Below are 60,948 nucleotides of genomic sequence, written 5' to 3'. Positions count from 1 at the left end.
GCTAAGAACGCTAATACCGAGATTGCGACGATAGGATAACTATACGAGAACACACACCTTATAATCCTATTTACTTATAGTAGCGGCCGCTAGGCTATTGAGTTATATGCTAATAACCGCTACGATATTGCACATTGGATTACGAAGAGGACAGGCTCTTAGGATGGCACTCGGTTAAAGCACGCTTGGCAATAATAATGTGGCTGGAGCACCATGCGAGCGAGCAGTGCTCCGGATGTGTGTCGCTGCACCGAGACAAATCGTCGCATGAGCTTTTCAACACGAAAACAGAACTGGAATGCTATCGCCGTTATCGTCCAGCCAAGCACAGGCTCCGCGGAGAGCTTCCAGCACTGCGAACATTGTAGCAGTATTGTCGACCCAGCAGATTTTCAAGCATGATGAGTGCAGTGTAGAATCAATACATGTAGCTAGAAGATATACATGTTCTCACTGCAGGAAGGCTGCCGGTGACAGAGTTCATCATCAGAAACAGAGGATCATCGAAACACGCCACCAGCCACAGCCAACCCACCACGGCCCGTGAGCCCGGTCCTTCGTCATAGCAGCCGACTCGTTCGTTCGCCGTTGCCTAGGGCAGTGGGAGAGCACAACCCAAGCTCCGTCCTCCTCTCTACAAACACCTCGCACCCTCTCATCGCACCCATCACAAACAACCATTTCAATATGAAGGGTGCATTATTGACATCGGCCCTGGCGGCCGGCGCCCAGGCAGGCGTCCACAAGATGAAGTGAGTAGCTGTCGCTGAGCTGTCGCGAGGTGGCTGGGAGAGCAGCACTGACCGGCGGCAATCATCAGGCTCCAGAAGATATCCTTGTCGGAACAGCTCGTAAGCTACATTCATCAGCAATGTGTCGCGTGCCAGTATGCTGACGATTCAATAGGAGGGCTTGAACATCGAGGACCATGTCAGGCACCTCGGCCAGAAGTACATGGGCGTTCGCCCCCAGAACCCCTTGAGTGAGATGTTCAAGGAGACATCAGTCCACGCGGAGGACGGTCACCCGGTCGCCGTCGACAACTTCCTCAACGCCCAATACTTCAGTCAGATTGCGATTGGAACACCCCCACAAGAGTTCAAGGTTGTGTTGGACACTGGTAGCTCGAACCTGTGGGTTCCATCTCAGGACTGCGGCAGCATCGCCTGCTACCTGCACTCCAAGTACGACCACGGCGAATCCACCACATACAAGCAGAATGGCTCCGACTTTGCCATCAGATACGGCTCAGGTAGCCTTGAGGGTTACGTCAGCCAGGACACCGTACAGATCGGTGACCTCAAGATCAAGAACCAGCTTTTTGCTGAGGCCACCTCTGAGCCAGGTCTTGCGTTCGCATTCGGACGCTTTGACGGTATCATGGGTCTTGGATACGACACCATCTCTGTCAATGGCATCCCGCCTCCATTCTACAACATGATTGACCAAGGTCTGCTTGATGAGAAGAAGTTCGCCTTCTACCTCAGCAGCACCGACAAGGGTGATGAGTCGGAAGCCATCTTCGGTGGTGTCAACGAGGACCACTACACTGGCAAGATGATCAACATCCCACTCCGCCGCAAGGCTTACTGGGAGGTCGACCTTGACGCCATCACCTTTGGCGACCAGACTGCTGAGATCGATGCTACTGGTGCCATTCTTGACACCGGCACTTCTCTCATCGCCCTCCCAAGCACTCTTGCTGAGCTCTTGAATAAGGAGATCGGCGCCAAGAAGTCCTACAACGGCCAGTACACCGTGGACTGCAGCAAGCGCGACTCTCTCCCAGACCTTACCTTCACTCTCACCGGCCACAACTTCACCATCGACTCTTACGATTACATCCTTGAGGTCCAGGGTAGCTGCATCAGCGCCTTCATGGGTTTTGACATTCCAGAGCCAGCGGGTCCTCTCGCTATCCTCGGAGACGCTTTCCTCAGAAAATGGTACTCCGTCTACGACTTGGGCAGCAACTCCGTCGGTCTTGCCAAGGCCAAGTAAGGAAGACGATGAATAACGTACGATGGAATGATGATAGTCAGCACATGGCTGCAGTGGAGGAGCAACACCGCGAGCAGAATCGTGCATAGCATGGAACGGCGTGGTCAACCGAGATTGTAACTACTGGCTAACAGCACCTAATGTGCGGTAAACGGCTTTTCATAGCGTATCACATACACTCTGTATACCATTACCCCAGAACAGGTACATGCAGTCCCATCTTTCAGATCTTGCAGGGGCACGTGCTGAGATCGAGCTCAGACAGCTGGAGGATCAGGCCAGTCGTACCTGCAGACCAGGCGCGACGACACGGCCAACTTCATTGGGAAGATTGTGAATTGATCACTTGTTTGCCGTCTCTTCCACTATTTCCTCGCCCGATCGCGTGACACACAGCACTATGTGCATTGCTTATCAGTCTAGCGTAGCCCGCGCCTGATTGTACATGTACCTTGGTATATGGCCGTAGCGTGCTCACCCTAAGCGTGGTGGTGAGACGCGTGAGATCACATGCAACGCTTAACGCCGAAGAAAATCCAGGGAGCCGTCATTGTTCGTGCCTCCCACTGCTGCGCCATTTGCCAAAGAACTCAAACATCCAAGCGGTGAGGTCAGACCATCACTCTAAATTATTCTTCACCTCATTTGACCGCTACTCGGCAACGATACTGCCGCGGTCTGCAAGATGGTGCACCGCGATGTAGCTCTCATGCACAGCACCCGTTGAGATGCGCGCGTTGGCATAGGCGACTGTAGGCAAACCTCGAGCTTGCACGCGCTGCTATTATTCGATAGGTACGCAAAGCAACTGCCTGTCAGTCAAGCTCATCGGCAATTGCGTGCGATAGACTAGACGATTGCGGAAGTGAAAAGTGATCTCGGCGCATGCGAGACACTAACAACGCGTGACCACAGCTCACGTAACTCGAATTCGAATCGACGTGTGCTTCACTTGCGCAAAGGCGTTGACGAGGGCTTCACTTGCCATGGCTTCAGCGTCAGCGTCAACGCCGGCCCTGCGACGGACGGGCCAGGCGAAGTCGTCGAAATCGACAATACGGAAGACGGCGCGAGTGAGAAGTCGTGATGGAAGTATTACGAGCATGGATGTGCCGGATAGATTCAAGAACGACGACGATGAAAAAGACGTAGATGATGGCACAGGCGTGAATGAGGATGACGACAATCGACCCATATTCGCACAGCAGTCCATGTATGGCATAATCGCCGCAACACGATCAAAACCAGACTTCCAGACCAGCTTCCAGCCAGACAGCGAAAGTGACAGCGATGAGCACAGCAGCACGAGGAGAAAGAGCATGGACGCACCCAAGCGGCGCAAAGAGAAGGATGCACAGAAGATGAAGGCGAGATCAGAGCCTCAGAAGTCGGCCAAGAAGGCTGAGGACATTTCGGGGTGGAAAGATGGCAGGAAATCTTCAGAATTCAAGCTTGCGAGATCTTTCCTGAAGCCGATGCGAGAGCGTTCAGATTCGCAAGGCCAAGGCCATGATCCTATGACGCAGAGCCAGTTCTTGCCGCCTCGAGGTGAAGAGCATGCTGAGACTGAGACTGGCATAGAACAGGCGCACACGCACACGCACGCACACGCACACACCCACGCACTTCGCAGCGAAGCACCCGTATTGGATCGCAAATTAGAGGCCATGCGCAAAGCTGAGATGCAAGCATCGATGGCATCATCGTCGAGTGGCAGAAATCGCAGGGACGGCAGGAGGTCCACAGATGGCAAGAAAAGGAAGGAGGAGCAGAGACCATTGCCGCAAGTCATTGCAGACATCTTCCGCTTCGACGCACCGGAAGAAGTGGTGGCGGAATTTCCGTGCTGGTACCTGCAGAATGTGCTCCTGCAGGGCTTCATGTACATCACCAGGAAGCACCTCTGCTTCTATGCCTACCTACAGAAGAAGACAAATACTACCATCAAGCACGGCCGTTTGGGCAAGCTCGGGAAGCACAGCTATCGCTATCGCCCATATTGGTTCGTTCTGAAAGCCGACAATTTTTCCTACTACCGAGATTCCGCTGAACCTTACTTCCCCCTGGGCCAAGTCGACCTGAGGTTCGCTATCTCGGCTGATCTTGCCGAAGAGAAAGGCACAGACACCACATACTTCACACTCACAACACCAACGAGGCTCTATCAGTATCAAGCCGATACGCCGGAGCTGGCGAAAGAATGGGTGAAGCAGCTTCAGAATGTCATCTTCAGAAGCCACAATGAAGGTGACGCCGTCAAGATCTCGTTGCCAATGGACAATATTCTGGATGTTGAGAAATCAAATGTTCTGGAGATGGCAAGCACCATCAAAGTGCGCGTCGTCGATAATGAGGAGACCTTTGCCATCGATGAATACTTCTTTACATTCTTCAACGCTGGAGATAGGGCCGAAGAGGCCTTGAGGATCTTGAGTGCAGACAGCCCTGCCAGGAAGGTCATGCTCGAAGAAGAAGGCGTAAATGAGTTCCATGGGACAGAGGGAAAGCCTGGGTCCCAGGTAAAAGGATCACACGAGCCGTCACCGCCAGACCCTGTACGCCCAACACTCTCACCCATGTCAGCTGGTGACAGCCCAAGTCCGCGTCTCAGTGGCGCGCATCGCCGTGCAAGTACGAAACTACGGCGCGGCAGTTCCGGCTCTGGGAGCGCGAGCTTCGACACTGGACGCAGAAGTTCCAGTGGCCAAGAAGGTGCTCGCCGTGCTTCGAAGTCGCCCGTATCGCCATCAATACAAGAATCGTCAGAGAGCTTTGTGACATCTTCCGAGCAGCCAGACTCTTCTTCGCATGAAGATGAGGAGCATGATGTGGATATGTCGGCAAGCCAAATGCTGAGCGATGACCACGTGTTCCGAGGTCCTACGCTTAGAATGCCTCAGCCTCGGCGCGCAGTGTTGGGCACAGGGAAGCATCTACAGCCAGAGTCTCGAGACTGTTCGCGATCTTCCAGCCAAGAGCCTATGCCTGTGCGGCTACACCCTCCATCAAGACAGCACACAGAGCAAAGTCTTGGCGGCCGTCGACCCGCTCTGGACCGCACGGACAGTGCTGGCTCTGGGCGAACAGTGGAGGCGGCAGACGACAAGCCCAAGCCTTCAGATGCCACAGCTCCGAAGCTCATTCGCGGAATTTCTACTCCTCTTCAATACGGCATGACTGTGGCAGGCATGGTTCGTTCATCTAGTAAGCGCATGGGTTCATACCTTAGCAGTAGTCCAAAGGCATACATCGACAAGTGGTCAGACGCAATTGCTGGTGGCAAGCGACAGTACATCAGCGAGGAGGGAATGGCACCTGACGACAGTATACGCGACCTGGAGGATGGCCTGGACGTTGTCGAGCACGAGCGACGCTTTCGAGAACATTTTGGCCTGCCTCCGACAGAAAAACTGGTATCCACTTTCTACTGCTGGCTGCATAAGACTGTTCCACTCTACGGAAAGATTTATATGGGCACCCGTCGCTTCTGCTTCCGGAGTCTCTGGTATGGCACGAAGACAAAGCTGATAATTCCATACAAGGACATCTTGAACGTCTCGAAACAGCGGGGTTTTCGATGGGGCTATCCAGGTCTGGTCCTGGTCATCCGTGGTTACGAAGAGCTTTTCTTCGACTTCCCTTCAAATGGCCTCCGGGACGACTGCGTAGTGACCGTGCTCAAGAACCTGGAATCCCTGGAAACTGCCGCCCAATCTACGCTGCTGACTCAGGAGGAGCAACAAGATGCTGAAGATGCCGCTGCCGAAAACGAATTGTTGCGTGATGCCAGGACAAGCAGTGCTGACCATGACTTTACAGACGAGCTTCGATCGGCGATGTCTCCAATCCTCTATGATGACCCGTCTGCTTCTACGGCCGCCTTGAAGCCGAAAAAGTCGTTGCGCATCACATGCCTGACGATTGGCTCACGTGGCGACGTCCAGCCATACATTGCATTGTGCAAAGGCTTTCTTGCTGAAGGCCATAAGCCGCGCATTGCGACACACGCAACTTTCAAAGACTGGATTGAGAGGCATGGCATCGAATTTGCAGAAGTCGGAGGAGATCCAGGCGAGTTAATGAGGATTTGCGTAGAGCTAGGCATGTTTACGCCATCATTTCTCTATGAAGTTAACACCAAGTTCCGGGGTTGGCTGGACGACCTGCTTCAGTCTGCCTGGGATGCCTGCCAGAACTCTGATCTGCTCATAGAGAGTCCCTCGGCTATGGCTGGCATCCACATCGCGGAAGCGCTGCAAATCCCATACTTCCGAGCTTTTAGTATGCCTTGGACTAGGACCAGAACGTATCCGCACGCGTTTGCTGTATCAAATTCTAAGATGGGCGGAGCGTACAACTACATGACCTATACTCTCTTCGACAATATCTTCTGGCAAACGCAGCAGTTTCAGGTCAATCCGTGGCGCCGCAAGACCCTTGGACTACCTCCTACCAGCTATGACAAACTGCAGCAGAACAAGGTGCCGTTCCTCTACAACTTCTCGCCAAGCGTGGTCACTCCACCTCTCGATTTCAGCGACTGGATCAAAGTCACCGGATATTGGTTCCTCGACGAAGGCACGGACTGGACTCCGCCTACAGAGCTTGCAGCATTTATTCAGAAGGCTCGTGAGGACGGTCAGAAACTCGTCTACATAGGCTTCGGCTCCGTCACCGTGTCCGATTCTAGACAACTTATGCAGCAGGTCGTTGATGCCGTCCTCAAAGCTGATTTACGCTGCATCCTCTCCAAAGGCTGGTCTGACCGCTTCGATAGGAATAAGTATGCACCCGAGCCAGAAATTCCGGATTGTATCTACAAGATCGATGCAGCACCTCACGACTGGCTGTTCAGACAAGTCGACGCAGTCGTTCATCACGGCGGCGCTGGTACGACTGGAGCGTCACTGAGAGCTGGTGTCCCGACAATCATAAAGCCTTTCTTCGGGGACCAGTTTTTCTTCGCAAACCGTGTTGAAGATCTTGGCGTGGGCATGCACTTGAAAAAGGTCACCGCAAACCAGCTTGGAAAAGCGCTTTGGATCGCCACACATGACGCCCGCATGTGCAACAAAGCTAGGGTCATTGGAGAGCAGATCCGCAGCGAGGATGGCGTCAAGACTGCTATCCATGCCATCTATCGTGATCTCGAGTACGCAAAGAGTTTGATCAAGAAGCATCCTCAGAGGAACAGCACGGATGGCCCGACTGAGGACGAAGATGACGACTTAACGGAAGAGAATTGGACGTTTGTCGAGAAAGAGCAGGAAGATGCTGAGATGGTGCGAGATGAGATTATGCTTGCATCGGAGCTCACAACAGCACAGGGTCCTCCACCACAAGACCAGAAACGTAAGAGCGCTGGACATTCCCGACAGATGAGCCTCGGACAGATGGTCATGCGAGGTGCAGGGCGCTCGTAGTATGAGCGCATTCTGGCGACTCGTAGTGAACCACAGATCGATAGTGAATGGGAGAACATCGAAGCGGGTGGGAGGTTTGGGCATTTGGGAAGGAGGGACACCACCGCATGAATCGCTATGAGTAATGTCTTTTTTTCAGTTTTGGATGAATTATGAGAATGAGAATAGAGTGTGTCCTGCATGCATTTCTGGGCATGGCTTTAGCGTGGAGTTTCTTTGGCGTTGGTGATGGTGTTGGTAGAGGGTGCGACGGAGGAAGATAGGGAGGAATAGGTTTTGTCCTGTACCTAGTTTTATGTCGCGTTGAGGGCGATAATAGGTTACTGCAGTCTTTGTGTTTAGGGACTCGCTGTCGCAAGCTCCATCAGGGACCGCCTCACTTGCCTTTTCCATGCACCGGCAGGCAAGCTGGAATTTGCCATCATTCAATTGGTCTTAATTCAGGTCACGCCATGTCGGTCTTTACAAGTGCGGTTCATCTAGTCATCCTCGGATCATTCTTCTCACCTAAATCATTGCGCATCAACCGGAGCTGACGGAAGCTGGGAGGAGGTATTTCAAGTGCATTACGCCTCCTTGTGCTTGTGGGAGGTATTTGATTTCGGAGGAGTATGTGAAGCTGTAGGCGGGCGGGATATTGAGGCGGATGGAGACTTCATCTCGTTTGACAGCGACAGATCGATGTCTCGAACGTTACGATACCTTTCTGCTGGCGTGACGCGGTCTTCGATTATGCTCGTGCTCTGTTTCTGTGACTCCTGACAGTGACAGCTCCGATTTCTTACAGTGTCGTCGGGATAGAGCAGAGCAGGGGTGTATTAAGGTCGTTGGGCTCCGCACCTCCCTGCCATGATGCCATCGACGTCAAGCATGTCACCGGCGTTGCTGCCCAAATGGTAGGCACTGTAGGCATTTTGCGAAGCTCACGTACATTTTCATGCTGCCTTGGAGATGATTCATGACTGTTCCAGGTGACGCATATCGAAGCCAGCTGAGGTTTGGGTCCGAGCATTTAGAGTTCGATCTTGCGTTTCCCTGCCACCGCTTGGCACGCTTTTGCTGCGCTTCCACAGGCTGGTTTGCCGAGCTTTAGCTGCATGTGCTGCAGTGTGTGCTGTACACTGGCCCGCGAAGGACGAATTGTAGTTGCGTTTTGAGATGAGGGAGCTTCGACGGGAGCGGCGGTGATGACCTGCATTCGTGCTGGTCGTCTTGTTCATCGAAAGTGAATTACATGCCACAACTGCGATCCATTTCTCTACTGCGCGACCACAACGACGAGACACAGCTAGCGAACGCTGTGCTACGACCCGACGACGACCACGAATGCGCGCCAGCGTCTACTAGATAGTGCGACTGAGAAAATAATCGCGCGCGCGACTATATCACTTCGACAGAAACTGTCCAGGGAGCAATTAAGCTCTCGCCCACAAAGCTACAATGTGGAAAGCCGCCTTCACGGGACGGAGTGAGAAGGGTGGGAGCAGGAGTGAAGCTGGACGCAGCGAGGCAGGAAGTGTGTCTGGCGAGAGACGAAAGAAGAGCTCCCGAAGCACTCGCGGCGATAATGAGAGTGTGGTCTCGTCAGCGAACAGACGCGACGATGACCGCGATCGCAAGAGATCAAGCAGATATGAGAATAGCAGTACGGCAGGCGGAAGTGTGTATGCCACGCCAGCGAGTTCGATGTATGGCACTGCGCCGTCGTCGCGCGTGGGTGACGGCTACTCCCAGGCGCGACCTTTGACCGAGAGTGCTTTGCGCATGCTGCCAAATGATGACGACGAGGAATGGGAGGATGAGGAGGATGGCAAGAGCAGGAAGAGCTCGAGCAGGAAGAAGCGCGGTTCCAGTGACGAGCGCGAGAAGAGGCACAAGAGTAGCGGGAAGGAGAAGGAGGCCAAGCGCAGCAGTTCGCGCGAACGACGAGAGCAGAAGAAGAAGACGCGGAGCTCGACGTCCGAAAAGGAGAAGAAGGCGCGGCGACCAGAAGCAGAGGTGGTGCGTGAAGGCTCGCGCGCAATCCCAGACATGGGCAGCTTTGAGCAGTTTCCGGGGCAGTATGCTGGAGCTGTGATGGGTGCGGCGGGAGAGGGAGACTATGTCATGTCAGGCGCATTGCCAGCTTCTGTGCCGAACAATCAGTTTCCAGGCCAAGGCCAAGATGCGTCTGGATATAGCGGAGAGATGCAACACCCCGGACTCGATCGAGCAGAGAGCTTTGGACACGCGGCCGAATATTATCTCGATCAGGGCGAGTCTGTACGCTTCCAGCCGGGCGTACGCGCGAGCACACCAAACATGCTTGTCAACCCCGACGCTCACTTGCACGCTGCATCGGCTGAAGCGCATCCTGTCGCCGATACTGGAAACGGGGCTGCAGCCGACTTCTACACCGGCACCGTGAGCCCGGTCTTCTCAACCCCACAGCCTGCCAAGCCATCACGACCCAGCAAGCAATCTGCTTCGGCGCCCTCCAGCGCATCGCACCCGAAGCCCACGCCATCACGAAATTCATCGGCCGGAAAGGTTGCAGCAGCCGGTCTGGCGCCTGCCGCGGGTGTGAGTGCGTTGGGAACGCCGTCGTCCTCACATCCGCATTCACAGTCTGAGCAGCCGGCATCTTCACCTTCACCTTTCCGCCCCCAAAGCACCCACAGTGATTACCCGCCGACCATCAAACCCAGCTCGAGCAGACCGGGCCGGCACAGCGCAGACGCCAGCACGTATTACGCTGCTCCACCCCCGCCAACCAATCCATACGGAAGCACAACTCAGGCAGGCACGACCGGCGTCTACGCGACCTCGACGAGCATGAACGCCAGTGGCAGCGACTCTCAAGCAGGAGCTACCAGCGCGTACGGCACACACGCAGATTTTAACACAACAGGCACATATTCAGGTAGGCAATCTACCAACGCTAACGTACCACTTTACGCAGCAGCAGGTGCCGGCGCAGCGGCTGCTGGTTACGCTGCAAATCAACACCAACACAGCCGGCACGATTCGAACACGGCGAACTTTGGATCCGGAGACTTCGGACACGGACCACCGCGATCCCCGCAACCGCCCGGCTTCGCTGGTGGAGGATATTATGGTCCACCAGGAGGCAGCGGCGGCATGATGCAGCAGCAGCATCATTTTCACGAGCACAAGGGTCCTATGACCAGGCTGAAAGATGGCATTCTCAATCTCATTGCAAGTCCAGAGGACACTGCCAAGATGGAGATGTACACCGAGTACATCGGCGTCTGCAAACATTGTTTCGATCCCAGGACTTCTGCTTGGGACGCCCCACGAGTTCATCATTATCACAAGCGGAAGGACTCCTTCGAGTCGCTGCGACGAAGGGCATCTTACGATCGTCTGGGCCGCAAGCGAAGTTCGGAGCGCATCGACAAGGACAACAGATATTATGCTTCCGAATCAAGCAAGAGGAGACGAGATGAGCGAGCTTCTGGGATTGGCATGATGGGAGCTGGACTGGCTGCTGCTGGAGCCGCAACTGCATCGGCGGCCCTTTTCCACGATCGCAAGAACTTCGACGACACTTATTCTGTCAAATCTGGTCACCGAGAGAGCTCGGCGCTGCGGAGACGAAGCCGCAGTAGCTCAAGAGAGCAGAGGCGGCAATCTACCCATGGCGTGCTAAGGCCTGAAGGCGAATATGTCACAGTCCGCAAGAAGGATGGCACAGTAGAAAGGAGACGCCTTGTGAGATCACGTTCGCGATCACGTTCTGCTACTCGCAAGTCGTCTGTTGGCTTTGGACTGGGTACTGCTGCCGCTGCCGGCGCCGCTTTGGGTGCTGCTGGGTTGGCAGCTCACGCGGGTCGCAGGTCAAGGTCAAGCTCTCGTGAGAGAAGACGGAGATCTTCTGCATACTCTCCAACCCGGTATGATCGTTCAGGCAGTCCCAAAGACCAAGGTGGAATCTTTGGAAACTTTTTCTCGCCCTCTAGCAGACAGCGACGAGGCTCACACGAGAAGAAGAAGAATCGTGGTTTCTTTACATTCAGCAACGGATCTTCATCATCTTCGAACTCCGAACTGGCATTCGGCGATCCTTACCTCAGCCGAAAAGGTAGCAGGGCCAGTCTGCGTCGCAAGTCTTCTACTCGCTCCTCGAAAGGTCGAGCTGGGCGTAGGAAGAGCGACGATCATCTTGCTGCGACAGTTGCTGGCATTGGTGCCACAGCTGCTGCTCTCGCTGCCGCACAGAAAGGACACAGGATTTCCAAACGTGGCAGCAGACCAGAACTTGGCGCCAAACGACAGGTTCGCACGCATGTGCCCGGTCATCGGCATGGCTCGCCTGGGTCCTCTGATCCAGACTGGGAGGACGAGCTTCAATCCGATGTCGATGATGCGTCAAGTGTGGATGGTGGGCTTGCTTTTGGCGATTATGGTGATCGACGTTTATCCTCTCGCCAAAGCCTAGAGAGCGTTGCTTCCTCCAATGATGGCGGACTCGGTGCTTGGGGTTGGCGATGGGGCGGCAAGGACAAGAATGGTCGAAAGATCAGACGCTCATCATCTCCTCAATCATGGCGGCCCACCGGCTCTCAGGGCTCATTGAGTGGACCTATTGCTGCTGGACTGACTGCCGGTGCTTCTGGCGCAGCATTTGATACATCAGAGCCTGTTCAACCGCAGCAAAGCGTGTACATCGATGACACTGGCCGACCGCTACCCACTGCTGATAACAGAAGCAGTACAAGTGGTAGCTCTCTACCACTGCAGTATGTCGATCCGCAGCCTATCAATTCTGACGCGGGCACTCCTCGACATCCCATGCCTGGCGCGTTCGATGCGGAGGCGCCAATCTACCGCCCAGCGCAAGGACCCATCGCGCAGCCGCAGCCTGTGACACCCACGCAGCCGGCCTTCACAAAGCCGGGCGCAGATCTCGGCTATACAGCGACATCATCTCCCGAAGATGCACGCCCTGGCATGCCTCGTCGTACGCAGTCCAGTCCTGTACAATCGACCTGGATGAAGGATGCTGCTGCCATCGGCGGAGGTGCTCTCGCTGCAGGCGCTATCATTGCCGGCGCGTCAGCACTCAATGGCTCTGCAGCATCCGGCGCTTCAGGTCGCAGGTCGAAGGATCCTAACAGCCGCGTCAGCTTTGGCCTGACCTCGGAGCAACAGCGCAAAGAAAATCGAGAGCGTCGGAAAGAAGAACAAAGGGCAGCGGATGACGAACGTAGACGATCTGATCGCGCTCGAGCTGTCAAGGAAGAAGCCGAACGTGCCGCTCGAGAGTCTCGACAAGAAGAGATCCGACAGCAGCGAGAGGATGAAAACCGCCAAGCTGCGGAGGTGAAACTCGCCAAGCTTCGCGAAGAAGAAGCTGAACGAGCACGACAAGAAGCTGAGAAGCAAAGGCAGATTGCCGAAGAGAAAGCTCGCCAGGACCGAGAGCGGCAGTGGGAGATCGAACGTCTTGAGAAAGAAGCAAGAGATCGAGCTGCAGCTGCTGAGGTTGCCCGTCAAGAACTCGAGAAGCAGAGAAAGGCTCGAGAAGAGGCTGAACGTGCTCAAGCTGAGCTCGAGAGGCAAAGACGAGAGCGAGAGGAAAACTACGCCAGAGAACAAACAAGACTCGCTGATGAGGCTCGCCGTCAAGACGAAGAGCGAAAGCAATGGGAGGCCGAGCGCTATGCAAGCGAGTGGCAGAGTGCTAGCCGGCAGGGCTATGGGCCAGAGCAGAAGCGACCCAGCGCATCCTCGTGGGCGGCACCACTAGCTGGTGCTGCAGCTGCTGCAACTGTTGGTGCAGTCATGGCTGGCAGAGAACACGAGAAACGCCGCGACAGCTCTGACAGTCCAAAGTCAAGGCGCCGAAGTCATCGATCTGGGACTGAAGATGAGCTTGAACGAGCGGCGAAGGAGAAGTATGGCGAACGAGCTAACGTCGAGCTCCGTGATGGCTATGCTGCTGCCGAGATCAAGCCCATGAACGAGCATTCAGGGGAGCCACTCATGGATGACGATATCTATGATCCCGACTACTTCAAGCGGAAGCAGCAAGGTGTACGACGTGAGGAGCTTGCACGAAAAGCGGCCGAAAAAGTTGTCGCCAGTCGTGAGCGATCGACTTCGCCGTACTTCGAGCATGATGCGTACGCAAATTTCTTCAGACCTGCAGACCTTGGCACCAAAGCTGGCTACACAGAAAGCAACCCTTATCCGGATGCTGACGTTGCTGTGTACCATGCTCGAAATGACGATGCTCACTACTACTTCCCGCAAGACCAGGCTTGGCCAAAGGGCCCACACTTTGATGAGTTCGTTTCGAAAGGCACTCGAGCCAGAAGCAAGAGCGCTCCCTTCGGCGTTCCTCGATTGAATGTGATGGCACCTACTCCGCCTCCGGAAGAACAGGACAAGCGGCGCCGAAGACCTGGTCCATTGCCTCCCTCGTCGTTGTCGAAAGATGCTGATCCCGACGAGGAGGGCTCAACGAGTACGAAATCTTCTGGCAAGTCTGAACGCAGCAGAAGTATCTCGTGGGGAGAGGACAAATATCATACCTACGATGTACAGACTCCTGACAGTTACCAGGAGCGCGAAAGCTACATAACATCGCCGGACGCAGCAAAGGTCGCTGGTGTCGCTGGTGTCGCCGGTAAGGCATTGCATGAGGTCATTGTCGAGGAGCCAAGTGGAAGAAAGTCAAGAGATTATACCTACGATAACAATGATTTTGGCAAAGACACTTACAACACCGAGACGCCTGCTGATGAGGAAGAAGGCGTGGAAGAAATAGAACGCACTCCAGAAGCTGAAACAAAATTCTCCAGGGCAGGGCTCGGGGACGCTGCGTTCTACCAGCAGCCATTCTATGAGTCGGTCTCTGATGTAGGCAGCCGCTTCCAGATGCCGTCTCCTGGAACAGAAGGTGCGCCTTTTAGCCGCGGCTTTGTTGAGGAGATGGAGATCAGTGACGATACTCCTGCCGAAGAGAAGAGGGTGCCTGGTACCTGGGACGATGAGGAGGCGGACATCTACAGACCTACTCCAAAGTCAATGAAGGAGACAGATGCAGTTTCAGGTGCAGAGCGTGATGTTCCACGTACATCGGAAGAGCCTGCTTGGGAGCCACCTCTCAGCAAAAAGGAAAAGAAGAAGCGTGAAGAGGCTGCTAAGAAATCAGGTGACTTCGAATCCTTCTACAGCGGAATTCCAACTCCCCCTGAGCTTGAGCGTGTTCAGACTCTTGATGAAGAGGTCGTGGGATCTCCTGGTGGCATTGAAGGAGAGTACTTTCCCCCTCCACCGCCCAGCAAGAAAGACAAGAAGAAGAAGAAGAAGTCTGGTCCTGGCCTCAGCTTTGCTGATCTTGCGATCGAAGTCTTTGCTGAACCTGAGTCACCGGCAGAACTGGAGCGAGTCCAAACGCTCGAAGATAGTGAGGCTTCAACGCCAAAGAAAGAGGCCGCGGACGAATACTTCCCTGCTCTGTCCAAGAAAGAGAAGAAGAAGCGCGAAAAGGAAGCAAAGAAGCAAGGCTTTGCTGATATTGTCGCCGAGGCTTCTGGACCGAAAGATGACAAGTCAACTCTCGCAGATACTGATACTGAACAGTCTCGAGATGCGAAGGGCAAGAAATCGGGATCGTCATTTGCTGACCTGGCGGACGGCATTCTCGCTGCAGGAGGAATCGCTGCGGCAGCTACCGCTCTCAATGTCTCGAATGACAGCGCCTCGGAGTCACCTAGTGGCTCGAGCAGCAAGAAGGACAAGAAGAAGAAGCGCAAGTCAAAGCTTGGCGAGTCAACCTTCGACGACCCGAGAGACCAGAAGCCTGAAGCCGAGCCAGTGGATACTACGAAGCCTCCTCTCTCGGGCGTGATTGAGAAAGAGCCGATTCGCATGCCTGGCGGATGGGACGAATCCGAGTCGCCGCCGCGCAAAGCGTCCATTGACGAGCCGTCCCAAGTTCAAGCCAAGGAGGAGCAGACTTCGGCTGGCGTCCAAGAGTCTTCAACTTCACAGGAAGCTGATCCGTGGGAGTGGAGTGCGCCGACCTCGAAGAAGAACAAGAAGAAAAGCAAGCGATCCAGCTTGGCAAATCAGCCTGAGGTCTCCTCGCCATTGAGATCTGAAGTCGCTTGGGACGACTATACTTCTGCCAAGGTGACCGCTGAGCCGGAGTCCTACAATAACGATTATGGCTTCCCGACTTCCAACAAGGACGCTAAAAGCGATGCTTCGCGATCTGAGCCAGTGACTGTCATTGACACTTCGAAGCCGCCACTTTCTCAGGCGTGGAATGAGCCGAAGCCTCAGGCCAACACATCAGCTTACCGCTCAAGCGATGACAAGCCACAAGAACGCGAAGGTGCTGTTCCGAGGTCTCCTGAAGAGAAACGGGAACCACGCTCGGATAAAGCCTCTGCTGACATTGAGCGCAAGCTGAGTGGAAGCCAGAAGAGCACTTCTCCTGACGATGCGCGCTCCGTCGTCTCCGAATCTGCTGCTGAGAGGAGGAGGTCGAGACGTGAAGAGTCTAGACGCGGCAGTGATTATGCTTCTGGTTATGATCAGCCTGACTATGCGTACGAAACGCAAAGTGTTGCTGCAAGCGAGCCTGCCTATCCTGGAGAAGAGGCGAAGCGGCGAAAGAGACGTTCCAAGCACGAAGACGATGATGATGACACGCGATCTGTCATGTCAAGCCGTTCGCGGCGTGATAAGGATGAGAAACGTCGTTCCAAGCACGATGACGAGGACACTGCATCAGTGACCTCGAGCCGCTCACGCCGAGAAAGAGAGGAATCCCCATCAGTCAAGAAGGAGAAGAAGGGTCTTTTTGGAGGACTCTTTGGCCGAACCAAGTCCTTTGACGGCACTTCTTCATCTAGCAAAGACAAGGATCGAGACGGTGCACCTCTCAGCAGATCGTCCACACGTGACAGCAAGGACAGGGATGATGAACACGATGATCGAAGAAGACGTAAGAAGAAGCATCGGGACTCTGAGTACGGCGACGACGACGATGATACCCGATCTGTTAAGTCAGAGTCTCATCGCCGTCACCGTTCTGCGGGAGATCGCGATGACGATAAGGACAGCCACGAGAGAAAACGCCGCAGCACCCATGAGGATCGAGATGAGTCTCGCTCAGCGATTTCAGAGTCTGGACATCGTCACCACCATCGCCGCCGTACTGACGATGATGGAGAAAGCAGAGACGCTGCGAGCGAAAGCGGACACCGTCATCACAGCAGGAGAAGCACTGCTGATGAGCTTGGACGAGATTCTCGCGATCAGTCTTTTTTAGGGAATCGGGTAGAGGGACTGCCGCCTCTACCCGCTAGTCGCCCGGTGAGTCCAGATTCGGCTGTTGAGCGGAGGGAAGGCAGACCGCTCGAGGCTGAATCTGGGCGCGGGTCAATGGTGAAAGATGCTGTGCTTGTTGGAGGCGCTGTCGTAGGTGCTAGCCTCCTTGCTGATGCACTCAGCAGCAAGTCTTCAGATGACAAGTATCATGCAGACGACATCGCGAGGTCTGCCGAGCATGATCAGAGATATGACGAGGCTCACAACAGTGCTGTTGCAGGCGTTGTTGAGCCAGAGACGCCTGCGAAGGCGCGTGAGGTTGAGCTTAGCGATGCGAGCTTGTCTGCTGAGAGACCTGCCAGTCTTCAGAGGCCTGTGAGCAGTACCGCTGTACCTTTAAGGTTTCCATTCGGACACGCGCCGACTACGCCTGGCTCGGCAGACCGTACTTCCGCCACGGAGAGAGCGAAGAGCTTCAGCTCTCCTTCTCCTGCTGCGCCGCTAACTGCAGGATCGCCAACAACTCCTTCCTCAGCCAAGTCCCGACAGAGTAGGCCGCACTCATCCGAATTCAAAGGTGTCATGCCACTGTATCTGGTCGAGCGTAATCGCCAGACGCCTGAAGTCGAAGAAGGCCTACCCAGTTTGCCTTCAAGCAAGCCATCAAGTCGAGCTAGCAGTGTGCACGGAAGCGATGACGGGTTTCAGTCTGCGGCGGAGGAGTGGGACAGTCCGTCTGCGTCTCATAGAAACCTGCCAGCTTTAGATCTAGCTGGAATTGGCGCTGCATCTTATCAGAGTGAGGATGAGACCACACCGAAAGCTACACATTTCCCCCTGACTGCAATACCTTGGACAGCGTCTTCCACTACGCCGACTGCGGAGAAGCGTGAGAAGCAACAGCCGCAATTCTTTACTTGGGACGATTACGTTCAGGATGAGAAGATGCATGAGCAGCAGGAAGAAAAGGAAGCATCACGGCAGGACCCGTCATTTTCGAAGGAGAGGAATCGATCAACATCTCCTAGCAAGGCTAAAGCTTTGGCTGCAGCTGCCATGCTTGGCACAGCTGCTGTTTATGGAAAGCAAAAGCTCGACAGCCAATCTTCGGAACAAGTGCACGATCTTGACCCTGTTGGCCCGAAGCATGAGTATCCTCTGCCTGCACCTCTGGCAGAGCCAACTCCTACCGAACCAGCAGAAACGCCCGAAGCGTCTGGTAAGGGTTCAAAGAAGGAGGGAGAGAAGTCCAAGAAGCAGATCCTGGACACTGAAGCTCCTGCTGACGAGCCCGAACGCGAGCTTGAGCGACAAGATACCGAGGATTTCTTCGATGCTGAATCGCACGCCGAAGAAGGAACTGTCAGCAGGGAGCGCGGTCAACCGGCTCCAACAGAAGTCTCTGAGTCTGCACATCCCAAGAATGCTCTTGATCGATTCTTGAGCGATGAAAGGCATGCTGAAGAAGGCGATGGCCACTTTTTTGCCAGTGCAGCTGCTCACACTATACCGGTCATTAATGTACAACAGGCCTCTCCGGATGCGGAGCGCCGGGCGGAGTTGAATCCGGAGGAGCAGCGTCCGCAAGATGGTGGCTACTTCGCCTCTGCGGCTGCTCACACCATGCCAGTCTTGCCAAGATTGAAGTCTGAAGAAGGCACGGAGCAATCCTTTGAGGTTGAGCATGCAAAGGAAGAGGGTTCGATTGAGGAAGGGGAGGCTGCGATGCCTCTTCTCCAGCGAGACGAACCGGCTGATGCCGAAGACGAGCGTCCTGCTACTGCCTACAAGATTCCAGAGGCCAAATCAGAACCTGCGCCTCTGGTCATTGACGAGCGTACTGTCGTGGCAGCGCCTGAGGCTACAGTGGAGGTCGCACCTGCTCCACAGCTTACGAGGAAACAATCAAAGAAGGCCAAGAAGAAGCAGAGAGCTTCCACAATCTTCGAAGATGAGCCGCAGACTGCCGTCGAGGACTCTCCCGCGGACGGAAGTGGTACGCAAACGCCCGCGAACGAGACCGAGGCGCCTCGAGAAGAGTCTGCCTCGCAATTCAATTTCGGACTTTCAGACTTCAGTCAGATCGCGCATGACAACACTTGGGGTGACTCGCAAGCAGAAGCTTTTCAGACGTCCATGGATCGCGCCGCCAGCAAGCCAAGGCTCGGTAGTGTGCATGATGTTGATGGACTCCGCTCGCACGACGTAGAAGTCGACGATGTTCACAGTCCCGTGGAAGGTAGAACTGCACCTGCGACTTCTGTACCCGCTCCTTGGGCAACTCCGCAACCCGAGCCCGAGACTGAGGAGTGGTCGGCGTCGTCATCTTCAAGCAAGAAGAAAGGCAAGAAGGACAAGAAGAAAAAGCCTGCACCTTCTTGGTCTGAGGAACCTAGCGAAGCCGAGCATGCTGAGTCCTCAACTGCTGGACTTGCTGTGGGAGCGCTTGCTGGTGTTGCTGCGGCCGCTGCTGTTGATGATTGGTCGAGTTCGTCTTCTTCTGGGAAGAAGGGCAAGAAAGACAAAAAGAAGAAGCCGCCTACTTGGTCTGAGCCTGAGGGTGTCGACGCTGGAGTGTTGGAGTCTCGTGATGAGTCTTCAGTTCCGGAACAGGATACAACCGATGATGTAGCCGTGGCTGCAGATGGATCATCGCAAGTAGAGTCTCGTGATGAGCCGCATGAATCTGAAGAGCCCGTACCAGCGCCAGAGACCAGCGAAGTCGCCGACGAAAGTTCGAGAGAAGCTCAAACGCCTGCTGTTGAATCAGAAGCTCCGGCTGCCGACGACTTCTTCCCTATCGTGTCCAAGAAGAAAGCGAAGAAGGGCAAGAAAGGTAAAGCTGATTGGGACGAGGAGACGCCAGTCGAAGAGACCGGCCGACAGGATGCTGAAGACGAGTCGAATGCGAATAGAGACGTGGTCCCTGATTCGCAGAGCCCGGGAGATCCTGCGGAAGAACCACGCGAGCTTGTCAATGAGCTTCCAGACGTACATACACCGGTCGCCGAGATCGTCCAGCCAGATGAGTCTGCTGCTCAGTCCGCTCTCGAGTCGTTTGCGCCTGTCTCGTCCAAGAAGAAGAGCAAGAAGGATAAGAAGAAATCTAAAGCTGCAACTTGGGACGAATTTGAACCAGTATCAGAGACTGCTGAGCCGGAACCTGATGCTCAGGAGGAGATCGTTGCCGAAACTGGAAAGGGTACTGAAGTCGAACAGCACCAGGCCATTCCTGAGGTGTCCGACATCGAAGCCATTACTCCTGAACCTACGACTGACGCTATCGATGAGGTTCATGTCGAAGAGAAGCCGGCTTTGTCAAGAAAGCAGAGCAAGAAGGACAAGAAAAAGAAGAAGTCGGCACTCGCCCGGGATCCGGAGCCAGATTCCACGGTACTTGAATCAGACAAGCAAGAAGAATCTGGTGAAGCATCAGCCGAGAGGCATGATAAGCCTGTGATACCAACAGAGGCTCTGAATACTGTCTTGAATCAGTGCGCTCCAGACGATGTTCACGAGAAGGCTGAGACAGCCAAAGGTGGCGAGTTGGTTATTCCGCCAGAAAGTCTCAACACGGTGCTTCAGTCTGCCTCAGGTCAAGATACTGCAGATGCCGGCCAAGTGGCTGAGCAGCCATCCCTCGAGGAAAATGTAAATGACGACTTCAAGCCAACATTAACACGTAAGCAGAGCAAGAAGGATAAGAAGAAAAAGAAAGCATCAGCTTGGGAGCCAGAGCCAGAGTCAGAACCAACACCATCGGAAACCGAATCTCGCGACTTTGCCAAGGCTGACGAAGGAGCTCATCCGGCTGGCGACGATATCGTTATTCCTTCAGAAGCATTGAACACTGTTCTGCAGCAAGACACTTCTCATTCCCCTCCACCCGTCGACTCGAAAGCTGAGACCGAGAAGATCGATCATGACTTTCAACCCACGCTGCCCAAGAAACAGAGCAAGAAAGACAAGAAGAAGAGGAAGAGTCTGGCTTGGGACCCGGACACAGAGACTGACTCGCAGACCGAGGCAGCCATCACAATCGAAAATGACACTGGTCTTCAGGAACCAGCAGAGGCCTCCACAAGCAAAGAAGAAGATGTCATCATTCCGCAAGAAGCTTTGAACACTGTTTTACAATCTTCAGCCGAGCCGGCAGATACATCGACGACCGATGAGCCTCCTACTGAAATCATTGAGAAAACCAAAGTCGAGGAGAAGCCAGCTCTTACCCGAAAGCAAAGTAAGAAGGACAAGAAGAGAAAGAAGTCCTCTGCGTTCGAGTGGGAAACGCAACCAGAGCCAGATGTTCAAAACGAATCGTCTCTCCCTGGAGACGAGCCAACACGCAACGAAGCTGACTTGACTGTGCCGCCAAAGGCTCTCAATACTGTCATTCAGACCGAAGACTCCCGTGGCGTTGATAGTACTGATGATGCCAACAAGCCTGCTCTCTCTCGCAAACAAAGTAAGAAGGACAAGAAAGAGAAGAAGAAGCAGTCTCCCTGGGAGCCCGAACCCGAACCAGAGGTCGAAGATACGCCTGTGGCAGCACAATCTAGCTCTGAGCTAATTGAGCAGGCTGCAGGGGTCCCTCTTCCACCAGAGTCACCCGATGAGTCTTTCCACGACGACTCCTTCCATGATGCGGAGGAGTTCAACGACACCCAAGCCCCGGATACTTTCCATGAAGCAGCGGAAATAAGTGCTGTCGAGGATGGCGCTGTGACTAACGTTGTGTCGGTCGATGAACCCTCTGAGCCTATCAAACAATCCTGGGCAGATGAGATGGAGGCGGCTGACCCTTCAGCTACACGGCCAAGCCATGAGAGACACGACAGCAACCTCGTCGATGATGTCTTTGGCATCGCCAACGAGAGTGGTGAGCTTCATGGCACTTTGTCAAATGACCAGCGCGAGACGCCGATTGCAGATCGCGGCCTTGAGTTCGAGCCTGAGCGCGCTACTGAGGATATGGATGCTTTTGGTGAAGCTTCGCCTCGAGCTTCTGCTGACTGGACTGGGTTTTCTAAGAAGAAGGGCAAGAAAGGGAAGAAAGGCGCGAAGAAGTCTGGTGCGCAGACGCCTGTGGTTGAGGAATCGGTTGCTGCAGAACCAGCTTCGGAGACGGCGCTCCTTGACGATCAGCACCCATCGCCAATTGAGCGACCAGAACAGACCCAGCACCAGGAGAAGACCGAAACATCGGCTCTGGAGCCTCCTAGCACCGAGCAATTACCCGAAGCTGAGGTTGAGCATGCGCTGGAGAGCACAAAGCTGGATGCCACGAATCCAGGCCATGTCGAAGATTCTCAGGACAATCCAATCCCGGATGCTCATGATGCACCGCCCGAACAAAACAGCACTCCTGCTGATGACCCTGAAGAGCAGAAGTCGATCGATGATGCAGAACGTGTACAGGAGCAACCTCTTGAAGGCACCCAGCGTAATGCAGATGAGCTGACTGCTGGTACGGAGCAACTGCCAACAACTGCCGAGGAGGCAGACGAATTCACATGGTCTGCGCCAACCAAGAAGGGCAAAAAAGGAAAGAAAGGCAAGAAGTCCGGCACACAGACCCCGCAGGCTACTGAAGAGCCTGTCGCGATGACCGAGTTTGATCGCAATATGCCAGCTGAGGAGCAGACCATCTCCACCGCAATGGCTGAGAATCAGACTGCCGACGTTCCTGAGCCCTCGATTTCGACCGAGGAAGCTTTGCCAACGAATCCGACTGTAAATCTTCCACAGTCCGGTCCAGAAAGCAGTGCGCCAGCAGTTGCTGCTGACGCCTTCGATGTTGATAAGAATGCTCACGATGCAGAACCAGAAGAAGAATTCGCATGGACCTCTTCTAAGAAGAAAGGCAAAAAGGGCAAAAGGAGTCGGCAGCAGTCTGTAGCTGATCTACCATCGGCCGAAGACACAAAGTCCGCTGAGACTGAAGCCATCTTGGAGCGAGATGTTGCCAACGAAGAAGCCTCGCCTCGTGTAATTGACGACGCAACTCCTGTTCTAGCGGCAGAGCATCAGGCGGAACCTACGATAGCTCAGAACGAGCCAGCAGATGAATTCTCTTGGGCGTCGAGCTCGAAGAAGAAGAAGGGCAAGAAAGGCAAGAAAGGCCAGAAATCCCAGGACTTTGAGCCTGACGCAGGCGCATCAGAGTCGCCTGGTCCGGCAGAGCCTGCTACACCATCACTCGAGGAGCAAGCTTCTGGTTTCGTCGAAGAGCCCATCAAGCAGGTTGACGAGAATGACAAGCCCTCTGAGGAGCCTGCAGCGGCCGAGACGGAAGACATCCGGGCAATGCCGACTTCCAAGAAGAACAAGAAGGGAAAGAAAGGCAAAACGTCGGGCTTTGATGCGCTGGAGCAGCCCCAACCAGAACTTCGTGAAGCTGACATGAACGACACCCCGATCGAAACCGCTACTCCTCAGAGAGCCGAACCTCCCCCATTGGAAGCAGATGACTTTTCTGGATTCATGACATCCAAAAAGAAAAAGGGCAAGAAGGGCAAGAAATCTGCTTCCGGCACAGCAACGCCGCTGTCGGAGACCATCGAGGCTGATCAAGATGATGGGAAGATCGACATGGCGGAGGCCGAGGTGCAAGCGCCTGAAGACAAAAGCATGGATGTCGAAAACACAGAGTCGAAAGTTGAGGCTGAAGCTGGGGGTGCTACTGCCGAGAAGCCTATTGAACGATCACTCGAACAAGAGGCCAGCGTACCACAGGAAGACGCATCGAGGGAGACAGAAATGGCTGGACAGCGGCTTGAGCACGACGCTGATCAAATCGACCTGACTCAACACGATGTCGCCGCTGAGCAGACCCGCGACACTGCAGCCATACCTGACTTTTCTGCCAATCCTGGCCATGCAAACGACGGTGCCGACAGCTGGTGGGAGCCCACAAGCAGCAAGAAGCAGAAGAACAAGGCCAAGAAGAACAAGCAAGCAATTGACCTTGCTGCAGCAGAAGCCGAGCAGTCAGAGACGCCAGCACTGCCTTCTACCATCGATGCCGAAAGAATTGAGCCGGCTGCTACCCCTTCAGTAGAGGAGAACCCCGAAGCTGAGCATCAAACTGCTGAAGTCGATGAATGGTCCACATCAGTATCTGGCAAGAAGAAGGGCAAGACGGGCAAGAAGTCCAAGCAGCTAGCTCTTGACGAGCCTAATGCCGAACAGTCTACTCCTGTCGAAGAGAACGCGAACGAGCCTGCCATTGGCGGAGAAGAAGTGTCAGTGTCCAACACTGCAGAGGTCGAAAATGATGTTCCAGTCTCGGAGAAGAAAGAAGAAGACCTTCCTACTTCGACAGAGCAGGAAGAGACAATCAGAGAGCCGATGGACCTTGATCGACTCCCTCCAGCCACAGATCAACCTCGCGAACCGATTGCGGATGTTAACTCGCCCTCAGCCGTGCCTGAAGAGGCTCCAGAAGAATTCGCCTTCACTACTAAGAAGAGCAAGAAAGACAAGAAGAAAGCCAAAAAGGCTGGGGCATCAATGAGTGATTCTTGGAACGAGTCTACTGAGCCTTCCGAGGTGCCTCCAGAAGCGGAGATCAGCAATAAGACTGCAGGATTGGGGGCTGCTGCTGTGGCAGGGGCTACTGCTGCCGCTGGTTTGGTCGAGAAGCCAGCGGAAGAAGACGAGTGGGCTGGATTTTCTACGAAGAAGTCAAAGAAAGATAAGAAGAAGGCTAAGAAGAGTGGTGCTTCTACACCAGCTGTTGTCGAGGACAAGGAACTTATGCCATCCGATGGAGTAGAGGATAAGTCGATGCTTACCGACAGCGCCGGGCAACAAGAACAGACTGGTGCAGCGGAGCAATCTAAGGACTTAGATGTGGACCTGAAGCCGTCAAGTGAATCAGTCGAGCCTACGAGGCCTAGCCCAGATCAAGGCTCCAGTCAAGACATAGATTTTGCTGCCACGGTGGCTGCCGGTCTAGCGGACAGCGGCTTCGACCCTGACATGGTCATCAATGATCCCGTCTTCCATCGCAGAGCCTCACCTACCGGTCAAGCTGAAGCTGATCCAGAAGAAGTCATCTCGACGACGACGACGACGAGTAAGCGCAAGAAGAACAAGAAGAGCAGCGAATCGAGAGATCTGTCTGGCGAGGCGTCGCCAGCTATTTCTTCGTCCAATCTCGAGGATAAGCCTGCAGCCGACGATGTCAACGATATTATCAACAAAAGTCTTGGTGGTGCTGGTTTTGATCCGGGCCTCATCGAGAAGGCCATGGCTAGCAACAATACTTCTTCTGCTGATATCGACAACGATCAGCCTGAGATCGCCTTCGCTACGTCCAAGCGAAAGAAGGGCAAGAAAGCTAAGAATGAATCTGCCAGTGGGACAGAGTGGTGGCAGGCGTCTGCGCCACAGGAGGACCTGCCAGATGTACAAGCAGCTCAGACAACCGAGAAAGACTTGCAGGCTCCTGCCGAACCAAGCACCGACAACCAGAAATCTGAGCATGGTTGGCTGGTTCAGGAAGAGCTAGACATCGATGCCGGCGACAAGGCATACCGCGAGTATAAGAAGAAGAAACGTCAGCAAAGAAAGCTCAAGGCTGCCGGGCAAGCAGGAGTGCTCTCTGATCATCCGGAAAGCGCAATGGACGATATCGAACGCTCTACAGTGGTCTCTGATAGCGAGACCGGTCTTTCTCGAGCTACGACCAAGGACGAAAGACCACCGCAGCCATTGCCGCCTGTATTGGAGAAGGCAGCGCGACCAACGTCGGCACCTCCGGAGTCGGCTGATGCCACGACCAGTCCAACAAATTCAAAGAGCATTGTCTCTAGCGTGTTCCCTGGTCTGCAAAGAGTTAAACGCCGAGCGCCGTCGATTCCTTCTGGAGAAGAGGCAAGTCAGCAAGCCAGGAGATCAAGCTCTGGTAGTCAATCACGAGCTCTACTCCATACCTCTGAAGTCTCTCAGCATTTGCCTGTTGAGGTCCCTCGCACGCCGCCTCAAGAGCATGAACGTCGTCTGTCCGATACAGGCTCAAAGGACCATGCGTCTGCTCTGTACAAGGCGGCCGCAGGAGTGGCGGCCATCTCTACTGGTGCAGCTATTGCGTCAGCTTTGGACAAGAAACAGTCAGAAGCGGGCAAGGCCAGTCGATGTGTGCCGGCTGATGAGCCAAGCTGGTCTTTCGCTGCGCTTCAAGATGATAAGCAGCATCAACCAATTCGAGACAGCGGCTACCAAGAAGGCAAGCGAGCATCACAGCAGACCGAACGTTCGAGCGGCGAGATTCCAGAAATCCTCCATACCAGCTCTTCTTTCGATAGTTTGCGTCAGCGTCGGTCTCTCGAGCCACTTCGCATCTCTACGCCATCAAGCCCCGAGAAACAGTGGAATATTCACACACCAGAGAAAAGATGTGGTCCGTCTGACAAGAATGCACTCGAAGCGCACGCACGTACGCCAAGCGCGGAGACGCCGCTTCTCCCGACGAGTAAGAACCGCACGTCATATCTCTTTCAATCACCACCTGACATTCTCGCAGAAGCGGCAGATGCTCGAACGCCAACGCATACTTCTGAACATGGTACTCAGTCGAGAGCGCGGGCATGCTCGAGAGGGTCGGAAGCAAGTCCCGTTCCGAGAACAGACGGGGCGAACGATGGATCAGCCTTCTCTCCGACGAGTCCAAGAACACCATTGGACCCAATTCCAGAGGAAAGGCAGCACGCTCGAAAGCGGAGCAAGGCCAGCAATGAGGTCGGCGGTGCTGAACACGTCAAAGCCATCAAGCGTACGGAAACGCGGCAAAAGATGCGTGAAGAGGAGCGAGCGTTGTCGCCCAACATCCGCCCTTCAGTCAGCATCCCCTCTGGAGGCAGCACCCGGTCGACAAGCAATCCGCTGTCGACGTCAGATGAAGTGTACAACCGGCTCTCTTGGCCCGCTGTTGACGAGGAGCACGAGACGGTCCATCTTGATCGACGGCATGCTTCGCAAGCACGGACCATGCCACCAGATCCACGCTCGCCAAGCGTCACGAGCAACCGGTCGAATGTGAGCGGCGGACATTTCAAATCGCCACAAGAGCTGCGGTCGCACAGCCGCAACAGCCACCACAGCAATCGCAGTTCCACCCCATCGCTCCGGCGAATCAGCTTGTCGGGTGATCTGCGGGCAGCGGCAGCAAGCCGGCGGGGTCTCAGCGACGCGGGATCAGCCGTTAGCGCCCGGTCGTCACCCCAAACAATTCCCTTCGTGGCCCCGCCCACACCACCGCTGAACGACGATGAGATTGCGGGCAGCGCCTCGCGCGCCGTCGACATGAACGACGATGTTTTCGTAGGTTGCACGATGCACGCACGTGACGGCATCGACGCTGACTCCCTGCAGCAAGGGTATGGCGATGCACAGCAGCAGGCGCAAGTGTCGCCTACACGACCGCCGAGTGTTCGCAAGCGACAGAGCATGCACATCACCGAGCTGGAGTCCCGTCTCGACCAACTTGTCGCAGAGAATCGCGCTCTCCACGAGGCGAGAGAAGCGGAGGCCGGAGCACTGCACAGTGGAGCTCTCCGTAATGGCCAGTCCCTGCAAGAAATGCTCAATGCACGTGATCTGCAGCTTCGAGCCAAAGATGCCGAGATCAACCAGATCAAGGCCATGCTGCAGCCCATGCAGGAAGAGCTGCAGAGATTGACGGACATGAACGCTGGTCTCACCGAAGCGAACAGGAACCTGGTCGACGACACCAATCGTCGCTACGCCACTCTGCAGGCCGAGCACTCTCAAGCACACGAGCAATGGCAGTCGACGGCGAAGCACCTTGAACACATGCGCGCAGAACACGGTAGAATCACGTCTGGCATGCGCGACATTGTCGAAGCCGAGATTGCGAATGCTCTTGCCGACAAGAACGCCGAGATCCTGAGATTGCGTGAACAGCTCGACATTGCTGCCGAACAAATCCGCGCTCTACAGCTCCAGATCCAGGCTTCGAAATCCAGCGACTTCCTGGTCCAGCGCGACGAGGACTACTTTGATGGCGCTTGCCAGAAGCTGTGCCAACACGTTCAGCAATGGGTATTGCGCTTCTCCAAGATGTCGGACAACCGTGTCTGCCGCTTGTCCACCGACCTCCACGACGACAAGATTGAAGCACGCCTGGATAATGCCATCCTCGATGGCTCAGATGTCGACAAGCTTCTTGGCGATCGTGTGCGCCGTCGAGACGTCTTCATGTCTGTGGTCATGACCATGGTCTGGGAGTATGTTTTCACGCGCTACCTCTTTGGCATGGACCGAGAGCAGCGACAGAAGCTGAAGACCCTGGAGAAGCTCCTGTCTGAAGTCGGACCGCCCCGTGCTGTCGCACACTGGCGTGCCACAACGCTCACGCTGCTTGCAAAGCGTCCGCAATTTGAAGATCAGTGCTCCCTTGACACGGAAGCAGTGGCCAACGAGGTCTTCGAAGTGTTATGCAGACTTCTGCCTCCACCTTCTGCATCTCGAAGTCAATTGCTAGCATCCCTGCTCAAGGTTCTACGCATTGCCGTCGACCTTTCCATCGAGATGCGCACACAACGAGCAGAGTACATCATGCTGCCGCCTCTGCAGCCCGAGTACGACACCAATGGAGACCTGGTACGCAAGGTCTATTTCAATGCCTCGCTCATGAACGAGCGCTCAGGTTTCTTCAGCTCCAACGAGGAGCTTGCCGCCCAACACGCGGTCGTCAAAGTTGTCCTTTTCCCACTCGTCGTCAAAAAAGGTGATGACGTGGGTGAAGGTGAGGAGGAGATTGTGGTCTGCCCCGCACAAGTGCTGGTTCAGAATGACAATGGTAAAGGCAAGAAAGTCGTTAGGGTCATGAGTGGTGCTATGGAAATCGATGATCCTATTCGAAGTACCAAGAGCAGACAGAGCAACCGCAGTCTGCTTAGCGACGCTCCGGGTAGTGTTGGCTTTTGATCAGCGAGGCGTTCGGGGGAGGGATGATAGGTTTTGGCAGCATTTTATGGGGCTTGCGAGAGATGTGGGTATGGATACAGAGTACACAGACGTACACAGACGTACATAGTTGCATGAGCATAATTTTGGATGTTTCATATCAAGTATACTCTTAGTGGTGCTGCTTACCTGTTCCACCACTGTGCGTGAGGCTTTGATAGCCTGCGCTCGCTTCGAATGTCTATAGGTCTTCCAACGAGGGAGTGAAGGGGGCTGAGAGCCAGCTTGGCACCGTCATCAGGCTGTTGAACTTCGGCACGCCCTGAATCCTGATCCCATTATACACACCATCTTCCCAATCATTTCTTATTACCGATGTCGATCGTTATCGATCACCGCACTCTATCTGCAACCAGGATGGCTAGACGCGAAGCGATGATTCGGATGTCGGAAGCTGCCCGTCTGGCATCATCTCTGTTCAGCTGTCGGCCAGCCCAGGCAACCCAGGGTGACATCCAAAGCAAGATCACAGGCTTGCGACCGGCGCAGCCCCTACAATAGCTTCCGGCGGCCTCTGCGGCCTCTCGATCCATCGCTGATATAGGTATCGATGGCATACTAATCATGAGTCCCCTGCCTGCTGTAGGTTGGCGCGCGTCACACCATACTCTCGAGCAGCTTGATAAGAGCACGTTGCGACAGCACTCTGCGACACTCGTGCGAGGCTATCCGGCATCAGGTTTGACAAGCCAGCTGGTCGTCGCGCCATACAGCCTATAACTTATCTGTCTTCTCCAACATTCGGCCAACGCCTCGCTCATCTGTCAGCTCGACCCCGACCACATCCGCCGTCCGCCGTCCGCCGTCCGCCGAACGATATACCGGCTGCACGCAACCTTACCTACTACCCAATCTCTATAACCCAGCGATACCAGTCCCTATCGCCAAACATGTGTCTCGTCACTTCTCCCAGGCGCGACTACGTGGCGAAAGACCTGCCACCGCGACCCGTCAGCAATTATCGTGGTGGAAGAAGGAGTTCGGGAACATACTATCGACGCACGAGCGTCATTCCTGTCGAGCGTGTCAGCTACCGCAGCAGCATTCATAGTCGTCCCAGAAGTAGTACGGAGGTGTATAGGAAGACGAGTCGGAGTTATATTCGATGAGCGAGCGCGTCGATCGTGGGAACGATACTGCACGGAGATGACGACGAGGACGATTTGCTGGAGGTGTCGCGCTGCGATCCTCGGTGGCTTGTCATGGAAGCGCAACTCGGCTCAATCGCGTCGTTTCCTCTCATTTGTCGCGCCGAATCCGTCTCGGTGAGATGGCGTGTGTGGGTTTGGTCTCGGAAGCAATGAATGATGGGAGCATGGGATGGCGCAATGCGTAGAGACGCCGTGACGACAGTTTCCTCTATCTACAGCGAGAATCAATCGTTCCGGCGCACGTCGCCATGTTCTGATCATCGCTATATTGAGCTATATGCATGCATATGCATCGTCTGGAGGATGAACAACCAGTCGGTAGATCCCGTCCACACATATTTGTGCATAGCTGCGCCTTTGTATCATTCGTGTGCCTGTTGCCGCATGATTCTTCCGGTCTTGGGCATTGGCCGACTCATTGTGGCTGCACTAGAACGTGCCATGTGAACGCTCTTTCAAGCTTGATGACGCGCTTTCCTATGAGGTCATTGAAGTCCCTCCGAACACTCCTAGCTTGCAAGAACATGCTCTATTGTGATCATCTCCCTCACTTGCTTGACAATTTGATCGATCAAATCTGATTGTGTAGACCTTCTCACGTCAAACGGATACCGTCAAACAGCAACCATGTAGGCGACCGCAGCATGCAAACGACCTGGATGCGAGCTGTTTCACATGCTAACAAAGCGTCAGGATTGGACGACACTCCTCCATACGCTCCAAGAAGAGCACCGACTCCACGCCCAGGCATCGCTTTGCCATGTCCTCGCTCCGTGCCAACATCGGCGGCCCGGAATTGTCCAAGAAGCTGCGCCTTCTGATCAAGACCGAGAACCACGCAATCAATGCATACGAACAGGCTGGTAAAGAATGCCAGAGTATAGCAAGCCAGTTGAGCGAGTGGGGCGAGGATACCAACGACGAGGCTGTTAGTGACATCAGTGACAAGCTCGGTGTATTGTTGGCAGAGATCGCAGAGCAAGAAGATCTGTTCGCACAGAACCTCGAGGACAGCAGAGGAGTGTTGAAGCAGATCAGAAACACTGAAGCCAGCGTGCAACCGACGAGAAACCAGAAGCAAAAGGTGAATCACATCAACAACGCCAGCACGAAGTCGTGACTGCAACTGACACGTGCCATTCATTGAACAGATCCAAGACGAAATCCAAAAACTGAAATACAAAGAACCAGAATCCACGAAACTCGTCACGCTGGAACAAGAACTCGTCCGCGCCGAAGCCCAAAGCCTCGTCGCCGACGCCCAACTCAGCAACATCACCCGCCAAAAATTCAAAGAAGCCTACGACCTGCACACAGCCGCCATCATCGAGCGCGCCGAAAAACAACTCATCCTCGCCCAACACGCTCGAAGGCTCATCAGCATGCTCGACGACACTCCCATCGTCCCCGGCGACGAGCAGCAGCCTTTCACGCACGCCGAGGCGGCCAGAGAGGTTTTGAATGATGCCGAGGCTTCTCTTAGAGCGTGGAAGCCTTCGGTCGAGAAAATTCACACCTCGGCGTCGCAGTTGGGGCCGAATGCTATGGCTGCTGTTACGAGCATTCCTACTCATGCGCTTCCGCTGACGGAGACGCTGACGGATGCGCAGAGGAGTGAGGCTTTGGAGCGGGCGGAGCAGGAGGAGTTGCAGCGGGAGAAGGGTGAGGGTGCGGCGGTTGCGTCTTAGGAGGATGGCTGGGTGGTGAGGAAGGGGGGGGGGAGGGGGTATGGATGATGCTTCAGAAATTTCTCGGTCGGGAATGCTTTATTTATCCTTTGGCTGTGCGCGAATCTGAATTGGGGCTGGGGTTTTAATTGCTTTGCTTTGCTTTGTTTTGCGATACCATTTTCGTTTTGTCATCCATCCTACTAGGATTTTTGTTTTGTTATTGTTTTGGTATACAGCACGCTCTTATCGTAAGGAATGGAAATCTCAATTCAACAACACACTTCTCGATCTTCTTTCCTCCAGACGTAGTGTAGTGTAGTAGTGTTCATGATAAAATTCATCATGGCTCAGCCGCAATACCACACTATAGGTCAAAACAAGTCAGCACAAAAAAAATCCTTCCACAAACAAAACCAACACTGGTTGATGAAATTGGGACTCACCGTCAAAAACGCCTCATACTTCGCCTCACTCACCGGACTCACCTGCCCATCATACACACACCCATGATACTCACTATCCTGCACACACTGATACGTATACCGACTCTTCCCATCCTTACTCTTGAACGTGGCCACCACACCCCCGTAATCCGTCCTCGACCCCGTCTCCGTGATGCTACACTTCTCAAACAAAACGTCGAAGTTCGCGTAGCAGCCCGGCACCGGTCGGCCGAATTTCGTGAAGAGCGGGGCGTGCAGGTATTCGAAGGCCGTGCCTTGTCCGGTCGGGGGCAGGTCGCAGATGTCGTTGTTGGCTTTGCTGATTAGGTTGGCGTGGGAGCACCAGTTGAGGCCGTAGATCCAGGCGTTGATTTCGAAGTGGCCGTCGGGGAGGCTGGAGGTGGTGGAAGAAGAAGGTGTTAGGAGTAGGTTTTTGAGGGATGGGAGTGGGGGGCTTCGACTTACGTTACGTTGGCCAGGAGGAGGTTGGGGCCTACGGTGCCGTCGAAGGGACAGATGACTGGATCTGGAGTCGCTGGTGGGTCGGTGGGTGAGGCTGAGACGACGGCGCTCAGGCCTAGAAGGCTGAGGGCTGCGAAGGTGAGTCCGAACATGATTGTTGTGCTGGTAGGTGTGTCGGAGGATGAAGTGATGATGATAGGGAATAAAATGGAAGTCTGGACTCCGGTATGAAGAACGTGTAGTAATGGAAAGCTTCGGATCCTCAGTTCTGGGGATCGTTGATCGGGCATTCTTTTTATTATAACTGCCGGCCACGCCTACACCTTGAGGATCATTGAAGTTAAACAACCTGTCTTTGACGCATTCAGCCTGGTCAAACTTCTCCGGTACTGCCGTGAATAGCAACAAACTCTCTTGTACCTGGTAGGAAGTGTGCATAAGCGTTATCTGATGGTGTTGCAATTTAATAATAAAGGGCTTGGGATGTCGTTGTAGTTGTACTGTACGGAGACCTCAATGGTGGGTTTCCGCGACATGGTGTCTGAATTTCATTCGGGAACACGACTGCTTATGCCATCCGTTGAATTGCGGCTCTTGATGGAAACCAGGTCCGTGGGAGTAGAGTTTGAGACGAGCAGGCATCCTTGACAACACATGGGAGTCTGGTCTGAGGACCTTTTGGGGTCGGATTGCGATATGCTCTGTGCACATGCTGGGTAGTCAGGCTGGGAATAGAATACCCGAAAAGGATAGGGCGCTTGTTGCTATGTGAGACCGAAAAGGTCGTTTTCCGATTCTGGCTGAGAGGCCGAACACCCGCCTAACACTTTCAGCCATTTCTCCATCTCCATCAATGCACTCAATGTTGACTCGATTGGCTCATGTCCGCCACTGTTCGGCTCGATTTCTGGGTATGGCTGGTCGGCGTTGGGGGTAAGGGCTTCGTAAAAGTCAACGATCTTGAGACCGGGTTTCTTCTCAATTTCCTCTGGTTTTCTTGGTTTCTTGGCGACGAGGAACGGGGTCAACCCAAGCCATTCATTCGGCACGAGCGAAGTCCAACTCACTGTTCTGGATTCACCAGATGCGTAATAATGGCGAGCTTCTCAGACTGCTTCGACCTTGCTTCGGCGATATCTACTACGATCTTCGCAGCGAGATCCATATGCATCTTGACTGTCAGATTCTTAGGTAGTATGCCGAAAGCCTTGGAAGAAATAACGATACTTGGCAGCCACCGTTTCTTCTCGGCAGACACGGCAAGAATCATGGCGGTTACGTGCTTGGACTCGCTGTAACCTTGGGGCAGTGCCACCGAATGACCGTCAGCAATGCGTTCCGGTACCGCTGTGTCTTGCTGGTGTGTAGCAAATCAGCTCCCAACGCTCGCGATAGAAGAGATGCATGCAATCTGGGCGTTGCACTTGTTGGACTGTAAGCTGAACTCGGCCACTATTCTTGTCCCTGCTACATGCACAGCTTCACAGGTTTGCAAAGTCTTGTTGAAGTCGACAGCCCACATATTGTGGATGAAGATGCCGATAGCCTGTAGTGGCTCGTTGTAAACATCTAAGTCCAGACCAAATCGCTCTTGTCCAAAAAGTTTGCGGCCAAGAACATGGCTTTCGAGAAGTCTGCCTTGGTGCCGCGAGCTTCAAAGCTCTTTTCTTGCCGTGACACTGCATCTGCCGATCGATTCAAGCAGTAGATGTGGGCGACAGAAGAATCGCCGAGTAATTCCTGCAATATGTGGTTGCCAAGAGATGCCGTTGAGCCAGTCACAATGACTGTGTGCAACTGCGGCATCTGGAAAGTGCCTCTAACTTGCTTCGACGACGGATCTTGTGTATGCTTCTGAACCATATGATCCGTCACATCCTCCCGACTAGGCTGTTTAGCGTCGTTCTCGCCACCTGCAAGGTAGCTAGCAAGTCCAGCGATTGCAGGATTGCTGAGAATACACGCGGCGATGCGTTGCTCCCCGCTGCGTGGTTGAGTGTAGAGGAAAACGCCACTACTTGTGGTGAGTCCATTCCATAATTGAAATGTCGGCATGGTCAGGTGGATCGTCCGGAATCTCCAGCCCTTTGGCCTCGAAAGCTTTGCGTATTCACTCTTTCATTGAAGCAAGATCTATCCCCTTGCTGAGCACCCCAAGCTCATCGGTTTTGGTACACCTGTGCTTCCAGAAGTGTGAAGAATGACCACCCGATCGTCTGGCTTGTTGGCATAAGCACCAGGTATGGCGAGCCAGGTTTCAAGCCTTGTTCCACAAGCTAATCGAAGGCCGGTATCTGCACTGCGCGAAGACCAGGCACAGCTTTCTTGATGGTCTCCACCTGCGAGTCCATGCTTTCACCATAGAGCAAGTAACTGCATTTCGTGTTTGTGAAGAGGTTTGCTTGGCCCTCCCCGCGTAGAGGGCAGAAGAGGCATGTATCCAGCGAACGCATAACGTGTATCGTTGACGCCGATGTATGCAGCAGTATCCGTGCTCCTCTGACCAACACCAAAGACTCTTCCCACCCATCTCGCCATGCCATTTACAGTATGAGCAAGCTCTTCATGTGTGATGTTGCGCCAGCCTTGAGCGAGTTCTGCGTCTTTGGGTGCTCGCACGGGCTTCTAGAGAGCGTAAGGGGTATATATCATCGACCTACCTTACATCCTTCATTGCTCACTTCACGGGTGCGTGAGCGCGCTCTTTCGACGATGCGTCGCAGCATACCAGGTCAGGTTGCGATATAGGTGAATGGGGCGGGAGTCGCTGAGTGTAGGAGTATGATGTGGATTTTCGAAACGCGTCGACAAGTGCATCCAGATGCTGAGTAATTGCTGATGTAGCCGGAATAAGCTAAGCTCCAGCTAGCTCCAAGTCTGTTCTTTCCAGCCTCCTCTCTATTGATTTGCACTGTCCATACATCGCCCGTCCCATCATATATGAGTCTTTCCAAGGAGAACGGCATAAGCTGATACGGGTTCCCAGGATCATGTATACCGGCAGTCACAATGGCCATAGCAAGCACTACGATGATGTTTTTAGGGCAAGCTACGCATCGGGATGCTGGCGAGGACGGTCGATGGTCATTCAGAGGGTGGTAGGGTGTTGAACTTCTCGAATGGAAGTACTCCCTACTCGCTACTCTCTTGAATATTCTATCAACATTTCCTCCTCGCCACTCGATCGAAAGTCAAAGGTTAGATGGACCTCCGTAGCACTGAAGGGCCGCTATTATCAACCACTATAATCATGGACCAGATTCTCCTATCTTGGTCCACTGGTCCTCTGGAATATCGGCGAAGTCGAGTACCTCATAGCTGCCTCCCATCCGACCCTGGACATTTTCCCAGTCCCTACCGATTGCTGTCTCTGGCCGCCATCTCCAGACTCTCTTCATGCGCTCATCTAATTTTCCTTCGAGGCAGTCCGCAATGTATCGACCTATTATTGGTATATGCTTATAGCCATGGCCAGATCCTCCTACACCCAGCGTCAGACTCGGGAACTCCGGATGCGCTGTGATCAGGAAGTCTCTATTAGGAGTATCCGCACACCAGCAGATTCTAGCAAAGCTGAATGGACGCTCTGCTAGATGTGGCATGCACTCCCGCAAAAGCAATCGGACGCCCTCCTCGGATCTCAGCGGGATCTGGTGTCTTGCGAACGGCGTAGAGACACGATGATCTTTCGTCAACCAATTGCAATATCCAGGATGCTCGTCGCAGATTTTGAGCTCATGATTGTCTTCATCTGGTTCCATGAAGAAGCCCCTCTCGACGTTGAACATGACCGGCAGATCTTTGTAAAGTCTGGTCTCCTCATCAGACATCTTGATGTGTGCGAGAGTCCATGCGGTTGGTCGGAGCTGGTCTTTCATGTCGATCAACTGGGGAGCGTTGGCGCCAGCGCAGAGAATTGTGCGGTCAGCATAATGCTTCGTGCCATCTTTTGTCAAGGCTCCACGCACATCTCCATTTTCCACGACTAGGGACGTTACGGCGCCATGCGGGCTGCCTGCCACGACTTTGACACCAAGTCTCTGAGCTTCGTGAAGAGCAGACTCCATGGCCTTCCTAGCATGTACCCAACCAGCACCATCCTTCTTCCACCAACCTCTCCAATTGGGAAAATCGCCAGTCAGTACACCTTCCGGCATTGTCTTTCTAAAGTCCTCAGCGGTATTCAGTTCCACAAATCCTCGCTCCGGTGTTGGTCTCTCGTCGTCATACAGCTCCTTGATATGCTTAGGCTGACTGGCAGCAATTACGTATCCGGTTTCATGGTAGTAAGGAACGAACACTGGATCGTTCTCCCATGCCGCAGTGGCTTCAGCAGAGACTGTGGTGCGGACGAAGGACTCATCATCTCCCCCGTCGGATGACTCTGTGTCCTGCCAGCCTTTGATTTTGTTGACATCATTCCCTGCTGAGATTGCAGATGGAAAGGCATATGGATCAAGCACTGTCACATGTTTGTAGCCTCTCCTCGCAAGATGTAATGCTGTACTAGAACCCCAGGTACCCGCGCCAACGATCACGATTGAAGAAGATTTGAGGTCTTTTGCTGAAGACATGATAGAATTTCAGCTCGATACTGAACTACGATGTGTCTTGGAATTGAAATGCATACACTTGAACAGTGGTGTCCGAGTCCGAAGATCTGGCTTGCAGGGATATGAAAGTACCCCACATGCATCGGCATGGTTTTCGCCTGGACCTTCACCGACTTCACACCATAGTTGTTGATTATTGATTACTGATAATCACTAGTTACTGTAATTATATGTGACTACGATTATGATTACTGAGTGAGTGACTAGTGATTATAATCAGCAATCAGTCGGCTGTTCTTAGGCAATACTAGGGTGTATGTTACACCTACAGTAGGTATCAAATTTGCACTAGTTTCTACCTGTTTCTGTAGACAATAATATACTACAATAGGCGACTTTTATCGAGAGGTAGGTATATAGAATATAGGCATAGGAAGTCGCTAATTTTGATAGGTTACTAAGTTACTAGTGTCTTCTTAAGAAGAAGAGTTGTTATTATCGCTAATATAGACTTCCGACCTATTGACTACGGCCTTCTTAGCAATATAGAGCTATCACCTATAGTTATTGCTAAAGGACACGCTAGTTACCTATCCGACTCTTAGCTAAACCGACTAATTTGTTACCCCTGCTTAGCTCTACTTCTAATAGGCCGGCATACTGTCCTTTATCGATAAAGTAGCGTAGAAGGACTTCGAGCAGTATATTAGAGGGGCTAAAAAGGAGGGCTTATAGTTGCCGTATCGGAGGGTTACGAGGAAGACAACAAAGAGCCTTCGCTATACTAATAAGATTATTAAAAGGGCTGCTAGCTATTAAGAGCGTATAGCTGATAGCCTTTAGAAGGTATAAGAAGGCATAGACCGCAAAGGCAAGCCTATATTGCCGCTAGGTTCTCGTCGTTATCTCAAATTTAGAAGGAGGTATATATACTCGGAGGAGTGCTTTCTCGGGCTAAAATCGTAGTGTCCGCTGCGATAGGTATACTTTAAGGCTCGTATCGATAAGGTACTATACCGTCTAATCGATAGCGAGGGTGCTAAGGTTGCTAGGTGCGGCAGTAAGGTTATTGTTGTTGTTTAAGTATAGAATTAGTCGTAGAATGGTATTCGAGCTTACTGTCGCGCCTATAAAGATTGCGTTATATCAGCCTTAGGGTCTAGCTAAGCCTAATCGGAAAGCGTCGCTTAGCTCGGACGGCAAGGTCCGTACGGCTTAGCCGTACGCTAGCAAACTCAAAGTTTGATATTCATTATTTAATTTAAGACAACAATACCTTCGATATACGAGACAACCTCCGTAAGAAGCATAAACTAACTCAGAAAGTGCTGGAAAATTATATAAATACCTAATTATCGAAACGGGAAAGCGACCTACTAGACCGGATACTATTCTATAAAGATTCGAGCGATCTAAGCGACATTCTAAGCTCCGAAGCTAATAAACCTCCGTCTCTAACACCAGACGAGGATACCTTGTTCCTCTAAGCTTCTAATTCTATACGGCTATCTACTTCGCAGTCCTCGAATATACCGAATATAGTACAGTCGATACCTACGCCTACGGTCGCCGAGTTAAGGAAACGTAGAAGAGGTAGAAACTAGCTAGATCCGGCGTTATAGGCGTATACGAGAGCACTAAAAGATAGAGAGCCTTTAAAGGTCGATAGAGGTAGGTATAAGGTATTCTACTATATACACTACGACGATAACGACCCTAATCGGTACGCGTCTAATTCTAGTAACGCGCCTTAGTACCTAGCTAAGAAGCACTTTATATTTATCGGTATTAAGAAGCGGAAGCTCGAAGGCACTTATTAAAAGCAGACGAAGATTGACCTCTTAGTACTATAGAAGAAGCAAGGCTCTATTAAGTCGGACAAGACTATAAACATACTTAAAGGTACCGCGGATAAGGACAAATTCAGATACGCCCTCGCTCGCTTTATAACAGCTAATAGTATCGCCTATACTGCGCTAGTTACGAAGGAATTCAAGGACCTTATACTAACAGTCAATCTATACGTAGAAGGAGTCCTTCTTAAAAGCTATACTTCACTGTTTCCTCGTGTTCTATATAACTTTGAGAGCTAGCGAGCAGTAGTCAAATAAGCACTATTAGTAGCGCTTAGTTGCCTTCACTTCTATACTAATACGTAGAAGTCTTAGTATAGCTATAAGTTCTTCTAAGCTATCAATTGCTAGTATATCAACACGTAGGGCCGGCTAGTCCAAATACTACTAGATTTGCTATAACTTCCACCTAGCTCTTATACTAGTGACTTCCTTACTAAGACTGTCCTACCTTGCTTCTTAACCTTCGAGATAGCTAGCAAACTTAGCTAGATAACGACTGACAGCGGCTCTAACAACAATACACTTAGTATAGCTATTGAGCGCTTTATAGACTTATAAGGCTACTCGTACTAGAAGAACCGTCGGCTCCGCTATATTAGTTACATCCTCAACCGTATAACTATAGCCTTTATGTTTGCTAAGGACGCAGAGGCCGCTAAGAGTAAGGAATTTAATTAAACAGTGCTTAGCAACGACAGCGACAATATCTCTATATCGAGGTGGCTAGATATAGACGTAGAGTGCTTCGTTAAACAAGGACTATTATAACGGCTATTCGCACTCGCTAAGCTTCTACGGAAGAACGACAATAACAATATCTTCTAAGAGGTCTGTAAGGCCTAGCCATAACTGCCACATATAGTACTAAAGATCCCCGGTAAAACGCGCTAGAATAGCTGGCTTCTAATAATAGAAGAGGCTATTCAAACTAGGCCAATCTTGAACACCTTCTTCGATAGAATGCCGCACCTACGTAAGTTTAGCCTAGCCGACGACGACTAGAAGGTTCTTGCTTATATAAGGAGGTTTCTTAATCTATTCAAAGAGGTTACTCTTCGGCTTTAAGGCTACGCTATTATATTCGATATATATCAAGAGTCTATAGAATACCTAAGAAGCTACTTTATACGCTTAGCTAGCGAGAATACTTACCGGACGGTCCTTATTAGGTCTATCAATATAGCAAGGACGCTATTCGACAAGTACTACGTCCTTAACTAAAAGAGCCCTCTCTACGTTACTATAGTACTGCTATATCTAAGCCGACGACTTGCCTAGCTTAGAGGCCGCTCCGCGGTAGATATAGACACTACCTTATTACAGTCTATAGCGCTTTAGAAGGACTATAAGACACGCTTCGGAAATAGCCGTTAACTACTAGTCACGCTATAGCGCTCCTTTAAAGGACTATCGGACCTCGAGCGCTAGTAAATTGAGTCTCAAACTAACCTAGTTGCTACTAATAAGGACCCCTTCGAAGCCTTTATCTATACTAGTCTAATAGCACTACTACTAGTTGGCCTCGAGAAGCTAGTTATAATAAGTCCTATCGACTAGTAGGTTCAATAGCGGAAGACCTGCGATCTAGCGTTATAGCAATTAGCTATTAATATATTGTTAGCCTTTACTATATCCGCTGAGTCCGAGAGGACCTTTAGTATAAGCCGCCGCACCGCTAGATAGGACCGTGCACGTATAAGTAGTGACTATATTCGCATAAACGAGTGCTCGAAGAACTAGATAAGAACAGGGGTTGCTAAGGTGCTATTAGAATTAGCCGTGCTAGAAGAGGTAGAAGAAGAAGGAATATTGCTAGTCTTATACTCGGTCTTAGGCGCTACTAACAGCGACAGCGGCCTATAAATCTACCTCCTTCTTAACCCTGAGCCTCACCACGGCCGCTGATTATATGATTATGTGACTATAACTACTGATTATTCACTTATTATTGACTATGATTATGATTATGGCCGCTGACTACTGAGTACTCAGTAATCAACTTCTATGCTTCACACACTACCACGATAACAACAACGTGCACAGATGCTGCCAAAGCCTGCGAGCACCCCTTCGGCATGCTCAATGCTGGCCGAGAATGCCTCGCCGAAAGGCAAACGACACTTCTGAGCGTCACCATCGGACTCGCGATGGCTGTATGACCTGCCGAAGGCGACGCATCCGATGCGACCAGGCAAGACCAACATGTGCCAATTGCAGCCGGAAGGGCTTCCAGTGTATGCGTCAAGTTCAGCTCAAATGGCAAGCGGATTACAAGTCACAAAACTTGGCCTTCGGCCGGGAGGGCGTGTGGAGGAAACACAGAACATCTGCAGATAGAGCCTCAAGCCGTGGCAACAAGACATGGGTTCAATATCCGCTTATACAGGCATACAACTTCATCTCTCATACTGTGGACCGCGACACCGGCTCGATGATCGGATCGACGAGCTTCTTGAAAGAACAGCATCATCTCAATCTGGACCTAGAACGACCATTCTCGACGTTCCCAAATGCCGCGGTCACTGTAGACGCGTCCGTTCTATCATACTACGTGCAGAATCTTTGTCCTCTCACGACCCTGAGTCGACATGCTCGGTCGCCTTTCGTGACGCTTATAATACCATCGCTGCCGACTGCTTCATCTGCAGTACTAGACGCCATTCTTGCTCTGGCGGCATGTCACGGCTCGTCGATAAACAAAACTTGGGCAGCTTCTGCCGCGCAATTGGAAGCAAGAGCAATACACTCCCTGCGACACCGCTTGGCCAATATGACCGAGTATGAGCTTGCCACGGATCCTGATATTCACATCGTTACAATGATGCTCTGCTTGTACGAAATTGTCAACAAATGCGACAAACAATGGGTCATTCACTTAAAAGGCGCACGTGAGATAGCTCGGACCAGGCGAAGGCTCATCAGTGCCAATCAAGTCGAACAAGGTCTTCTCCGATTCACGGATTCCTTCTTTGCATTTCAAGACGTCATTGGCAGAACTGCCTGCGGCGAGGAACCAATTTTTGACAACACATATTGGGACGCATCCGACGCTCGAGTGGATGCTTGGCTTGGATGTAGCCCGGCATTGGTGGCGGTCATATGTCAAGCAACCGAATTGAGCAGGCAAAAGAGGGACTTGACAGCCTTCGAATTTCAAGCCAGAGCTGCAGGCTTGGAGGCGCAGCTAGAACGTCTCGAGCAAATTGTGCCAGACGCAAACGACACAAACTTGCAGAAATCTGCTGACGTGAAGTATCTGGCCGCCTCAGTCGTCATTCATTGCGCGCTTAATGATGCTTTGCCGAATATGAATCTGGTTCGTCGTTTAGTTGCTCAGATCTTGCTCTTGGTCAAGTGGTTCGTCGAGCAGAGCCTCGGCGCAGGTCTCCTATGGCCGCTGTTTGTTGCTGCGGCAGAACTTGATCCTACGAATGACGACTATGCCACAGAAAACGGTTCGGATATCATCGTGGGAAGAGCTTTTGTCCTGCGTGCTCTTGACTGCCTAGCGATTTCTAGCGTCACGAATGTCAGCAAGGCAAGACAAGTGATTACGGAAATCTGGCAAGCTCGCGACGAAGCTGTGGAAGACGTTCCGACTTTCCCGACGAATGACTGGGAACACTACGTTGCGCCACGGAGTTCCAATCTCAGTCTTGCATAGCAATGTCGGCTCGACTCCTGCTGTAGGCCGCAGGTACGGGCTCTGAATGGAGTATGGAGGTCTTGGCCTATCCTGGTGGAGGTGAAGATCGCTTCAGTGCAGCAGACAGTCCTTCCCGCGAAGCATACAACGCCGATAGCTGGTGACAGCATTTTCACTTGGACATCTAACACCTGGACGTGGTATTACTTTTGCATTGCAGGACCCTCGAACAACGCTGAGCAGTACAAAGGACACTCTTAACATCCCGTGAAGGGCACTTGGGGTCTTTCTGCCCTTTGAAAACGGCTACGGATGGCTCTTCACCTTCTATGGCGCCGGAGAGGCACTCCGAGATACGAAAAGTTCTTTGCTGAACGCGGCGAGCATGTGATTGCTACTCGCATCGATGCTCACTGAGAAGTGGTATGAGCTACATGACCACATATCGTTTCTTTACAAAACGAAGAGAGGGTCTTCTGAAGCACGAGTCATGACGTCAGTCTCATCAAAATATTGTGCATCTTCGAAGATTGCACTTCACCTTGTGTAGAGACATCGAGACGAACTCATGCTTCTCACCCTGCGCAAATCCCTGCGACAAGTCTTTCAAATCCAGAGCACACGACAAGCTTATCTAGACCTCAATTTCGTACGAACGCGATCCTTCTCAGTCATGTCGTGGATGGATTCGTGGAGCCGACCATCGGCCAACTCAAAAGTACCAGCACCATTATATCTGAGCAATGAAGATGTGCCCTACTGTCGGACATGTGGCAGAGTCATGAGTATCGTGTCCAAAATGTCCCACAATCTCAACATCGCTAATGGTCGAAGATTCCAAGAAAGCCACCAAGAAGACCTCGAACGAGATCAAATACTGTTCAGATCGATGCCGATCCCGGAAACCAGGAGCACTTGATCGAAGAATAGAATCGACCATAGCGTCTATGCTCAACGATGAAGCCGGATCTGGAATCGAGCAGACGGCCGCCAAGACTAAAGTTGTCAAAGGGGATCCTCGACTGATCGTGACCATGGATGAGATCGAAGAAGTCATTTTTGGGAGCAGATTTGATGCGGAGAAAGTGTATGGTAGACGGAAGAATCGCAAATCTAGAGCTATTCCTCTCAAAAACGGCGAATGGAAAAGCGTAGACATGGAGTCTGAAACCGAGGACGACATCTCTACCCAGCGAGAAGATAAGCACGACCATCTTTCAGTCGGCGAGGAGAGCGTCGGCTCAATACCTTCAATATCTTCTGTAGCTTCAGTCGATGGTGGCGTCCGCATACGTCCTCCTCAAGAAGAATCCGAGATCAACTTTGCTGCGGGAGGTGGCGAAAGAGGCAGGCATGAGAAGATCGAAGAAACTCCCGACGATCTTCAGAAACGAAGAGAAGGCGCTAAGAGAGCTGAGGAGCGAGAGATGGTGAGGCGGGCAGCGAGGCGAATCATCATTTTTGGAGTCGACGTCCCGAAACGCGCGACTAATGGAAAGAGACCAGCAAAGAGCAAATCGAAGGGCAAGCACGCCGATGAAGATATTGACGAGGGGACCACGGAGATCAGGAGGGCAGAGGCACTGATGGCAGGTATGGTGGTCGAGCCGTCCTTTGCAAAAGGGAATTGGGCGGTGAGATGGAGAGACTGAATTACCACCTCGTCTCTGACAGAATTGCTGGGTTCACATCGGGCACATTTCTGGGACTCCATCGACCCTCCATCTCACAAAGAGTTCTTCCGCCAGCGTGAAACGTACCATATCATGACCGAGGTGCTCGAAGATTCATGCTGGAGGCTGTCTCCAATCAGACCCTGGCTTCTTTAGCGTGAGGACTGAGTGGGTTCTCAAGTTGCTCCCTCGAGTGAATGATCGTGATCGTAGGTAGGTAGATCCGTGCGAATTTCTTGCGGGTTGAGAAGGATGATATCTTTGCTCGATCAAGTTCGTCCGAGTCAAAGACGCTGATGGAATTTGGAAGCAAGTCTTGGTTTGGGAAAGACGGCCTTTTCCTATATAAGTATAACCAGTGCTTCTCCCAGTTTCTGATCAGCGAAGAGTGTCGGGCGGTTCAAGAACAAGAACATCAAAGACCTATTAGCGACTTGAATTCGAATGCAACGTGATTGGCGAGAAGCGGTCAGAAACCGGTCATACAAAGTGCTCGCTAATGCTAGTTTTCGACTGACTGCAGAGTTGCCAGTACCTGTAGCTGACGTTTTCGTTCAAGTAATTTCATAATTCATAAATCAATAATAAAGTACAATCTATGCCCTAGCTATACAAATCTCAGAACACCAGATTTCCACTCACAAGACATGCCTTCTAGATGACTAGATATAGACTTGTGAGTAAGGCCGGCCCAATGAAAAGTCCGGTCCAAAAAATGGCATTCCCAAGCACCGTTCTCCCCTTCATGAACTTACTCCTGCTAAATGCCACCAAAGGCATTTGCAGGAGTTGCATCCAGAAGAGATAGCCTCGGACTTTGCTAAAGATCAGAGCCATGCACATTTCGTGCACCAAGGCCGAGAGGAGAAATGTCACAAATGTGGCCGCCTTCCGGCTGAGGTGGAAGGTGGAGATACTGCTGTGGTAAACGTGTCGCAGCAAGAAGTTGTGGACTGGTCGATTCCAGTCTCGAGCATACTGGTCCCACGTGACGCTGTTCCACCAGTCGCCGTAGAAGCCTCGATCGGCGAATCGAGTGACTTCGGCGAGGACGTTGAGGATACATTCCCAGATCACGTACCAGGTAAGTAGCTGTTCGATGAGCATGGGAAATAGCATGTCGCTGACAATGAAAGGAAATTCTCGCCATCGGTCCTCGAGAGGCATATTCGTCTCCTTCATGTCGAGACTGCGCCGGACGAGGGGGTAGATGAAGCCTTGCGAGATGACTTGCATGACGCAGAGAACGCCGAAGGTGGCAACGGACTTCTCCAAAACATACCACCAGTTAGTCCTCTCTTGACGGGGATAGTCGAGCTCGTAGACTAGGGTGGGGAAGCAGGTATATTCGATGTAATTGCCGAGTGTGAGATTGTTCGGGTAAGCCTTGGCATTGCTGTCGCTCTTGCCGCGAAGCTCTTTCTCAAGATCAGAGATCTCGTGCTTGACAATGTCGGACATGGTCGACATTTGGTCGGCAGTGAGAGATTGGCCTGACTCAATCGCCGCGGCAACGCTTGCAACGAGAGAGTGCTCTTTCTTGAAATTGGTGGATGTTCGCGGTCCGGTCGAAGGACGTCGCCTCTTCATATCATCGGTCTTTGGACTGAGATCGACACTGGAAGAGACTTCGATAAAGGACTCGCGGGGTGAAGTCGGGCTGGTGGGCGGAGAGAGTAGCGGCTCTAGATTCTCCAAATCCTTCAGCTTTTGCTCCAGCAGACGTTTCCGCCTGTACACGCCGGACAGATAGCCGTTGTAGAAAGCATAGCTGTGTTGCTTCATCAGAAAGACAAGTCCATGGAGGACGACAAAGATGGTATGCGTCCATGGCCATTGCCGAAAATGTGCCCATCCAATCACCGATCCCAGATATGCCATCTGCCAGATATTTTGAACGACCCAGCCACTTCTGCCCCAGCTGATATATCCACGGCTGACGAGTTTCTGGAAGAAGTATCCTTCAAAGGTCGCGATCCACATGACTCCATCTGTGACGCCTAGCAAGAATACATCTCTTGTGAACATCATCCTCATGATTTGATTGCCGCCCAGCCAGCTGCCATAGTCGCGCCAGTTTCGCAGGGCGACTTGAAAGAAGATGAGGAACATGCATATCCAGAATAGCGTGAAGAAGCCAAAGAAGGGACTGTCGGCACTCGCGGGATTCTGCCGATCGAATGTGGTGAATCGACGTGTGAAGACGAGGTCGCGAAAGTTGATGCGCGGCGGCTTCTTGATCTTGCCCTCTGCCTCCTCCGCTTCCCTCTCAATGCCCTTTCTTAAGATTGCTTTGATTTCAGGATCATCGGCGGTGAGAATGTACTTTCCTTTCCTATCTGTCCGCGCCAGTCTGATCTGAATGCTATTGCGTTTCTTATGGCCGCGCTTTGCTTCTGACGCAGATTCTTCCTGCTCGCCGTTCTGCTCTTTCCCTTCCATCTTGGAATTGCTAGGTCGGTAGGCTTCGTCGAGGCTGCGTCTGGTATTGAGGATCAAGGTGTCGGGATCGAGTTGGAGCTGGTCATAGTTCTCAATGGCGTCGTCTATGTCAGACGAAACTGCCGAGTCGTCTGACTGAGGGAGAGATACCGAGTGCCCGAAGCTGTCACTCGTTCCCTGCACACTCTGTGGGTAACGGGCAAGGCTGGCATTGAGCGACGCATTTTTGTTGGACTTTGGAGAGCCCGGCGGCAGCTCGGCGACGCCATTGTGACCGAGAGTGCCTGTCAGCCGCGCGACGTCGAGCGTGTCCTTGTTGGGAAGTGCTGGGCGGATGCAAGTGCTGGCATGCGTATGCCGAGCTGTCATGGTTCCGCAGCGCGGACAAGGATGCTGACGCTTCACGCGTGAGACAAGTGCGCTTGACCACGCTAAACGCGGAGTTGACCCTCGCCACTTCCCCGAGCCCCAGCTACCCGCCCGAGCCCCAGTAGATATACCAATGTAGAATCGTCCTGAATTAGATTACGTGCTGTTTCCACCTATTATATATTATATCCGTTCTTGGATAGTGTTGTTAACAGGCGCGGAGGTCGCGCCTCGAATTCGCGCCTCGAATTCCACCGTAGACCTAAAGTTCGCATTTCTTCCCCCTTTTGCAGCAGATTACCTAGTAACTACCGAAAATGGCTGAATCTCTATCCTACGACGAGTTTCTCGATAAAGTTATCGCCGGCGGCGGTAACGGCGCGGCGGCGGCGGCGGCGGCGGTAGTAGAAGGTGTAGAAGGCGCGCTCTCGGCGGTAGTTGTTGAGTCGCAGAAGGAGGTAGAAATAGAGGTAGAAGGTATAGAAGGCGCGCTCTCGGCGGTGGTTGTTAAGTCGTAGGAAGAGGTTCAATTTGTCTCGGAGATACGTATTCGAGGCCGCTCGCGCTTACTGTCGCTATCGCTGCCGCGCGAGCGTGTTAATCTGCTAGAATATCGATCAGTATCGCCGCGACCTTAAAAGCACGAGTTTATAACGATTAAGCGCCCTCGTAGGCTATTGCCTCGCTAGTCGTCGTTTCCTTCGAAGAATGCGCTCGTACGCTATATTTAGTCGTTTAGTGTAGACACTAGATTCGAGTTCAAAGAGTAGAAACCTAAGAAGAATAAGGATGGTATCAAATACCGCTATCTCTACGTCTACGGCTGCTTTAGTGAGCCTAATAAACGTACCTAGACAACGACTAATAAGGCGAAGAAGAAGACAAAGAAGATTAGCTGTAAATTCTATTTCTACGCTATTGCTATCGACCCTCGCACGCCGGATAGTAAGTAGTGTATTCGCTACTCTTCTAAAGATATACATTGCTAGTATAACTATAGACCTAACGACGTTGTCTTATTAACTAATGTGCGTGTCCGTACGAGGTCTTAGCAATTCCTTAAGCAACTAGAGCGATTATAGCAGTTACGAATGCTAACCTCGAAGATTATTCTAGCGAAGCTAGAAGAAATTTAGGCGGGAGGCGGAGCATTCGAGGAGCTTGCGACGAGAATGCGTAGCTATACGTCTAAATTTCTAGAAGCGAGTGCGAAAGAACAGTTAGACTCTCCGAGTCTAACCTGTATACTGTATTGTGTATTACATAGCGTTATGTGTGTGTTAGGTAAGCAGCGGAAGGGGGTTAGTAAGGAAGATACGACGCTATACAAAGTCTAGGAGCGCTTCTTATTAGTCAAAATTCAAGAAGTTATTACGTATATAAAGCCTTAGGCCGCTTACTTTACCTATACCTACCGACTTTTATAATAACAACTACTTCTACAACAACTACTTCTATAACAGTAACGACCCTGCCCTTAATTACGAACGCGACTTTCGCAGACTACCGAACTACGAGTACTATTCTAACTATCTAACGCCGTATATACGACGCGTAGACGTACGACCTCCCTTAGAGCAAGAATCTCTATTGTTCTTTGTACGAAACCACTTCGTAGCTAAGATTAGGACGAATTTCGAAGGCGTCTCGGCATCTCCGACTTACGGGTCTTATATAAGATACATCGATGCTAACGATAAGTAAAAATGTTAGGATCTAGGGAAACTGGCTCTAAGCAATGTTATCTAAAGAATACTTATAGTCTGTAATTTAAGAGCTATTAGGACTCGACATATTAACTTCTATATAGTCGCAGCTAATCCGCGGGTACGACGGGAGCAAGATTATAGATATGCGATACTATTAATTCGGTATAAGCAAGACAAGTGCTTAGGCTGTCGACAACGCACCTACTATCGACCTTCGTTCTCGACTATAGAAGCGCGTATAGGATTAGAAGATAGGCAGACTATAGCTAGAGAGCCGTGCCGCCTAGATCTTAGACGATAATAGTATATACATCCACTATTCGCCGAGCTACCTTAAACCCTCTACGAACGATATCGGCTTCTTAATACGCACTCTAGCGTTACTAGACCTAAACAATTAGACCGACATAACTAGACCTAAACATCCGGATAAAGAGACTAGTCTCTGCCCCTCTAACTCCGATGCTTCGATGCCTCTAGTAAGAGTAAGAGCAAGAGCGCTATAGAAGGACAATAGTACTATACAACACCTGCCCTCCCGTAGGGAGCAACCGCCGTCCGCGTAGGACCGCCTTCCGCGTAGGAGCCTATCCGGAGGACTAATACAAAAAGGAGTACTCCGCGCGGTAGGTATAGGGGTTTAGGAGGAACGACTATCCCCCTACCCTAAGCGGCAACGTTAGTAAAAGGATGTAGATACTAAAGCGGTAAGGCTATAGAGGGTTTAGGAGGAACGACTATCCCCCTAGCCTCTAAGCGGCAACGTTAGCAAAAGGATGTAGATACTAAAGCGGTAAGGCTATAGGGGGTTTAGGAGGAACGACTATCCCCCTAGCCTCTAAGCGGCAACGTTAGCAAAAGGATATAGATACTAAAGCGGTAAGGCTATAGGGGGTTTAGGAGGAACGACTATCCCCCTAGCCTCTAAGCGGCAACGTTAGCAAAAGAATGTAGATACTAAAGCGGTAAGGCTATAGGGGGTTTAGGAGGAACGACTATCCCCCTAGCCTCTAAGCGGCAACGTTAGAGAGGTTTGTAGGTACTACTAGCGCTTATAGTAGATAGTAGAATTGAATCGATTAAGCGCATTTCTAGCAAAAGCACGCTAACAAAAGTGATTAACACGATAACGAGCCGAGCAATCCGTACCGTTTAGTATTCCGCCGTAATAGCACGCTACCGCATCCTGCTTTTCACGTCGCACCCTCCACCGATGCCGCTGCCTAGCAAAAGATGTTGCTAGCGTATATAGCACTAACCGAGTTCAAAAAGAATGTGAAGAACATTACTAGAGCAAAACTATAGAGCGGAAGCTACGCGGGGCCTACACTGCGGACAAATACGATTCCTAAGCATTAACCCTTTAAGTAAGGCGAACCTTACTACTCGACTTATAATCGCCTTAACCTATAGAAACTAGACGAACTGCGTTTTTTAGACAATCGAAGGCTGCTAAACCTGACACTTAAAGGCTGCCTAACCTAATAAGACTTCCGAAGAAGCTCGACAATATAGTACCGACAATTCCCTATATAGTTAGTTTAGAGGGTAACTAAGAACCCGGATAGCGCGTCTTACGGCGGTTTGAGAAACCTGCTGAAAATTACGACAATGCTGTACCCTAGCTTAGTTTAGAAGACCGAGTAGTCTGTATGCAATTATTAAAGGCTTGCTCTAATTTATAAGTAAACAATGCGGAAGAACTCGGGGGTTATATCACTCAAAGCGGGAGTAGAGCTGTAAATACTCCTTACGTTCGCCTATTATAGTAGACAAGAACGCGCTCGTATTGTGATTGGACGTAGGGCTGCAATTCTTATATACTAATATAGCATTATCGTTACTAGCGTTGTAGTAGCGCAGTTAGAAGCGTAAAAGGCACGTAGGTAGGTAGCGAGGTAAGGTTTAGACAATGCTACAGATTGAGCGTTCAATCTACGTACTAGAAGCAACATTAAGACTTCTAATAAGTTAGTAGGCTAATATGTCTCAACACCTAGGTTCTTTAATGTTAACGTTAATCGAACGAGTTAAGTCGATTAGGCACATTTCTATAAAAACAACGCTAACAAAAGTGCTTAATACGATAACGAGGAGACCTTAGGCATCGAGTATTGTAGGTATCGATACGATAGGGACATTCCGTACGGTAAGGGAACGGGGGGTTTAGGAGGAACGACTATCCCCCCTCCCTCTAAGTACTAACGTTAAAGAAGGAGCACTCCGCGCGGTAAGGGAATAGGGGGTTTAAGAGGAACGACTATCCCCCCTCCCTCTAAGCGCTAGCGCTTCTAAAGGTAGGTTAGTAGAGACAGTAGTTGACACATACATTGTAAATAAAGACAAAGGTCCGTACTAGTGAATTCTGTTACATATAAGAAGCCGCACTCTATTCCTATTCGGGCGTAGGCTTCTAACTAAGCGGCACTATAAATAGACGCCTCCTTTACGACTTCCACTTCTCTTCGTGTCTTGCCGCGGAACCTTAATATACCTACCTACATACACAAATACACACATTCTAGTTAATCCGAACACTAAATACTTAGCAACCTATACGACCAACTAAGAGACAGCAGCATTATAGCGGTGCAATCGAAGCTCGCGATTTGCGATGCCTCGAGCACCTCCTATACTCTTGCCGTACCTTCTACCTATAAGAGCCTAGCTACGATCGAGCCCTATACCTTCTAGGACTAGGCTTAGGTCTATCGTCGCACGCCCTGCCGTAGCACCGGCCGCCGACTCGAGCGAATGTTTACGAAGAAGATTAAGCCTACTATCCGCGACCTCGAGCTGCAACTTGAAGATGCGATAGAAGAAGATTCGACGCATAGCGCCTACGACTACGAGCATAGAAAGAACGCCTTCGACACGGCTAAGTATGTACATCTTATACGACTCAAATACCGGATTATAAAGGACCTCGAACTAGCTCTATACGCTAGCGAGAACCGTCGCTATATCAACCTAATAGCAGAGATTTAGGCTATTATCTAGTAGAATACCCCTATGTATACATACATAGCGCAGGTCGGTTAGCAATTTAGTTATTGGTACGGACAAGCAGCGGCTAGAGCGCTAGGAGGTAATCTACCTAGCGGACCGCCGAAGAAGAACTTGCCTACTAACCGCCCTAATCCTAAAGAAGAAGAGGATAATAATCTGAGCGAAGTTGGCAGCGACTACGATAGCGATACTTAGGTCTGCACTAACCCTAACTGTAGTAAGCGTAAGCCTATCGCGTGCTTTATAAACCCGAAGTATCCGACTAAGACACTTAAGATATGCGACAAGTATCGTGCTCGTAAGGCTAAGGCTTCTTCCTTAAAGAAGCGCAAGCTGGATGATACTACTTCTTAGCCTTAGCCTACGCTAACGAAGCGTAGTCGACCTATAAAAGCAGTGTCGATACCTGCTCCCGTACGATCGCTAATTATTATTTAGTCGTCTCCGGCTCCTACATTGTCGCTTGGTCCTACTGTTCTAAACCCACTATTATCTGCTAGTAGCAACATTAATGTCGCTCTTTAGCGTACTAGAGATCCTATTAAGAAGATGCCTCCTTAGCTAGATACATTTCAATCTTTAACGCCGCCGCCGCTACGTCCTTCGCAAGCTCCGCTAACATCCTTATTAGGTAACCCTAGAGATGTACGTGCTCGTAGTTAGCACAGTAGCGACGATGCGGCGACTGTAGCTGCCCGTCGTATATAGACGTAGATCGAGCGCGCTAATCGTGTCGCTACTCGCGCTAGTAAGGCTATACAGCCTATGCCTACTATCGAACAGCTCCTAAGCGATAACTATAGCAGTAACGCACCTCTGCCATCTTAAGAGTTCGGTTTCGCACTAATCGGTCCTCCTAATAATAGTCGCCTAGATATACGCGAGTTCTTCTACTACGAGATTTGTCTTATTCCGCGTAAGATCTCTCGCTTATACGAGCAGCCCAACTTCTACTACTACTATATAGAAGGTTATAAGCTTGATGATATAGCTATAATGAAGTAGTGTTAGATAGGCAAGCACGAAGAGGAGCGGTTCTAATTTCTCGCACCTAAAGGAGACGACGAGGTTCGCCGCGAGTTTAAGTTCTGCTGCCTCCTACATTACATTAAGCCACCGCTACGTCCTGATATTCCACGACAACGTTAGGCACGTGCTGGTCCTACTGAGCGTACTAAGCAGACTACTCAAGACTCCGATCGCATTAAGCACTTTCTCTATAGCTAGGACCCTGCTTTAGGCGATCCTTCTAACCTTAACGACTCGCCTGCTCTAGATAAGCTTAACTACCGTTTGGTTAAGGAGTTTTACGAAGACTTAGATAATAAGAAGATAGAGTACTGCTAGAATCTAGAGCTTAACAACGGCGATAGTAGAGGCTACAAGGAGCGTTAGTTTAATATAGATTTAGACAACAATCCTAAGTCCCTAACCTATAAGATCTGTTATCGTTGTCGAGCCACTCGCGACAATACTAAGCCTATTAGATCGCCCGATTTGATGTCCGATAAGAACTGTATAGATCCTAGACTATAGCTAACTAATCCGGAGACTAGCGAATGGTTGCCTTAACTCACTATAGTCGAAGAGCTGCTTATTGCTAAGCACTATATATACGTAGAAATGCGGTTAATTAAGGGCGCATAGTAGCGGTACAAGAACAACGTTATCAACTTTCTACGAGACACAGCAAAGGTTTAGAAGCAGCTACCTCTTCTGCCTTAACACCTAGAGACTGTAGTCCTACGTCTAGCTTAGTCGGATGAGGTTATAAAGAGAATCTTTGTCCGAGACTTCAAAGTACGACAGTAGGTAGTACGTACTTAGTTGAAGCACCTTAAGGACAACAATCCTAAGTATATAGATATCGAATAGGATAAGCAACGTATATTATAGCTTCCGGATAGCTAGGACGGTGAATCTGTTATAGACTTTATGCACATCGAGACCTACGAAGAAGATGAAGGCCCGCCGTTAGTCTCTTAAGAAGCTGCTAGACAAGCCGGTCTTGTACAATCTTAGGCTTATACGCAACATAGTAATGCTAAGCCTAGTACTACGGAGGAAGAATAGACTTTCGCAGACTATCCCGTAGAATTAGCTTTACCTTAGGCGTATATGCTATAGAACTAGCGAGATGCTATCTAGGCTATTATTAGTAAATAGACCGAGTAGCGGCAACGAGTAGAAGCGGAGCGTCGAATGCGACAAGCTTAGCTCGACGCCTCTAGAGACGAACAAACGTAGCTTAATCTGCTAGAATTTAACTCTGTGCTATTAAGTGAGTTCAACAATAAGCATCGCTTACTAGCAGGTGCATTTCCGACATGCTATCCTTAGGGCAAGGCAGACTATACTAATGCCCGTTAGCGCGGTCTCGGATATAACGACTACCTTGAGTATATGCTGAAATGGGATGATAGCACTAGTCTATACCTATCTAGTGCTCGATTTGCATAACACGCTCGATAGAGACATGTCGCTCTAAACACTCTACTAAGACGTTAGACTATATTAAAAGCGGACTACATTGTTTAGCAGAATCCGGAATACGAGGAGATTGCCGTAGACGACATACGAGCTGCCCTTACGTCTAATAACGAGCAATCTCGCAAGCTTCTCTTAATAATTACGCGTAGTAGTAACTCTCTACGTAGTACTCGAGCCTTCTAGATCGGTAAGACTAATGAATTAGAGAATTACGTTAAAGCGATCGGTACTCCTTAGCTATTCTTAACCTATAGTGCTGCCGATAATTATTAGCCTAGCCTTTAGCGCTATATGCCGGTTATGCCCGAGGGCAACGAGTTTCAGCGCCTTAAGATTAGTCGGGACAACGTACGAGAGAATCCAGCTATAGCGGCATACCACTTCTATAGGCGCTATACTTTCATTATAGACCTGCTTAGGAAGAAATTCGGAGTAGAAGACTTCTAGAACCGCTTTGAGTTCCAGTCGCGAGGCTTATCTTACAACTATAGTATTGTTTAGCTTTAGTAGCATAATGTTAAAGTACAGGATAACGACGGGAACAATATCTCTTAGAAGCTTCCGCCTCCTGTTATGTCCGACACCGAGAGCCAACGTTAGCGCCTTGCTAAGTTCTAGGGTCGTTATATCTCTGCTAACAACCCTTAGCCTAGACGAACTGGCATTCAGCCTAGTAAGCTAAACATCCTTTAAATGCTATACGATCGGTTATAGAACAGCTAACACTAGCTTATGTTGAATCTCAACCGTGTATAGCGGTATACGTGTAGGTATAAGTACTGCAATCGGATGAACAATATAACCAATACTCGTAGCTGTCGGTTCCATTTCCCGCGAGCTATCTACTAGGCTGCATATGTTACGAAAGACTACAATCCGCGGCACTATATGTTTAATAGCGCTCGAAACGATAATCGTATAAACAACTACAATCGTACTGTTTAGATAGCATAGCTTGCTAATAACGATATAGCAGTCTATACCGATAAAGGCACTATAATCAACTACCTTAGCAAGTACTATACAAAGTAGGAGAAGCGCAGCGAGAGCCTTCTCGAAATTGGCCGAAAGGTAGCGCTAAAGGTTACCTCCAATCGCCTAATAGTACAATTCGTAGCTAAGATGTTAAACAAGCTTATCGGTGAGCGAGATATTTCTACGTAGGAGGAGATGCATCTCCTTCTTAAGCTGCCTCTTGCTTAGGGTAGCCGTAAGGTATAAGGCTTCGATTGTCGACTTCCTAATAACTAACCGCGTGTTCGTCGATACGATCGGGTACAAGACGAAATCGTTCTATACGGCAAGTCGCTATTGTAGAAATACATTACTCGCTTCGACCGCAACTAGGACACTACTAACCTTCCTAACAATCCTAGACTTACTCTGTTCTAATTCGTAACTAAGTGGGACGAGAATAAGATAAAGAAGCGTCTACGAGCGAAGCTACGGGTAATGAATTAGTATCTAAAGTATAGTGCTATCCCTAATGGCTAGGATAGCACTTACGAAGACTAGTGTCGGAACAAGATCGTCCTCTATTACGAATTCAGTAGGCAGTATCCTATATTGCTATATACATTTGATAATGATCCAAACCGCTAGCAATTTAATAAGTGGTTAGAGGCCTACTAATACTGCCTGGATTATCCGAATCATTATTATCCCCGCGACTATATAGGCGTTAACCTTCTAGTACTATTACCTGATCTGTTCTAAGACGAAGTATATAACCCTAAAGTTGAGCAACCTAAAGGCGAGCTACTAGCTGCTGCGCTGCCTAACCGTGCTCCTGCTAAGACCGATGCCTCTCTAGCTAATCTTAGGCAGCGAGAGGTCGACGTAGAGTACGATTAGATACAGTACATTAGCAAGTACTCTCTCTCGGCTAATGCGGTACTAGCAGACTATTAAAAGACTAAGCGAGGTACTATAGGCACCGATTAGCGTGTTAGGATTAAGCCTAATGCTTAGCAGCTAATTCACGCCTTAGTACCGGAGCAGCGTTTATAGTTCGACACTATATACAATCATTACTATTTAGTGCTCTTTAGGGAAGGTATGCTAGCGCTAATGCTTCTCAATATCGATAGGTAGGCAGGTGTCGGGAAGTCTTTTGTTATTAACCTCCTATTATCGGAACTAGAGCGGCTGTCTACTTAATACCTCTAGCAACAAATTGCCGATAGTTAACAAGACCCGCTTAACGTTAGCAACCCAATCCTGCGAGTTGCGCCTACTAGTGCTGCTACTAATAGTATTAATGGAACTACGCTCTATTAGGCCTTCAAACTCCTACTGAATATACAAACGTATGTTCCTCTAGATGGTTAAGCACTTACTGACTTTTAAGAAGCAATATACACGTTTACGTATATTGTTATCGACGAGAAGTTAATAATGGATCTTACTACGCTGTACTGGATCGACTAGCGCCTCCGTTAGACTAGCCCTGTCGATAAAGACAAGCCCTTTAGCGGTAGAACGATCATCTTGTACGGCGACTTCCACTAGCTGCTACTAATTAGAGGAAAGCTACTATTCGGCAAGCTAATACCGCGAGAGACCCTAGAAACTACTCTCAGTCGATCTCTTTAGCATTAGTTCGATAAGACTATTTAGCTGTCTCAAATTCAGCGATAGCAAGGTACTGATGCTCGCTTATTAGCTTTTAAGGAAGCACTCTAAGGCCTTCGAACCGCACCTAGAGGCATGCGTGTCGAGTATTAGTAGACTTTAGTCGATCGAACTGAATCCAACCTCTCTCGTCGTAAGAAGGAGCGATTCAAGGATGCGATTCGCCTTTACGCCTATAAGAAGCAGGTCAATTAGTACAATTACTAGAAGATAAAGTCGTATAAGAATCCGATCGTAGTCCTCAACGTAGAGCATATTAGAAAGGACGCCTATAAAGCATTATATAAGGCAGGTAGTGCCCTTTATGCTAAGCTCCCTATATGTGTTAGCGCTCGTGTTATAGTTACGTAGAATCTCTAGGTTTAAGGCGGACTCGTTAACGGCAGCCTAGGTACTATAAAAGACATTGTTTAGTCTCTAATGCAGCTATAGGAGGGGGATGTCGACGATCCTGCTACTTAGGCTAGGCACATTAAGAACACACTTCCTCTTACTTTTCTCGTCGAGGTCGAAGGCTATACGGGACTATTACTAAACTAAGAATTCGACCTAGATAGCGTACTCGGCTTACTAGGGAATGTCGTGCCTATCGTTCCTATAAAGCGAGAGTAGTAGCAGAGTTAGGGCGTACGATACTCTAGACGCTAATTTCCGCTCACGATCGTATATGCTATTATAGTCTATAAATCTCAGGGTATAATACTCCCGATAGTAGTTATAGATATCTCGAAGAAGGACTTTACGCCTAGCCTTGTATACGTTGCCGTATCGCGGGTTCGCTCGCCCGACGATGTAATGTTTGAGGAGACTTTTACCTTCTACAATCGCTTCAAAGGCAAGGTTTATAACAGCGTAGTCGCCCGCTATATAGACTACATTCGGCGTCGCCCTTAGCGTATGATTCCTATCGGACACATCCTCTCTTCTATACCCGCTCTACCCGACTAGGTAGCTACAATTAATTAGCGCCGTCTTAATGAAATACGTTAACAGCATAAGGAGCGACAACGTCTCTTAGAAGAGCAGCGGTTACGTTAGGCTAAATAGGACAGCATCCGAGAGTAGCGCGAGACTGCGGCAGCTATTGCTTAGGTTGAAGCACTCAAGCAACGAGAGGTATATACTAAGTCGATTGCTCTACGACGTAGCCTTGCTAATGTAGCATCTGCATAGCAGGCTCGCCGCGCTAGGTCTATTCAGCTTTACATCGTTAACAAGCATACCGACCTAAAGCTACCTAAGCACTATACCGTAAGCATGTTGCTTAGCGAAGCTTTAGTTAATATATAGAACAATTAGTATGCCGAGCCGACTACTGCCTAGGACACTATCCCTCCGGTCGTAGATCCCGACCTAGAGTCTTCTATCGACATACTACTCGCCGATGTATAATTCATTAAGCGCAACATCCTTAGTCTTATCCGCCCGGGCGAGACTATACGAGAGTCTAATCTTATATTCAGCTTTGCTAATGTCTTTAAGGTTGCCTATATTAGCGGCGACGTTAACGACGCTTTTGATGCTCTTTGGCCTGTTCTCTCCCGCACTAATCATATACGCCCGTCGCGGCGTATAGTTATACGGCTTCGTCTCGAGCATTTGCCCGCACCTGCTTAAGGTTAGCGTAGATATATTATAACTAATGCTGAGTTCTTCGCCGCTGCAGCTCGCAATTAGCTATAGTAGCAGCAATAGGAAGGTCTCCTTAATAGCACGGATATAGTAGAAGGCATATAGAAGACCTAAGAAGACGTAATAGAAGATTAGCAGCATAAAGATATACAGATATAGGATAAAGAGGTTAATGCTAAGACTCTTCGTTAAATTTACGAAGCAGATCAACTAGCTAGACAGCGTACTAAATAAGAGACTCGCGAATAGCTAGCGATAATAGGTAACGATAATTAGCTAGAGGGTGATAATAATCAAATTGAGGGTAATGATGCGGAAGAAGACGATGCTATAGATGAGAGTTGAATAATTTGTAGAATAGCAGCATAATTAAGGGCCTTTAGTAGTTACAAACTAGGGACGAGAAGTAGCGCAATTCCGACGTTACAGCATCTGAACTATAGCTCCCTTAATATTCACTTAAGCCAGCTGCTATAGAGCTATAAGCATAAATCGCGATTGTAAGCGGCTTGCCGCTTACGGTCGCGATCGCTCTTAGCGAATATGCAGATAGTTCAACGCTTATTGATAAGCCCTTTTAGCATAAGTTGCATAGAGGGTACCAACGGCTTGCTTTTAACAAGCCCCTTTAGCATGAGTTGTATAGAGGGTACCAATAGCTTGCTTCTAACAAGCTTACTTAGCATGAGTTCTTAGCTCGTAGAGTCTAGACTGTTCTTTCGCACTCGCCGCTTCGCTAGACTAAGTAAGGCCTTCTAGCCTCTAACGATACCCTTGTAGCCTATTTCCGAGGCTAGGGAGTCATTCTGAAGCTACACGACGTCTATAATATTGCTTTCAACCGCAATACTGTCGCTCGAAGAGAGTTAAACTAGGCCGAGAGAATAGTTAAGCTACTAGACGAGAATTCAATCTTCTACGAGATAACAACTAATCCTAAGAATGGTGCAATTCGGTTAATGGTTGCCCTCTATCTACGGTCGCTCTCTGCCTATAAGGACACGCTACATATTATCTGTTTAGATACGACTTACAGCACCAATTTATATAACCTCGAGTTGCTGGATATTGTCGCCGCTAGACCGATAAATAACACGATTGAACTCGGTGTTAGCCTTGTCAAACCGAAGCCTAATAAGGCGGCCTTTATATAGCTATTGTAGTCAATCCGGAATGGCTTCGAGAAGTATAGTTATCTACTACCTATTGTCTTTAGCACTGACCGTAAAGCGGCTCTTATATCAGCGATTAACGAGGTGTATCTAGAGTCTAAGAATATCGTCTACGACTAGCACCTACAATAAGACATATTAACTCGAGTACGCAAAGAACGAGGCGACTTTGTATAGGTAAAGGCTAACGATAGCTCGTAGACTGATAGTCTAAGGACTACTCAGTTTATAAAGCTGTTTACTTATATAGTCTAGAGTCAGTCCGAGGAAGAATTCAACGACAAGGCTTATAAGCTAGATAACGTGTTTCTACAGTTCAAGTCCTATTTGAACAATAACTAGTAGTATTATAAGGAGAAGATTGTCTACTGCTAGACTAACTAAGTAATGCACTTTAGCTATAAAACAACGTTACGAGTCGAGGCAACCTACGGTCGGATTAAGGAGTAGTTAAACTATAGCAGTCGGTACGATATCTTTACCCTCTTCGAGTCGCTTCTTAACTAGTAGCACTAAGGCTACGACCGCCGCCGAGCTGTACTCGCTAACAACCTAAAGCGCTATTCTAAGGCCTTAATCGGTCCATTCTAGTCTTCTGTAACTCGAGTTATTAGCGACTATTGCCTTCTCGAAGTACAGGCTCTATACTCGCGTGCTAACTCGCTTTTAAAGGCTACAGTTAATGCTGATAGCAACGAGATTAAGCACTCGGCATACTCGTGTTCTTGTCTATAGTGCCGCTGCAACGACCACCTATCTAAGACCTATAGCTATCCGTACCTTTACGATATTATAAAGCTTCTAGAGACAGAGGGCAGCCGTACAGTGCTATTGCCTTCTCACTTCTACGCTTACTAGTTTGTCGACTTTAAGAAGGTACGGCTCTTTGACTCGTACCGTATTCGAGAGCTATAGGTAATCTATAGCAACCGCAAACCTCTTACTAGCGGAGCGACGTTATATACAACAAAACGTGTAGCAACGGTTCGAGAATTAGACGACTTAAATAAGACAGCAGTCGCTAAGAAGCAGAAGACAACAATACTAAGAATAGCGGCCTTCGTACTCGAGCCTAGCGTGTCGCTTACTTAGTTGCGGACGACTATTAAGCACTGTAAGTGCGTAAAGAGCTAATGCCGTACTCAACAGTGTCCTTGCTAGAAGGCTAATCGACTATATAGCTCTACCTGCTACCCTTCTAGCTTCGAGTGCTATAATCTACGTTAAGAGCTATTACTTCCGGTTGAACTACAACTACAACCTCCTTCTAAGCTAGACCTTCTACGGCAAGAGCTTAATAACCTTCGAGCGCGTAAAGAACAGCGCAC

At 50.7% G+C, this 60,948-nt stretch overlaps 11 protein-coding genes across 11 annotated transcripts; 6 read left to right on the top strand and 5 right to left on the bottom strand.

Annotated features, from left to right (window-relative positions):
• The first annotated feature begins 497 nt into the window (after positions 1–497).
• MYCFIDRAFT_89289 (uncharacterized protein) lies at positions 498–2,207 on the top strand. Its single transcript, XM_007930010.1, has 3 exons — positions 498–752; positions 821–851; positions 907–2,207. Exons 1-3 carry the CDS (start codon positions 688–690, stop codon positions 1,999–2,001), a joined length of 1,191 nt encoding a protein of 396 aa, XP_007928201.1. The 5' UTR covers positions 498–687; the 3' UTR covers positions 2,002–2,207.
• Positions 2,208–3,095: 888 nt separating this feature from the next.
• Positions 3,096–7,271, top strand: MYCFIDRAFT_114137 (glycosyltransferase family 1 protein; the record flags this gene model as incomplete). The annotated part of the gene is made up of 3 exons (XM_007930009.1): positions 3,096–4,434; positions 4,528–5,028; positions 5,101–7,271. Coding segments are annotated over 3 exons (4,011 nt in total), but the record flags the coding sequence as incomplete, so codon positions are not given.
• A 19,719-nt stretch (positions 7,272–26,990) lies between these two features.
• Positions 26,991–28,808, top strand: MYCFIDRAFT_165687 (uncharacterized protein). The gene is made up of 2 exons (XM_007930008.1): positions 26,991–27,041; positions 27,093–28,808. The coding sequence occupies exons 1-2, from the start codon at positions 27,024–27,026 to the stop codon at positions 28,668–28,670; spliced, it is 1,596 nt and encodes a 531-aa protein (XP_007928199.1). The 5' UTR covers positions 26,991–27,023; the 3' UTR covers positions 28,671–28,808.
• MYCFIDRAFT_176209 (uncharacterized protein) lies at positions 28,805–29,242 on the bottom strand (the record flags this gene model as incomplete). Its single annotated transcript, XM_007930007.1, has 4 exons — positions 28,805–28,820; positions 28,851–28,871; positions 28,907–29,014; positions 29,046–29,242. The coding sequence occupies 4 exons, from the start codon at positions 29,240–29,242 to the stop codon at positions 28,805–28,807; spliced, it is 342 nt and encodes a 113-aa protein (XP_007928198.1).
• A 1,378-nt stretch (positions 29,243–30,620) lies between these two features.
• On the top strand, positions 30,621–31,548 carry MYCFIDRAFT_139639 (uncharacterized protein; the record flags this gene model as incomplete). Its single annotated transcript, XM_007930006.1, has 2 exons — positions 30,621–30,944; positions 31,012–31,548. The coding sequence occupies 2 exons, from the start codon at positions 30,621–30,623 to the stop codon at positions 31,546–31,548; spliced, it is 861 nt and encodes a 286-aa protein (XP_007928197.1).
• Positions 31,549–31,870: 322 nt separating this feature from the next.
• Positions 31,871–32,587, bottom strand: MYCFIDRAFT_85220 (uncharacterized protein; the record flags this gene model as incomplete). The annotated part of the gene is made up of 3 exons (XM_007930005.1): positions 31,871–31,894; positions 31,974–32,367; positions 32,439–32,587. The coding sequence occupies 3 exons, from the start codon at positions 32,585–32,587 to the stop codon at positions 31,871–31,873; spliced, it is 567 nt and encodes a 188-aa protein (XP_007928196.1).
• Positions 32,588–34,004: 1,417 nt separating this feature from the next.
• Positions 34,005–34,490, bottom strand: MYCFIDRAFT_85221 (uncharacterized protein; the record flags this gene model as incomplete). Its single annotated transcript, XM_007930004.1, has 1 exon — positions 34,005–34,490. The coding sequence occupies one exon, from the start codon at positions 34,488–34,490 to the stop codon at positions 34,005–34,007; it is 486 nt and encodes a 161-aa protein (XP_007928195.1).
• A 980-nt stretch (positions 34,491–35,470) lies between these two features.
• MYCFIDRAFT_155102 (uncharacterized protein) lies at positions 35,471–37,009 on the bottom strand (the record flags this gene model as incomplete). Its single annotated transcript, XM_007930003.1, has 1 exon — positions 35,471–37,009. The coding sequence occupies one exon, from the start codon at positions 37,007–37,009 to the stop codon at positions 35,684–35,686; it is 1,326 nt and encodes a 441-aa protein (XP_007928194.1). The 3' UTR covers positions 35,471–35,683.
• A 3,972-nt stretch (positions 37,010–40,981) lies between these two features.
• Positions 40,982–42,502, top strand: MYCFIDRAFT_2620 (uncharacterized protein; the record flags this gene model as incomplete). Its single annotated transcript, XM_007929682.1, has 1 exon — positions 40,982–42,502. A coding segment is annotated over one exon (1,521 nt), but the record flags the coding sequence as incomplete, so codon positions are not given.
• Positions 42,503–43,058: 556 nt separating this feature from the next.
• Positions 43,059–44,142, top strand: MYCFIDRAFT_46380 (uncharacterized protein; the record flags this gene model as incomplete). Its single annotated transcript, XM_007929779.1, has 3 exons — positions 43,059–43,280; positions 43,333–43,962; positions 44,044–44,142. 3 exons carry the CDS (start codon positions 43,059–43,061, stop codon positions 44,140–44,142), a joined length of 951 nt encoding a protein of 316 aa, XP_007927970.1.
• A 572-nt stretch (positions 44,143–44,714) lies between these two features.
• Positions 44,715–49,969, bottom strand: MYCFIDRAFT_208180 (uncharacterized protein; the record flags this gene model as incomplete). Its single annotated transcript, XM_007930002.1, has 4 exons — positions 44,715–44,800; positions 44,827–47,120; positions 49,881–49,902; positions 49,943–49,969. The coding sequence occupies 4 exons, from the start codon at positions 49,967–49,969 to the stop codon at positions 44,771–44,773; spliced, it is 2,373 nt and encodes a 790-aa protein (XP_007928193.1). The 3' UTR covers positions 44,715–44,770.
• Positions 49,970–60,948: the final 10,979 nt, after the last annotated feature.

Source organism: Pseudocercospora fijiensis, assembly GCF_000340215.1.
Source record: "Pseudocercospora fijiensis CIRAD86 unplaced genomic scaffold MYCFIscaffold_6, whole genome shotgun sequence".
In the NCBI taxonomy this organism is placed as follows: Eukaryota; Fungi; Ascomycota; class Dothideomycetes; order Mycosphaerellales; family Mycosphaerellaceae; genus Pseudocercospora; species Pseudocercospora fijiensis.
The sequence above is the reverse complement of the archived record's forward strand: the minus strand, read 5'-3'. Positions and strand labels throughout refer to the sequence as shown.

Excerpts from the sequence above, each read along its gene's own strand:
- MYCFIDRAFT_89289 (XM_007930010.1), top strand. The coding sequence starts at position 688 with ATGAAGGGTGCATTATTGACATCGGCCCTGGCGGCCGGCGCCCAGGCA. Across the intron at positions 753-820 it reads GCAGGCGTCCACAAGATGAA|GCTCCAGAAGATATCCTTGT; the intron begins GTGAGTAGCTGT and ends GGCAATCATCAG. Across the intron at positions 852-906 it reads TATCCTTGTCGGAACAGCTC|GAGGGCTTGAACATCGAGGA; the intron begins GTAAGCTACATT and ends ACGATTCAATAG.